We start from the raw sequence: 59,657 nt of genomic DNA on the forward strand, positions 1-59,657 counted from the left end.
ACTATTATAATACTGATTATGTGATGCATGTGTCATGTTGTAAAATTTGAATTTATCGGGTGGGAAGTTGTTATGTGATAAATTTTGTATTTACACCCACCCAGTAAATTCAAAATTTAAAACATGACACATGGCTCATCGAACGTGGATCGATATCATTTCCACGTTTCCCGACCACTGAAAGTAAATGCATAAAAAGTCAATATAAGTACAATCATGTACATTACCTTAAAATATTTGATTTATGATACAGAATCGTATACATTAATGAAATAAGTGCCGAGCACTATAATGCATGAACATATAATTGTCTTTGATCATTCTAAGACAACCTCATTCATGTGCAGATGTCAAGTATACAACTAATATTTTAAAACACAGAAATTGAGACGTATAACTTCAATTCTTTCTATATCGGACGAGCAAATACAAATGTTTGAAAAACTCTTTTTGAACAAGCACTGCGTTAATCTGCATTGGATTATCGGTCAGATATATAGATCTATGTATCTACACATTTAAAATACAAAATTTAAGGCAATCAAGGTTGTACATATTAATATGTTAAATGATTGAATCATTATATATATATATATATTCTTAAAAATTAAGATCACGTTTTTCAAGCTTATACCTTAAAGAATTCTACAGAAAATCGCATACTAAGTACTTAATTAAATATATTACTGATTTTCATTTAACCGTCACATCATTTCTGATTAAAAAATATATTTTTACCGCGTGCATTTTGTTCGATTTGTTAATTTTGTCATCTATATTTAGCATAAATAGGGTGTTAATGCATGGGGGGGGGGGGGCAAAAAATAGCTAGGGGTTCGGACTTTCTGCCCCCCCCCCCCTTGAATACTAAGTACAGAAAGTTCTCCGTGGGATTTAGTGAGTTACTTTTCTTTGGCTATTGCAGAATACATGATGGAACTCTTTACGCAGAAACATTCACCAATTATTACGCAATTTTTATTCCGCAATAAGATTTAGAAATTTGTGAAAGAACTATATAGGTTTACCAAAAGATCATTTATGACATGATAAATTTATACTGTATGCACTTCAAACCAATTAAATTTCATCCAATTTACTCCGCCTATTGCTGTATAAAACCCACATTAACATGCATTCATATCAGATAAACTTATATTGCTTCGTATATAGCAGTATATAAAATATGTGATCAAAGGAAACCGTAGTATGCAATTTGTCACTAAGGTTATCGAAACGACACAGAATTTTGCCCTCCGGACGGAAACGGAAGAGGAGGTTTCGGAATGTCTGCAATTCAACTATTTATATGTGTGTATGCCCCTCTCTCTTTGAGTCTGGGAGAAGTCGAAGGAACATCGTGCAGATTTTTAATTGCCGAAGCGGAAGTGGTTGAATATATTAAACGTCTTGAGTTGAAATGGAGCTTTGAATATCAAAGTGTGAAATTGGTTTAACTAAGATAGCGTTCGCTCATCAAGCTATTCTGAACGATTCGTAAATTTCGCTGATCCTCTTGAGTGCTGACTGATTTTATTCTATTTCTGTTGAGAATATAATGAAAGAACTTTTTTTTTTGGTTTTTGTCCTTCTATTTTCATTCTTTGGTCTAAAGATTGGTCGGCATTAGTTCTTGTATAACAGATTTATTTTTGCCACGGTGCCGTGTAATTGACGCGAAAAAAAGAGAGGAAAAAGATATATTTATTAATAACTGGTTTATTTTGGGATGGTTGTAAGAAGTATGAAAATTCAGCAATCTTCGGAGCCAAGCTACATCATATAGCATGGGTATATAGCAAAATTTTAAAACTTCTACTCGCAATTCTTGTAATAATTAATGCTAGACACCTCTCTGAGTAATAATGGTTTTTATGGCTTAATTTTATTGAAGCGTGGATGAGTAAACACCCGGTTTCCGAAGGGAATTATAAAATTATCATTCATCCAATCTCGATGAAAAACTAGCTTGTATGGGCTATAAGATGAGAGAAGTTTCAGAGCTTAATTCTCTGAGACATGTAGAAATTACAGCAAAGTCTAAATACCAGAGGAGGAATTAAAACGGGCGATAATGAATTGTAAAAATCAGCAGCCATTATCGATCTCCGAGGCTTGCCTGATTCTCACGAGGATTGTTGCAGTGTTTAAGGGAAATAAAAGGCACATAAAAGATAATCTGTCTGCTCCGACCAGACGCCGGTTGATGAAGATGTTCATCTCTCTCTCTCTCTCTCTCTCTCTCTCTCTTTCGCTCTCTCTTTCGCTCTCTCTCTCTCTCTCTCTCTCTCTCTGGCGCCCACCCTCTAGGACACGTTGGTAATATCCGGGTGCTCCTGTCTCTCCCGACATCTCTGGACTCCCTCATGACAAATCAGTGTCAACATGTTTATCAGTCATTCAAAATCTCTCTCTCTCTCTCTCTCTCTCTCTCTCTCTCTCTCTCTCTCTCTCTCTTTCTCTCTCTCTTCACACAGAAAGGTTATCTCCGATGCATGGTGTACCTCCATTGTCAAGCATCACGATTCAACCATGAATGATAGAAATAGGTAAAACTTCGCAGGGGGAGGGCTAAAGTTCGTTGTGTTTTAAACTGTTTTTATTTCTAAAAATGTGTTCGATTTTTCTTACTCCTCGTATTCTCTTCTAAAAATTACTGATAATTACAACAAAATCTGTATTTTTTTTGTGGGCGATGTTTAACAACCCTGTTGCTGCTTCAGAGACAAAATTAACACCAAAACTTCAACTAATTTAAATTAAATGTTACACATGCGGAGTACTGATTTTACTCAAATAAACAAATTAATTCGTTATATGGAAATTCCTTTTCTTTCTAAATTTTAGGTTTAGCATAATACACGTATTCCTTGCAACAGCGCTCTATGATTTGTGTAAACAAAACATTCAATTTATAGAAAAAAATTGACATAATCATATATATGTTCAAAGAACATTAATCTGTTTGTCTAGCTAGCGATTTCATCGAAAAATAAGGCGCTTTGAGTACTAACCAAAAAAATTGATTTCGCTTATTTCACCGAAATCTATGATCTACTAGAAATAAATCAAACGAAACGAATTCTTTCTTTTGCCTAAACGATTCGATTTTTCTTCGGATAAGATTTTATTTCAGCAAGATGTTTTGAACTAAATCTCACCCATTTATAATAAAATTTCGTCTTCTCACTTCCTATCAGTTGCTTTTAACGTTTGGCGATTTTAAGAATGTGGTTTTCTCTTCATGAACCCCCGTTTCCCACGCTTCATCCCCCTCTGTTTTTGAAAAAAAAATGCACAATGCTAAAACAGATAATCTTCCACTGTGGTCAGCACGTGCGCGTATCTTCCGGTCAGAAAGGTGTGCGCGTGCTTATTTATTTTTATTTGTCTTGGAATTCGTTTTGGTTTCATTAAAACCATTCAAAGTTCTAACCTTGTAACGGTGCGCTGCACGGAATTTCTCATTGAAAATTGGCGCATCCTCCCTTCTTTTAGACTGTATTTCCCGGTGAATGAACGAAATCGAAGAATTAAACATTTACACCAATTCAAGATGTGCTTGATCGAACATTAACTTCTCCCGCTCCCTCTCTTTCTCTCCCTTCCAATACACTTAAATGGTCGATTCTATTACAAAGAACAAAAAGGCGTATAAATATAAACACTATATACATATACATGTAGATACCTTGAATTAATATAAGTATTACAATTTGCGTCATAAGGACTAAATGAAACTCCAATTAAACGCAGTTGCCAATGAGTATTTCATGAATAATAATTGTATTTACGTCATACTCTCGAGACAACCTACCAATTGGTCTCCAGTACATTTACTATCCAGTTATTTTGCAATAAGCGAGAATACAAATTTTATGTGTGCATATACAATTCTCATTTGACCTCAAATGATACAGGGCCAGATGTCAAGGCCAGTGAACAACAAGATACTATGAAAAATCTGGGTCATCGAAAAAAATCGAATGAGCGGCAAAATGTCATTTGTAGGGAGAGACTGTCTCCAATCATCGAATCTGGTGCAAATAGAAGGGTGTAGCGACGCTATTTTGACAACTCGCGTAAAAACTGGATGGTATAGCGTATCAAAATGGGTCAGACTTCATTCAGGTTTTGGACGAGTGATTGTTTTTGGTGTGTGGATATATTGTGTGTGAATGGATGAAAGTGTATGAAACCTAGAGCCAGGATCCTAGTGACCTTTTGGTTAAAACCAATTTCGCATTAAGTTTTCTTTTTCTGTGTATATAAAAGAAACACTGGAAATCGACCCAAAAATAAATCTCACGGCCTTGCTTTAAAATAAAAGCAGGCTGCGCAGTTTGCAATAGCGAAATTCGATATGCAACATGATTGGGAAACTGAGTAATAATAGACATGACGAAACCATGGAAAAAAGAATAGACTTTGGGAAAGTTTTGGCAATCATTCATACGGGGAAGGACGCATTAACGTAGAACTATATAGCTGAGGGCGAGAAAGGTGAGATTAATTTCATTAAATATTTACATATCATAACGATATAATGGACATTAGAGCACTTCGTTTCTGGAGGCGGCGCTCTCTTCCTCCCTCCAATATATATAAATGAAGTCCAATATTCTGCTACATATCCGAACTAAAGAGTGCCAAAATCTGACCATTTTTTCATTACTGAAAGAAAGACATTCGGAGTTGATTTTTTTCTCTAGTTTTTCTCATATTTATCCGCTTTTATTCTTCTATCTTTGGTGAGTGCATGTACGTATGTACCGGGGATGGTTCGGAATCTCAAGAGAGTTGCGCTACTCTATAGAGTAAAGATATGGTCTCTCCTCATCTGCAGACGCTTATTAAAAACGTGGCTATGTCTGTCAGGTATTTAGACGCGGGGAATAGACAACGAATGGAGAGAAGCCCGAGGAGGGGGAGTATGTACTAATCAGCTGATCGACGGTTCGCGCGTGCTTTTGTCTGTAAGTTGCTTTTACCTCCGCGTCGGCAGTTTGGGAGTCACACTTTTTACACTATTCTTAATTTCCTCTCATCATTTTTCTCGAGACGGTGAGAGCAAAAAGACCATAGCGTGTGAAATACTCTTAATACTATTTTAGCCTGAGGAAAAAAACAAACGTCGTGGTTAATAAAAATTCGAATTTTCAAAAAGAATTGGATTAACCAAAATAATTTTACATTTTTTTTTTTTGCATTTTATCAAGAGGGAATACCGGATTAGTGAGATTTTCTAAATTTACTTGTTACGTAATAATATTCTGGAATATAGTGTGCAGCATTGGAACCACTTGTTTGCTTCGGTAATATCAAAATAATCTCTTGGCGGTATATATCTGTCTGAAAATCAATGAATGAAAAAAAGAGAGGGAAGAGAAAAGGAAAAGGTCGTATATGCTCTGTAAAGAAATTTTAAGACGTGTGGTATTGTGTGGAGATGGTAGATTCCCAGTTTCGTTCTGAAGGAAGGCTGCTTTGGATTTAGTATCACACGTCACATGATTGCATCACGTTCAAATCCAAGTGTTCACCCTCTGAATCATAATGCGGGATTTAATAAAATGTTATCAAAATAGACAAACAGTCTTATCTGAAGAAGCGTCAACTCGTCTTTCAACACTAGATATAAAACTCATTTTCTTCAAATTTTCTCATTAAGGTGTTTCCATTTATATACATACAACCTGTTTGCTGAGGATCGAAGAGAAAGTGGTGGAGACTGAAGATCGATTGAAAAAAAAGACGAGCTGCTGGCAATTAACATTAAAAAGAAACAAAACTATTTTTTCTCTTGAGGATTTTATTATATAGTTGAATACGAACGAAAGGACACGAGGTGATCTACGATTTTAAGGGGGTGTAATGTCCCTTCTTACCTGGGGGGTATCAAACAGAGGCCTCACATTTGGGATACAGGGAACGGAGACATGTTTTTTGTAAAGGATTCCGACCAAATTTTCCAATTGGAACAGGCATGGGACCATTCGGTAACGGATACTTTATACGATACATCGCAACTCTATACATAGTCCTAACAGCATGCGGTAAGTATTTAATACTTTGAGTTAATCATACAAATTGGAAAAAAAAGGTCCACGGTGTTGAATTGTCTTTTTATCCAATTAGCATCATCCCTAATCAGTTTATCGAATATAAAAATAATTGAACACACTATTAAACTTTTTGTTTTCAGTATGTTCTCATAAAATCACACTTTTACACATATAAATAAATTTTTTAAATAAAATTTTGATATCTTAAATTTTTACCGTAAAAAAGTTCGTGTCATGCTTTAATTTTACTTAATCCTTTTGCCGGATGTGAGGTACCACGCATGCAAATATTGCAAAGGAAGTCGCTGGTCTTTTCTCCAAATAAGTCACTCTTATGGAAATTAATCAACTTTCACGATATGTAAGATGTTGGGTAATTACTGTGCATAGAACTTTGATATTCCTGTTTGGGTGAAATAATGTTTATTTTTTAATTGTATGTTATATTAATATTATAAAAGAAATATCTGACTTTCTTCAAATGTTAAAAGTCCAGAACAGCCCGTATTTCGCAACGGATTACTGGTTTGATTTGAACGTAATCTTTCAGTCATCAGTTCTGACGATGTACATCATATCTCGTAAATAATTATATAAAAGATCTTCATGTCTAATTTATACTAAAGAAAGAGAGTGCACATAAGTCAGTTCGATCGAGTTTAATTTTCGTTAAGTGATGAAAACGTCTCTGGAAGTGTTTCAGCTTACAGACGTAGTGGATTTTTTTCAAGGGTTGAACCAAATAATGAAAAAAAAAATGGAGAAAGAACAACGAAGTCTAACTTGAGAAAAGTTGACACCCTGCTAATCCATGCTATTGGCATGGTACCAACAACCCGTCTGGGTCAAAGATTCTTCTTGTGTAATCTTGCCTCAGAATTTCTGATTGCCTTGCTTATGTAAATACTGTGTGGTATTCTCGCGGCTCTGGTATTTTTTTCCATGAAATATTTTTAGGAAGTTCGATGACTGTTGGATACTTTATATAAATATAAAAGATTTCCATTTCTTTTTTACCCGTTCACGATCATTGATCTTATGAATTATGAGCATGTTTTTAAATGTATAATCCTTATACGGCTACTATAATTTTTTTCCTTTCGCAAAATAAAACTTTGCCAATATAGGACTGCAAGAATTATGCTACTTTTGGTTTTCTATGCTGCGTAGTATTATCACGGAAATTCTTGACCCCCTAATTTTCTCGCCCACACAAGATCGTATGTGTGGTAAATGTAATCAATGAGTAATTCGCTTTGCCGCCGTATTTCTGTGTCATATAGTAAAATTTGTCATATGGAGGAAAAAGTTTTAGTGATGAAATAACTCAACAATCCTAAAATGTGCTGTATTTATGACACCTACATGGTTGAAGAGCTACTCATATCTCAAGTTTGTATATCTTATCTGAAGGAAAGCTTTGAGTTACACAGAAATGGTTTTAGAATACTGAGCCATCCCTTATTAAATAATTAAACCAACCACCGTAAGCCAATTTTCCCATTGCTTGAACATGATTCAGATGTATACTAATACTAAACCTTGGACACATCAAATGCACCCCTCCTCATTTCTTATCTTTGTATTATGTGGTAAGCCCTGATAAATTGGCCCACCCTTTACTTTTGAGGGGAGAACAGAGTTTATCAAGTGACACTTGATGGGGGCCTAGTTTAAACTGACCACCCTTTATCAGCTGGCTGTTATCAGTATATACATGTATATATATTGGTCATTAACTTATGCAATTTCTGTTGACCAGAAGCTTTGATGCATACATTGTGTTGACATGCACCGAAGCTGATGTCAATATACATGTACCTCCTATAAGCATTTCAAGTGCAGCCATATTTTTGTATTAATTTCACTTTGATACCAGAAAGAAATGTTGGGTGGAAAAATATATTCATTAAATATATGTTAGAAAAAATTGAACATGCTTGATTTTTTCGGTTATCAGAATGGCATTAAGCAAGGATGCACAAGATTTATTACAGGTTTCCGAAAAGATATCTCCAATCCTGAAGTCACCTAAGCAGTGTAGTGAGACATTAAGATACATTTAATCTCAATTTGATGCAGTCTTTAAAACTTGTTTTCCCCATAGATGCGCAGTATATTCTCCCGAGCTGAATTTGAAAATAAATAGTCTGTGGTTAAGCCTTATCAAACAAATGGTTAAATTTCTGCCAAATGGTGTTAAAAACACGAGAAGACTCTAAAATATAACAATGCAGGATGCTTGATAATACCATATACAAATTTATTATCGGGCCATCCAAAGGGATTAAGCAGTGGGTGCCCAATTGTGTTTCCCTTTAACATTTGTAATTAATTAGATTTCGAGACAAAATATTGATGATTCCTACATGAAACTTCCAGGTCTTATCTTTTCAATAACTCATTTTGAAGGTTAGTTTTTAGGTTTCAAGTTTGCACCTATTTGTTTCTTTGGCTGATGAAGACAAATGGTTTCAGAGCCAAGTCTGTTAGAAGGGAATTTTCAAAGCCACTGCGATTAAAAGATTAAAATGGAAAATTTATTTATATAGAAAAAAATAAAACTTTTCTTTGATCAGCAGTCTGAGAGTTAACCAATATATTTTTTTGAAAGTAAAAGCATTGATTGTGGACATGGAAAAAATGAGAGAAAAATAAACTTTTATATTCGGGAATGACTAGATAATTGTTGCATGGGGAGAATGTAGAGCCTGTGTGTAGCAAAACCGTTGATTACGTTACGCAGGAAGTGTAATTTATAACAGGCCATAAGTTATCAGAGGCAGACAGGAGTTTAGCAGCAAGTCAATTTATTTGCAATGTGATTCATTAAGAAAATTAACAATTATAACTTCTCTTTCTCCTCCCCTCCCTCTCTCTGCAGCCAAATGCTGACTCAGTTTTCTAAAACAGGTACTTGCCACACTGTGTATATATAATATGTGTGTAAATGTTTCCCGTGCTCCTAACAACCCACCTTTCACTTCAAAAGAAATGCAAAGATACTTGTTTGTGCTAAAGAATTTAGAACATTACATCATAGCCCAAGTGCTTCAGTATTTAGCTTGATTGAGACAGGTTTTTTCTTCGTTTCTTCTATATTCGAGACCATGTATTTAGTCTGAAAGTTTAGCTTTTGTTGAGGGAAAGTTAATGCATAGATTGTTGGTCTTTTCACATGGTGATTATATAGCAACTCTTATTGGCAACCTGTTAGCCTGCAGTGCGATGGATGCTTTTACATCACAGACCAGATAATGCTGCTCAATTTATTCTTGCGCTTTGAGACTTTTGAAGAACTCGGGATCTGCAGTGCATCTGACAGCGTTTCAGTTTAAAAATTACAAAACCTCTTGCAGATACCAATTCCGAATTCATGCTCAATTTTACCAACATGTAATCCCTCAATCCCCATTCTAGAAAAGGTGGATGGGAATTTCAGACTTAATTTAACCTTCGAAATAATTCACAGCCTGCAGTATTTGTAATGCTCTTTTTCCAGACTTCCTCTCTATCAGCCTTTGAAGTAATTTTATTAATGAAGGTGGAGAAAAAATTTAAGGCTGCATGTACAGTTAATTACATTACTGAACCATTTTACAATGAAAGCATGAGTATGATGATGCTTGCTCGCTGACTGTACCCAAGCTTGTGCAATACATGCATTTCTTGTATTTATACCTGTTCTAAATCTTGCCACATTGTTCCATTGACAGACAGTGCATTTGGCTGTCTAGAGAGTCGCAGAATGTGTATCATTCATTCTTGACATTAGTTAAGAATATGGGGGAAGATGCACATGATAAAAAGTGCAGCACCAATGCATTCATCAGCTGTTTGCACAGATTGCTGATAATTATTTTATATTTATAAAAAATAGTAAGGTTTTTATTACACTAGTGCATTTTGGGAAGTTTTTAGACCCTAATGAAAGACAGTAATAATGAATTGTATTCTCAGATGATTAACTCTTGTTGGAGTCATCAGGTATTTTTTATGAGAAGCCGTGATATCATCCAGTTTAAAACACAAAATGTCTCAATGTCAGTCATCAGCTTAAAAACATCTAGAATGAATGATACCGAAAATATTTGTTGGGAGGAGTTTTATTGGTGTTTGAAAGTGCATAAGTATTTGGTTCATTTTTTTTTAAAAGAAAAAATCACTGATTTTTTACACATATGCTTTCTTGCAATTGCTTATTCAGAATGAATAACCTGCATGCTCCATTAGAAAAAATTAAGATTATACCATGTATACTGGAGCAGTTTGAACTTGAACCTTTGTTATTTATACAAAACAATTTACATGACATGATGTTTATCTAGCAAAGCTCTTAAGTAACTTTATTTGTGACATGAATTGTCTTCAAACCTGGAAATGGTATTAATGTAACTTCACATCATATCAAAGGGGGGAGAAAATATGAGCATCATTTGTGTTATCATTGCATTTCATTAGCACCTGGTCCGCATGGCAAGTCTGATTCAGAGTGAATTAGTAGTTTGTCATCACTAACAATACTATTAATGGAAGAGAACCAATTCTTTGATAGTTTAGATCTTGAAATACTACATTATTTACTAATTAAGTGATTTTAGAGTTATATGACACTTTCCTCAAATATCAACACATGGTTCAAATCCAAAGAAATTAAAATTAACTCAGACTAAGAAGATGGCCATAACAATGAAGATAGTAATTGTAGGGAGATGAGGGTTAGAGAATGGTATAACTCATGTATTTTTTTGGAGGGGGGAGGGGGGTATTTCATTTATCCATTTTTTTTGGGGGGGGGGGTGATTGTAAGGATTATCTTTTACCCTTTTCTTAATCCTTAAAATCAGGTCAGAGTGGGTCAAGGTTAACAAGCTTCTAGTTATTAATAATATAATTGACTGAAGTAGTCTTCCATTAACTTTGTCAAAGTTCATCAATAATTGTGCCATATCTCCAATCTCTTAACCCTTCAAGATGGATGGAGTTGGCAATGTCTATTATGAATTCTATACATTAGATCCTTAAAGAAATCTTTAGTCTTAAATTGATTCTTCAAAGGCTTCATGCTTCACAGCTTGGTGTTGGTGTAAAAGTATACAAATTATCTTTAGCATGCACTTTCTATTGAGTTTTACTTTTTATTTGATTGTACAGTAAAAGGGGTGGGTGCCTTTAAATATGGATTTCTATGCAACATAATGTTTTAATATTGAGCATATGTTTCTTCTCCTCTATTACTAATTCTATTTTATTTAAAAAGGGAGTTAAAACTCTGGAATACCATTATTCCATCAAACATCGGACCTAAAAGTAATAAAACGTGGAAAGAGATAAACTAAGAAAGAGGTCTTGATTAGAGGTTTATCATTTAGTGATTCAGAGTTTACGTCAGTTGCTTTATTAACAAAAACTTGTTTCTTAATCAAATTTTTTGGTGGAAAAAGTGAAAAAAAAGACATATGGTTTGATGAGTTCTGTGCAGATTTCTTCATTATAACCTGAGCTTTTTATTAATTTTTAGGGGATGAATTTAGGGTTTTTAGGGGGTTATTTAAAATAAAGATTACTGTTTTTTTTTAACCTGGCTTTTTAGTTGCAGTGAATTTGATAGAGACTGTTTCTTGAAACTTAAACCTTAGCCTAAGCTTTAACATTATGAGGCTTTCAGAGGTAGTGAAGTATATCTTCCTTTCTATTTTGAAATCCAAGTGTTTAGACCGTGCATACAAGCATGTAAGCTAGAAAAGGGGTGAGTGCATCTAGGTGATCTATCTGAGTGGATGAACAGATGCACCATATTGCTCTGTTTTCAATGTTCTGTCTCTGCAATGTAATGCATTGCAATGTACACATACTATGATCTGCAGTTTTTGTAATAAAAACTAAAAACTGTTGAATTTTCCTTTTTTTCATAGAAAGCTCCATAAAATAGAAAATGTTCATGAGCAAATTTTTATTTTGTTTTGGATTGAACTGATGGATCGTGGATGATAATTAAGTCTACAGGAAATGGATATAAGGAGAACTATAGTCTCTGCTCGGTATTCAGAGAATAAATCTCTGCTCCCTCATTCCATTTGAACAGTTAATCTTAATATGATATTGTACTTGGTACAATCATATGAATTGTATCATCTCTTAAAATGACCATATTTCTAGATAATGCAATCTTCATGAAAGTCCTTTCTTGCAAAATTGCTTATTTAAAAAAAAACAACCCACTCAATTTAATATAGTTGTTTTACATCATAAATGTGTCATGTACAGTAGCTGGAATATTAATGAAGTTCCTATGATTTATCAGTTGCTTATGATGAAGTTGTCTAAGAATTTTGTTAGAATTTTTCGGTTTTTCTGATGGAGGGAATACCTTGGTATTGGCTTGCATAAATACAGTATATGGTTATCCGTGTCTTTGATACATTTCGTGTTAAGCTTGGCTTTTTGCCGTCTGCTGGAAAATAATTTAATGCATCTTCATATTTTGTTTAGGCATGAAGATAGCAATATATTTCATAATAGAGAAAAAAGACATCGTAAATTGATCCATAGCGATTATTGAAGATGTATCACTTATTGGGAGTTGGTGCAGAGATATAAAAGACATTCAAATTCTGTGAAGTCTCGAATTTCTAGCTTTCCTTATCATAATCTTATTTTCATATCAGAACATTTGATGCTTTTCTGTAATGTTCATTAAAAAGTCAGACATATGATAAATGCTCAATTTTTTTTCTCCTTCTTTATAAATTGATTCAAATAAAGGCAAAGGTGCATTTGTATTACTGCAAGAATGAGAGATTAAGACAATTTTTGTCCAAATTGCTTTACTTTTCCTTGAGATTGCCTTTTTTCTTCCAGTATGTTGTAATGGTTTCCATTCAAGTGTTTCCGCTCTTAAGCATCAAGTTTGGGTTTTTTGTCAGTTGTGGAAACTGAAGAAAGGTTTTCACTGAGTGTTAAGCCTGCACAGCTGATATGTTGAAAGGTCATCGTAGTTAAGTGGTCCGAATTCTTGTCAAATCTGTGCCAAGCTCAGGAGATCTTATATAGCCACCATGTCTCTCAACAGAATCGCCAATAAGCTCAGACTTCTAAAAAAGAGAGTAATTATGTTCCATGTTCCAATGCATGTAAACCCCCACACTTTCACTTCATTATCACAAGTAAATCAAATGAAATGCTACTTCATAGAGTAGGGAAAGTGTTCAAAAATACATTAATTCAGAAAACGAACCCAGAACAGATATTTCGTTCATATCAGAACTCTATCTTAAACATCATTTCTAAATAAATTAGATCTATCCTTAGGATAAACAAAATATCTTTTTGTTTTGACATCTCCAAGCATGTAAAACCAAGGATTTGTTTATAGAGAAGGGTGATCAAATATGATATATATTCATGCAATGTTGTATTTCGTCAATATTTCATATGATTATTTATATTGTCAGGAGGGTTGCAATGGGGAGTTCTGTGCTCTTTCTGATCCCGTAACACAAACAGTTTGCCGTGGCAGGTAGAAATAAGGACAAAAGGTCCAGGTTGGGAAGCTCATGTCAGAAGAGAAGATTTTTTTTTGATGGGGGGGGGGGGGGAGATATTGAGCAAAATATTGAGCAAAACAGATTTATCATTCAGCTAGATGTAGTTTATCTAGAGAGCCGAAAAACCTGCTTATAATTGTGTTTTGGAATCTTGTTGCGGCTTGATAATTGGTAAATGCATGTACGAGTAGGTTTTTGGCTGGTCATTTTACCATCAGAACTACAAAATGAAGAGTTGTTACTCATTAGTAACATGTATTGACCTGAGGTTTTTAAATTTTCTTAAATATCAGAAGCTTTTATACTTGTAGAATTTTGACAAGTCACTATCTTTTTTAATAATTTTCAATTTTGTTTTGATTTTACTAACTTTTAGCAGATGCAAAATCTCTTCAAACTAAAAGATTGATATTGAATATGATATGTAAATTTGGGTATGTATTTGTCTTAGTTATCGTAAATAATATGCTTCCTTTAATCCCAAATATAACTTAAAAATTACTTAGGGTAGCTGAGTATTAGCAAGGTCTTCTACCAAAGGCTTACATGGTGAGGTCATGGAATGATGCATGCAGCAAATGAATGGATGAAACGCTCATCCTGATAGAAAGCCACGCAGATTAATAAAGTGTCTAAACTAGATTAACATGCTTAAGACAGATTAACATGCCTGCAACATGTGTTACCTTGCAACAGGGAAGCTATTCATTTCCCCAACAATTACTTTAATCACAGTTTAATGAGGCTTAATGTGTCTGGGAACTTCTCAAGGAGTAGGAATGCTACTAATACATACATCAGAGGAATTACTGGGGAGGATTAGCCGTAACTAATAGCCTGTGGATTATCTGTTGATGTGTGCAGGGATATATTGGCTGCATTGTTCACTGTCATCGCTGCACTGAGATGTATAGGGTGACCTTGCTCAACATCCGGCTCACTGTGGCTCAGTTGCATGGGTTCATTGACTTTGTCTGTTGCATAACTGATCCAGTATCACACAGGTCAATATTTCGTATATATTTAGTGAAGCACTGGTTTATTTAAAAACATGTATTCTAGATCTGTTTAATAGTCCAGTGCCATCTATTTTGAATTCATTTTTTGTTTGCTGAGCAAATTTTTTTTCTTCCAAACTGACTACTGTTGGAATTTTTATTTGGAGAGAGACACAAGTGCTTCCTCTTCTTTTATTCCATGAAAACTTGATTTTAATTTTCTGTTAAGAACACAGTTCTGAAGTGGAAGGCATTAAAGAAGATCTCTTTTCTTAGGGGATCATTTTGCATCCTGCTACTTTTTTCACATAGGTCAATCAAGCGGTAATTTACTTGTTATAATATTGTATGATAAGCAAATGACCTTTGCAAATCTATGCAGTACCTTTCTTATTAGGGGGCCAATTACACTGGCGAGAAATTCTGATTGCATCAACACCTCTCGGAAATCAAGCATTTATAAACAAACGTGGGAAGAATTTCGTAGCAATGGGGCATTGCATGAGAAAATAAATAAGTTCATCCACTGCTCTTGAAATCTTTCAGATAATAATCTTGCATTAGTTACATTTGCCCATTTCGGTAATTGACCTTGAATAATTGCAGAATTAAACCCTCCAGCTGATAACAGAAAACTTTTGTCTTATAACACTATTAATTGCAAACTTTCTCCTAAATGCACTTAATGTCTATGAATCCGCAAGGAAAAAGGTATTTTCGTAAAGACCATAAAGCTAAAATAAAAATCATTGATAAATTTGGCTGCCATAATGACATACAAAATGTTAAGTATTTTGCCTAATTGCTTATTTCTGCAATAAAAGACTAAATAAACAAGAAGCAGAATCCCGCTTTCTGATTACATAACTCCCAGATTTTGTTTGATAATGGCATCGTTTGTCTGTCTAGACTATAAGATATGCTTGGATTCCCCAGACAGTCAGAAAAAGAGGGAAAAAAGAGAGATAGAGAGCGAACACCTTTAAAAAAAAATGTTGACAAGTTAAGCAAGTTTGAGAAACTCCTTCTATCAAGGTGGCCTAACAGGTGGTAACCAACTGTTCAAGTTTAAACTTAAGAGTTTTTCCAGTGCTATTTGGGCAGCTATTTTAACTGTAACTGTTGCTTAGAAATTGTTCAATGGAGGCACTTAGTTGGTCAAGCAGTGGCACATTTGAATTGATGTTGTTGCTGATGCTAATTTATTCTATGATTAATTAATACAAATTTCAATTAGTTTAGCTTATAATTTTATATGAAGTATAAGGTTGTAAGAGAAAGAGAGAGTATGTTACAGGCAGTGTTTATATTCTTATCTTAAACTCTATGATGCATGTTACTTTTGTTGAGTAAAATATATATAGTGGGTCACTGAAAAACTTGAATTTGTGACCATGTACCATTGGGACGAAAGGGATTTTACATGCATATTTTTTTTTTAAAATCTGTTATATGGGAAATGCACATTAAGCATAATTTTTTGGGAGATTTTTGAGCAGCCTTTGACACAAAGCATGATCCAACATGTTGCTCCAGACTCTTTGAGACCATTTATCATTGAAGGAGGCAAATGAAATATCACATTAATAATATCTTTGCACTTGATCACTACGCTTTAATCATACATGTTGAATTCTTAGCAGGAAACTTAATATACAAACGTGGATGATTCATACATGGGAAAGGTTTTTATATAGGGTTTGGTCCAGAACTCAGGTGAAAGGGTTTATTGTACACTTTCAGCTTTAAAGCGTTGGGACTTTGGTAAAAAATCTTGTGTCTCTCTTTCAGTTAGTAGTACGTGTCAAAAAGTTACTCTATTCTTTCAGATTGTTCATGCAAGTACATGTACCAGTACTATTGTTGAGGTTTAATTTGACGAAAAACTTCTATGATACAAAAATTTTGTAAAAATCTTGTGTTTCTCTTTCAGTTAGTAGTACGTGTCAAAAAGTAACTCTTATTCTTTCAGATTGCTCATGCAAGTACATGTACCAGTACTGTTGTTGAGGTTTAATTTGACGAAAAACTTCTATGATAAAAAAAATTGTAACTGAAACATTGATTGCATGATTACTATCAAAATTAATTATAAAGTACATGTTTACAAATAGTTGGAGAAAAAACAGCAATTGGGAGAGCTAGGGTGCTAAGAGATAGTTTTTAAAGGTTGTAGTCTAAGATAATTCATAGCATTTTTATGTTTAAACTCATAACATCCTTCTACCAAATTCCCCACCCCCACCCCATCATAAAAATCGAAGAAAAGCAATATGGGTAGAGGAAGTAAATGAATACTGGTAGGAATTTACTACCATGCAAAGATATATACACTCATTTTAGTGCTAACCTCCCGGAAAAGAGTAATTTGACTTGGAAGTTGCAATGAATCATATTTCTTTCACCCTCCCCCCAAGAAAACTTTCTCTCATTAGACAGACAGAGACCTTTAAGTAGGTTGGTTCAGGATCCCCCTTCAGCTGCAGCTAGCACTGAGGAAGCACCAATGGTCATTAGACACAGAATGCTTTGATGTTTGAAAAGAAGACAGGTTTTGTCACTCCACTTCTCATCAAAGCTGATATTCAGAGCCATTTCTGCTAAAATTCTCTCCATCAAGTAAATTAATGCAGTCAAACTGGTCAGCTTCAGTTGAAATTCATTCTCAAATTGGCCTCCGCTTCACCCAACTGCCCTACTTTCTCCTGATTAGCAGTACCTGTTAAGCTTAAGTCTCAGTACGAGATCCTTTAGTTCAGTTTTAGCATTGCAACTCCATTGCATTGGGTTCAAACATATATAAATGCAGAAGAATACTTTAGTTATTTGTGGGTTCCTCAACATTCATTAAAAAATTTTGAGTTTTGTTGCAGAACCAATCTATGAAATCAAATGTTCAGTTATTTGAGACACAATTGACACAATATTTTGGGGTTCAGTGATCCAAAATCTAATGAAACCAAAATCTTAAGTTGAACTTTTTTGGTCAGTAAGGGTATAAAGGAGAACAAGCTTATATTCACTGACCAAATTAGAATTACCAGAAACAAAATTTTTACCAAACAGTTTTGCTTTTGAGGTCAATTTTTACAAATATTAATGTCATGGAAATATATGTACACAAAAAAAAACAACAACAACAACAACCCTTGATATCTTATTTCTGGATCAATGGTATAATTATGATGGTGCACAACAAAATCCAATCTCATTTGTCTTTCAGATTTGCCTGGTTATTTTATTACAATTCTTACGTAATAACATCATGTGGTTGTGTTTTGCAGGTTGTGTGTATTCCAAAAGAGATGTTCTGGACCTTATTTCAAACCTTAGGAGTCGTACTGGATATACAAATATCACTGGACAACATAACCTCACGTCAGCCATATATCTGCAAGGTCAGTAGAAAAATAGGTCTAATTTTTTTTTGGCGGGTTTAACATCGAATTGAAAAAAAAAAAAAAGAACAGTCTTGAAACAGCAGTCAGTGACGTAAATGGCAGAGATTTTGTGAAGTGGTTTTAAAATAAAAGGAAATCTGTGTACATGTATGTAACGCAGTGTGGTAAAAATATAAAGAAGAAAAAAAAACGGCTCTTGCGCGAATTATGATTGAAGGTTAACCATTATTGAAGATGTAATAGATATTGTTTGACTTGGGTTCTTATAGATATTTCGGAAACGGTTATTAAAAGTGACAAGGCTTTTTATTTGATGTTCATGTTTTGCACTTATACATTGTTATGTTAAAATGTAATGTTTTATGCTGATTTATTAGTATGTGGCAGTTTAGACGGAAAAAATATTTGAAACATATCTAAGACAATAATGATATGAAATTCTGATTTTCTAAGGGCCGATTATTCATCTGTACTCTACGCATCAGAACGCATTTATATTTTCAGACAGATACTTTATAAAAATGACTACGAAATTTATTTTTAATATGCAAAAAGAATCCAAGAATAACCACAAGAACTGCGGATAAGTGCAGATATATATCTCCAGGATTTATTTTGAATGTAAAATCTTTCCAGACAATATTTTGAATTCTCTATTATAATGATAGGGATATTTTTTTTTATCATTTTTATGCATACTCTGAGAAGGTGGCAAGAGTCCATTATTTTTCAGACATAGAATTTTACAAGTATAAGAATAAGATGTTGGCATAAGGGTTAACTTACGAACTTACAAAGCTATTAGTATGTTTGTGATTTTGTCTAGTATGTACTACTTAACAGCATATTCAGTAATTTTCACGAGGATCAAATTTTCACAACTACTTTCACATTTCAAAATATCAAATGCCAAACATTTATGCTATGAGAAACTTTTTGAAATTCAAATAAAGACTGACACCACCCACCAAAACAAAAAATTTAAATGCTTTCCCATTTTCACAAAATTTTGTAACACGTCAAAAAACCACGGATATAAAAAAAAAAACCCATGCATTACATTATAAAATGTAAGCATGATCATTTTGAAAAATTAAAGCTTTCAGGAATATGTAAATGATTCATTTGAATATACATGAGTGGCAAAATAAATATTCATGAGGGATTACATCTATGTAGCAACAAGAGTCTTCCAATTCCTTTGAGTAACAAGCAGTGTCAGAGTCAAATGTCATGTCAAATTCAATTTGAACTTGCTTGTTGTGAAATTGTGAAGAATCTTTGGCAAATTCTTTCTACAAGGCATTTGTTGTGCTGAAGTGTGGAGATGGATAAGCATTACATCTCAGCCATCTCAGCTATTCTCGAGCATGTAAGCTGACTGTGCTAACCTTTAAGGAAAATGAACATATTTATTTCTTTAACAAACATGATTCCAATTTTGTGAAAGATTTTAAACAAGCAAAATCCCCAAGTTCCATTGATTCTTTTGTGATAGTCTGCATGGCCAAAAAAACCCTCTTATTCAATTTGTAAGTATGTTTTGCCAAAATGACAGATTATTAAAGCTTGGACCTATTCCTCTGTTGAAATTTTAATGAAGAATAAACCTGTTCTTTGGTGTCTTGACAGTCTTGTCCGGGCTAGCTTACCATTCTTGTAGTTTTGGGGTCAGTTTAAGGTGCACTAGTGTTTCTCTGGTGTCACGTCCTTTCTATAAGCATCCCATTGTTGTATTTTGGGGGTCAGTTTTCGGTGCACTCCTTGGGGATATAGACCCACTTTCTACAGGTTCACCTGAGTTCAGTGGAGCTTCTTTCCTGGTATTCTTTTACATGCTCCTCCCAGCAGGAAGTTTCCCCTCAGAGTGGGTCCCTGAGGTGCTAGGTATTTAACAAGGTTTCTATGATGCCTGCAAACAGCTGTGAAGTATGCTTGCAATCAAGCAAGCTTTTAAAGACTCTGAGACAGTGTAGGAGTTATGAATGAAGAATATTATTGACTGTATCAGACCAAATGTATTCTGAATATGTCAACACCAAGTAATTGATACAGATGATATCGGGGTAACCAGGCATGTTTTGCCCAAGACATTTTGAAGGAAAAGTCAAGACATTGACAAGTCATGATTAGATTAGATCTCCAGAGTTCTTCTTGCAATTTGACAAGAGGATCTGCAATAGGATTGACAGAAATAGTTCTCAGTTTTATTGCAAAATTAAACTGACTTGGAGCATGTAGGTATTGGTGACTAAAGATGGTTTGTCTTTAACTACAATCTTATGGTAGCTTTACCATTGGTTGTAGTCTTGGACTGTATATTCATGTAAATTCTGTATGTATTAATTAGTCAACAAGTAAGAAAATTAATTAAAAACAAAAAGAATAGCACCAAGAATTTCTTACAGCCTCATTATAAGTTTATTAAAGCTTTTGCATTGACTAAACTCAGAATAAGGAAAGATGGCAGCAGCAGATTTTCAATTTCAAGTCATTATCTCTTTTATGAATGAACGTCCAAAGCAATTAAACTTGGCTACTGCCTCAGAGCAAGCCCCGCTGTTCATTGATTATCAGCTTGTATCCAGTTTCTTTCATTCATTCATACTTTTTAAGATTAGCAGGAAATTTTTAGCTGAGTAGAAAAAAAAACTTTATTTTTTTTGTGCGTGTGTGCTAAGGTTAGAGTTTCAGGCAACAAGAGCAAGTAGCTGATATGCAGATGCTGAGGATTCATTCATAAATTGAGAACACACTAGGCTCTCCCCCTTTCTTTTTGTTCATCAATTACATGTGCATCCTAGACAAATCATTAGTTTGCATGTGCACTGCCAATATTTGTCCTCGATTAGGCTTAATATATATAAGTTGTATAACTGTTATCAAGCATTGATGATTCTGGCAGAGAGTTGTTTGAACTGATTCAAGGAACACACAAAAAAATGACTTTGATCCCAACACACAGAAATGACCCTGTACCAACACTGCTGACAAGCCAGTTTTGTCATGTTGATATAGAGGCCAAATATATATTGACTAGTAATTTCTGATCTGCTGAATGTTAAGGAAAACACAAAAAAGGGATTTCTTGCTTTATCACACCATGACGATGGTTTTGCTGACACCTTGAGTGGAGTGCAGTTGCAGTTGTTTCAATATTCTCTATTTTACTGGCTACTCACAATTTTGAGATATAAGCCAAATTGCTTGTAGTAATTCCTACAGACCCATGGCAAATTATTTATTAGTTAGAATATGTACCACTCCTATTTGACCCAATAACCAATTCCAGGTTAAGAGTCTACACTGTCCATCCCTATAGTGATGTAGCTTACATAAGTGTACATTGTACTTGGGATCATTTCTGAATTTCTATTTTTAAGATTTTAGAAACTCTTTTTTCTTGACCTTTGTGATGCTTCCCAAGCTATTAGTAATTATAAGTTGAGCTATTTGTCACCTTGGTTCGTTGAAATTGGCATTGCAGCTTAATTTTGCTAATATCTGTTACTTAGGTAACTAGCTAATATGTACTTCTACATAGGTAACTGGACAAATTCCACACATGTATGAAGTCCACATGTATCTAAATTTCTTCGTAGACACTCTGTCATCACAAAAGTTATCCACACTGGATAAAAATTGATCTGTATTATTATGCAGGCCAGACGGCTAGGCTTTCGGATCCCAGTGGGATTGGTCTGACATGGCTTTTAGTTATGCTGCCAGACACTACATCATCTCAACCTAACCTTGTGATTGATTGAGACGTGTCCATTCAATACAATGCAATAACAACACAATAAAACCTGCTTCCAACATGCATTTTACGATGGTGCCATGAAAAACAGCTTTGTAGACCCAAGACTGTAATACAGACAGGGGTTCCTGAAGGACATATCTGGCATTTTTGGAAATCGTTCCCTGGTTGTGTTAGGAATGCACCTCACACATGCACAGCTTTCTGACTGATTTCCTTAATTGTGATCTAGTCTGACAGATGCTGTGATAGAACATAGAATGTAGGTGGCAATTCTACACCTGCACACAACTACATGCTGTATCTATTGCGTCCAGATTTTCGCCTCCTGGTCGAATTATATCTTTTGCAAGATGTGCTAAAACAAATTTGCATTTGAGGCTATTTGAAGAATATTTCATTTAGTTAGTAAAATAAAACTGAATCTTCTCTCTTACTTCTGGTAGAAGATAAGTATGTTTCATAGATATTAGTAAAATATCCCTTTCCATAATGATAAGACAAAATTATATGTCTTCATATACTGATGAATTAGTTGACATCCGGTATATAAATTTTATTGTCATTTTTGCAATGATTAAATGAAATGCATCGCTGAGTGACCTTTAATGCCCATTTTTGCAATGGTTATAAATATATCTATGAATGACCTTGCCTGAGAAATGTCCATGTCAGACAATCTCTTTGATCTTCTGGAACAGTAATGAACTGCACAGATATATTGAATCAGAGTCTTGGATGCCACAATTCTTGGAGGAAGGGCCAGTCTGCTTTGGTTGTGCATTCTTGTGGCAAAAGCATCTGTTTTCAGCCCCCCAAGGTATGGGAAAGGTGGGCGCAATATCCAGCCATGCAGGTGTTACTACATAGGACATTTCCTGAAATAACCCAACAGATCTGAAGGCTATCGGTCCTCCATCTCTAATGATTCTGACACTGCCTTTGGTATATCTGTCCAATTCTACTTGTATCCAATTTGTTTTTGCAACCTTGAGTCGCTAGTGTTCCCTGTCTGACTGACTGCACTCTTATAGGTGGCTGTAATCTGAGGTCAAATGTAATTAGTGTCCAAGTTGATTTAGATATAATTCAGACCTCACAAAGGCGGTTATTTATAGGGTGATGGTAATTCATAGATTTCTTTTATTCAGCAGAGAGAGAGAGAGAGAGAGAGAGAGAGAGAGAGAGAGAGAGAGAGAGAGAGAGAGAGAGAGAGAGGAAAATGACAGCTTCAAAAGAAAACTGAACTTACTGTGTTCTCTAGCCAAATATTAAAGACAGCAAGAACTGACAGGTTTTATTTCATAGTGTATTTAAGGTACTCCACAAAAATGACACCTTCAGGTTCCTCTTCCTCTTCTTTATATGTAGATAGGCCAATGGTTAAGTGGAAGCAGTGGTTCAGACAAATTCTCCTCTGCTGTGGTTCTCTGATTTTTGCCCCATTGACGTAACGTTTGATAACACGTACTGGTTATTTTTCCGACATTTATCTGAGAGACCCCCACAAGTTAAGCAGTTCCATCTATGTTTCCTGTCAGATCAAAGGCCCAATGATCCATCAACCCTACCATAACCTTTATTCCTGGTATTCTGTTATGTCCCATGGAATATACATCACTGAGGGGAGAGGGTCTCAGCCAGCTGCAGTAGAATCATTGCAGCACATACGGTCATAAGAACATGATTTCTTCTTCAGAGAGATCGGTAACTTGTCAAGGTGGAATATCTGTCCCCATACAGTGCCCTAGTGCTGGTACCTAAGTACATAAGACCTTACTGCACTTGTGATTTTTTAAAATTCTTTTAGAGCTTATAATTTTTGCATCTGACTGTAAAATAATTAGAAATTTGTGAATATTTTTTTGAAAAGTTTAGATCCTATAGACTGTCTGCTGTTAATTACACTCAGAAAGATTGACAAATTTGACAAATTAAAAAAAAAAAGATCAAGGTAATTTTTTAAGGTCATTTAATTGTCATAAATTATACAATAATAAGTAGGTAGAAAAAATTGTTATTACCTGGTACTGTGGAATTATTTAATTTCGTTAGGGCCAATTTTCGTGGATTGTTGGTTTTTTTGCTTATTCGTGGGAATGTAATTTCGAGGTTGCATCCATTTTCATTTTCGGTTAGAAAGAATACTTCCACAGTATAATGGATCAAATTGAAATTAAAGCTTTTCTTTCCTACTAAGCCATATATAATCATATAATAATATAGCAACATGCAATTTATTTCCTATTTCATATGAACATGATTTTTCAAAGTAAATCTATGAACCTGCAAATGATTTAGTTGAATTGAAGTAACCTTAAAAGAACACATTGTCAACCAAAAAAAAGATGAACTGCTAAGGAGTTGGAAAGCATGGTTGTCTCTTCATTATCATGTATTGAGAATGGGCCAATATCAGTGCTAAAGACAATACAGCTTTATTGTCTTCATATTGGCTGATTTAGCAAGTTAGAGAGAGAGAGAGAGAGAGAGAGAGAGAGAGAGAGAGAGAGAGAGAGAGAGAGAGAGAGAGAGAGAGAGAGAGAGAGCTACTTTGCTGGCAATTAAATTCATAAATAATAAAATGGCCCAGTATTCGAACTGGTGTAACTGTCACATTTGCCTTTAGATTTGATCTATGGTTTTAAATTTTTCTTATCATCTTGTCTTGCATATTGTTTATGTAATATTGATTAATATCTGACTCCAATTACTGTAATATTTCATTAATTTATTTTATTAATAAAAATATTCATTGATTGTAAATATGATAAACAAGTTTTGCAGGTCTTACAAATTTCATTACCATACATTTTATTTTTCAGATTCGAGCCGATATCTAGCAGTGACAGAGACAATGTTAAATGAATCGTTAAGGATTTTGAAAGACAATAGTGAATTGACTTTTTTAATAACTATGAAACAAGAAAAAGGAAATTCTGGTAGCCTTTTAGCTTTTTCATCAGAGGTGCTCAGGTGAGTCAAATACTTTCCGCCATTATTTTTTTCACAACTTTTAATATACTGCATGATTTTGTTCTGCATCACTCTTTAAATCGAAATAGGCTTTACCCAGATTCCTTTGCCTTATTTTATTTTTTTTTTTAAATCAGACTGAATTCATTCCCAATAAGTTTCAAATTTTGTATATCAGTTAACAGTTTGTATTGAAAACTAGCACGCATTAGTCTACGTCCAGCTTTTACTTAGCCATGCATTTTTTCAATTCATTCTCATGATGATTCTTCAATTATTTCTGTTCTTCTGTTAGTTATAACAGTCGTACAAGATTTCTATCTGGATTTCCCAATCTGAGCATTGAAGGGTTTTATACTCACTCCCTGTATTCTAAGACATTGTACTCTGCAAGTATCTGATTGGAGGTAGCGATTTCTTGCATACGAGGTTAATTTATGTCAGACAGTTTGATGGGTTATCATCAGGTCCTACTGATATTTGCGATTTTTCGTGATAGATTTGATTAAAAGATTATAGGTCTTATAATAGCGATGGGTTCTTTGTTTTTTATGACATATTATATTGATATGAATTAATAAAAGAAAATATGCGTAAACCTTGAGTATAGACTCTTAAATTTAATAGCTGCTCTGTAGGAAATATCGTTTTTGATAAAAAACCAAGAGTTAAATCATTTTGAATCAAATTTTGCATGACGTAAAAGTTCTTATATGTTGGCTAGCTAGAAATATACAGGTAACATACCCCATTTCACAAGTTCAGCAATTTCTAAAAATAATTTTGATTGTGAATTGAAACATTTGTTTCCTAATTAATAAAAGAAAAACAAAAAATCATCTTTATCAAAGAAACCTATGCAGGTACATTTTTTCAGGAGATGACAGAATGTTATTTAAAAAAGGAAAAAAAGGGATTTTAGGTTTTAGGCAGACATGCACGCATTCTAATATATACTATCGGAGAATTATCAAAGGATGTACGATTAGAGACGATGAGTAATCCTTTAAGGTAGCTAGCATTTGTTCTTGTGGGTTCCAGTGTCAGGAATGCACAGCACTTCCGGCCTACAAACAGATGACTGAATTATCTGCCCCAAGGTCACCAACGTTAAATCTTCGGAATCCCAATTTCCCTTTTCCAGATTAAAAAAAAAAAAAAAAGAGAAAAGAAAAAGAGAAACAGCTTCTGACATAAAAATAGTTTGGCCTACTAGCTGCCTTTACCCTTTTTACTGTACACCAAAATAAACATTTAATCACTGGACAGGTCTCGAGGTGGGTGTGCTTGGTAGATAACAACTAGGCGATTCTCTTTCTCCTCCCTTCTTTTTATTGCAGGCTGAGAGGCTGTTTTAAGAATTTTTACAATATTGTCTTTATAAAAAAAAAAAAGGTCACAGGGTAATTATTTTTTCAATTGTAAGGGGATAAATTCGTTCGATGTTTCATTTTATCATCAATTTTTAAAAAGTGTTGTTACGAACAAAATTCCGAATCTGCTTTTTTATTTCGATACTGTAACGATTCCCTATCTCTTCGTCCTATAACGATGACTTCTGTTCGAATAGGGTGAAGCAAGGATCGGCAAAGCATATTTCCCCCGTCTTATGTTTTCTAATTGCTAATCTTGTATAACGATAAGAAACTCCTATATATAAATAATTTTGGAAGGGAACTGTGAAGACATTGCGATCACCTCTCGGTCAGGTCGCTCTGAGTCTATGTGGGTTTTTAGCTGACTTGATTGTTTTTTTTTCTGGCAATTGATAGCTTTTCTTGCCAAACGAATATTGGTGATTGTAAAAGCAGAGTATATGGAGGAATATTCAATGAGGATTTGCGACCGTGCCAAGCCGACTTAATCATTCTAATCAAATAAACAGGAGTATAGCCAAAGAAACAAATTCATACCTTTGATAAAACATTTAAGCAAGCAAATTCCTATACATATCTGTAGCAACATCAGCTCGTTACTTATCCCCAGCGGATTTGCTTGACATGAATTAATGAGAGAAGAGCTTTAGAACAATTAGTCTTCTTCCAATTGTACAGTTGCCCAGGTTCCTATATTATTTTTTTTACTCGTTAAGAATTCAGTTGAAATATGCTGCAGTTTGGTAAATTTAATTTGAAGAGAAGTGTGGAATGAGTCTTACATGCATTTTTGGAAAATTTCACGATAAGCAAGTTATGTTCTAGTTCATTTGAACTTTGGTTATAATTATGGTGGGAATCAGAAGAAATCTTTGAAATTCAGAACAGTTCCTTTAGATCATTATAATGTCTGGTAAAAAGTAAGTCAAAAAAAAATTTTTCAGTTTATACATAACCTTACAATGCCGTTCTGAGTGCTAAGATTCGTGCTCGGAGAGTAATTGGGTCATTTACCTATAAAACTCAATTTTTCGCTGTTTTTTTTTATGTTTCATCTTTTGCCACCAAAGAACTTCCGGTCTTGTAGACATTTTCTCCTCTGTATTGAATTATCAAGGCTGCGCTTCACTGCCTTTTGAAGAACTCATTTCATTCAGAAAACATGTAAGCCTGTTTTTCACGGTACAGTTTTGATTGGTGGTGTGGCTTTCCTGTCTGGCTCTCTGGTTGGTCCTTGGCAGTTTTTTATGTTGCGACGTTTTGAATGGGATGAAATTTGACAAGGGTAGCCCCGCTGTTTTGTGCACCATAATTGCCGGCACACGACAGGCTCTTTAAGTGCAAAATAAAAAATTCAGTACAACCCCTTCAGCTGTCTCGTAGCTGTGTTATATGGCAATAAATTTCACACAAGTCAGAAAAAAATATGAATGTGTGGTCTACCATGCAGTTGTTTTACTGCGCCCATAATCCAACCACAAATATTGTATTTGATTAAAAAGAAATTAAGTCATTGAAGTCGTATATTAAACTAAAATTCTGTGGTTCCTTTTATAATTTTGTTTTGACTATCAATCTATGTATTGCCTGTAACTGCCAGCAGTAAAACTTATTTCAATTAGATTCTGCAAAACATTACTGTCCTTTCTGTCTTTCTCCATCCCTTATCATAGCAGTAATGAAAGAGGTTTTACATTAGCATTACTTCTTAGATATAGCATGCCATTTTATTTTCACCGAAATTGTTAAATCTACATAGTCCATTTTTATGATGTGCTAGTTTCATACCCAAGTTATAAACTATGTGTAGCATGAATACTATATTTTTTTCTTTCTCTGTTTTTTTTTTAAAATTCCACCCAATAACATTCCCAGCCCCACTCCCCCAAAAATGGATTGTTGTGTAAATTTTCATGATTTTGATTTTGAATTGCAGATTTTTTGAGATCGAGAGCAAAGGTCTGGAGGATGAGCTTCGCATTCACTACAGCCACGACCAGCACCACTACATTTCTACATTCCGATACAGACTTGCCGACGACAAGTGGCACAAACTCGCGGTGACCTTGTCGGGCAACCATGTGACTTTATACGTGGACTGTTTAAAACTATACGAAAAGATTATACAAACTGTTGATCGTGTGCCGCCGCAATCTTCAAATCTCCAGTTGTTTGTCGGCCAGCAAAACAGACAACATGCTCTTTTTAGGGTAAGTATAAGTAAGGGTAGTCGTGTAATATGAAAATGTACTGTGTAAAAGAGTGGGATTTCTTTTAAGCAAGACTAAAATTTGAAGCTTTTTTCAGAGAATGAAGTTCATCATTTTTTTTTTTTTGACACTAGTAATTTGGGTGATTTCAAAATTTTTCCACCACACAAGTATACATGCATTATCTCACAACTTAGTTTTTGCATTGATTTTGTATTGACTGTCCACCATGAGCTCAACTATCATGGAAACTTTGATTTTAAGGATTTTTGATTTTTGACCTCCCAAATTAGAATGCAGCCAAAATTATCTGCTATTTGGGATTTTATGTTAAAGGCTGTTATATGCTGCCAGAGGAGGAAAGGAAAGTAGCTTTCTCTCAAAAAGTTCTCCAATCCTCAAACTTTAATCAATTTACAGAAGCTATAGGAATTCTCTATTTTAACCACAAATGGCTATTTTTGGGACTCAAGATATCACTTTCTTGCAAAACACCTACTTTTAAAAGCTAGGTAGCAGATGGTTTCAAATTTTCATTAACAAACCCATAAATAACTGAAGAAGACAAATGTTTACAATGGATTGAACAAGAAACAGAACCAGAGATGACCTAATATCAGCCAATCCCTTTTTTCTTTTGCCCATCCTCTTCAATATTCTTAGTTTTTTTGTTTCTTTAGGGGTTTTTTTTTTGTTCAGGGGAAAATAAATTGATCTGATTATTGTTAACAATATGGTGATGACAAAAGGATGTTAGGTTAAGAGTCATCTCAAGAGAGTACATAACATTTCTACATAATTCTCAACAATTAGTTCTCAAGGTTGCATGGAAACAGTCATGGGTAGAAATGAGAAAAGTCTAAAACTTTTATGTTTCATCAGCGTCTGCCTATAGAAGAGGGGCGGAAGAAAAAAATTTTGGTGAAAAAGGCATAAACTTCCAAAGTGTTCTCGCTGTTCATTCAGAATCGCATTTATTTGCCAAGCAGTGGCAATATTTCAAATTGTCTTCGACATAAAACAATCCATTTTTTAAGCCGCCTGGATGATACACCTATAAGACAGACGAGATATGCAGGAGAGATCTTTTAAATGTGTTGTTTACAGCCCTCAGATTCCCAACAGACACCAGACATTGTGTTTCTAGAACCTATTACCAATTGATGGAATTAGAAGCAAAAAATTGTTCCTCTGCCAAGGTTCCTCTTTTCCTCATAATTATTGATTTCTAGGCATTTGGCCTTTGTTTTCTTTCTCTTCCTTTCTCTCTCTCTCTCTGACTTTCTCTCTCTCACAGTCTCACCCCCTTATAGTTGAAGATGCAATGTACAATACATGTAATTACAGTTAATCTCTCTCTCTCTCTTTCTCTCTCTCTCTCTCTCTCTCTCTCTCTCTCTCTCTCTCTCTCTCTCTCTCTCTCTCTCTCTCTCTCTCTCATATATTAATAGATCTATCGTTGAATTGGAAAGAGGAGAGTACAGTACTTATACAGTATAATGTATTTACACAGATTAATTCATTTTTCACTGATATACCTCAAGAGACGTATTCAGATAAAAAACAACATTGCGCTAATCTCCAAACAGTCATCAAGTATTCACAGTAATGGCGATCGCTTTTGATTGCGCATTTCTTATTTTGATGTGGGAGATGGACCTCTGGATATGGATGTAGCTTATTTATTAATTTCTCAGCGCTGAAGGCACGGAAGAACATTCACACCAATTGACATCATTTAAGTAAATAATTCAGGCATTATCAGGAATGGTTTTATGGTATACCCTCGAGGTCACAAGGATTTCGTGAGGATGAAAAAATAAAATCCGAAGGGAATAAAACTTTTTTTTAAAGAAGGCCAAACTAAGGTGCATTTGCTTTATGCATAGATTTAATAATTACCATCATTTTCAGTAGAGGAGGAATAAGTTTTTTTTTAACTGCAGTATCAATAAAAAAGATTAGAGGATTTGAGTTTCAACAGAATAAATAACTTGATAGAAAAAAGTAATAGTTTAAATGAAACTAACACCAGTGTATGTCTATTTCTATATAATAATTATTGTTGATGTGTGTATTTTAAAATAGAGTATATTTCTATTTTGTTTTACAGGGGGGTTTACAAGATGTACAAATTGTCACACAAGCTCACGGTCATCTTTTACAATGTCCAGTAACAAGTGAAGAAGCAGGTAGGAACCATTTGTTGATAATTTTTAACATAGTTTTACCATAGCAATAAAAACTCGAAAATTGCTTTTTATTTTGAGCCATGATTAATTTTGAAGTCTTTAACTTTAGAGTTTTATAAAATCATTTAAGATAGATTATTGATTATCAGATTACAGAAATTCTTCTTTCTCTTATTTCAGATTGTCCTACATGTTCACATTATAAAGCCTTACAGCATCAGGTGAAAAAACTGTCCTCCTTAAACCAAAATCTGTCATTAAAGGTAGGGGGTTAGGAAGAACAGCTCCCTTGACATGCATGGCTGTTGTATCCATATGACTCCACCCCCAAGTGGTTTTGTTATGTTTCAAAACTTGATGACCTCTACAAGTTTGATGGAGATATTTTACCTCCACATTCAGAAGAGCAGAGGTCATTTGAGGTCACATTGTACATGCAGATTATTTAATTTGTTAATATCCTGAATTATTTTCAAAACTTTCTCTTGTATCTGTAAATATCAATATTCTAATTTGTATCTGTTTTCCCTCAGTATCCATTACTATGGCTTTAAAGTATGGAATACATACCTTCTTTCATTTCTGAATGGTTAATGAATAGTTAAGTTGCTAATTGCTCCGAATCTTGAGTTGCTTTTATGCATTTATTTCTGACAGATTATGGTTTCCTTTTGTGTATAGATATATATTTTTATAATTTTTTGATGTTTTGATTTTTCATGATCCATTTACAAATTCAAATACAAAATAATGAATGATTTTCAAAAGCACTGAGAAAAGACTATATAGTTCTTTATGCTAACATGATGTAATGCTCATTTTAGCTCCAGAAAGCAGAGGAGAGGATCAAAGAGCTTGAGCAGTGCGAGTGCCACAAGGGCTGTATCTACAACGGAATGTCAAAGAATGAGGGCGAAGAGTGGCACCCTGACCACTGCACCCTCTGTTCTTGTAAAGTAAGTTAATTCAATCCTTGTAAAACAACGGCTTGTGGTTGTTGTGGAGCACCAAACACAATTACTGTAACAGATTCATTCATAGCAGCAAGGCCACAGTCATTGTCTGTTACTCATTTATTGAATGTTTGGTAATCAGTTGCTGAATGCCTTTAATCATAGTTTTGATCTCGTTCCGACACACCTAAATTCTTACTGATTTGTGGTGGTGTTTATGTTTTTAAGACGAGTTCATTTTCAAATAATTTGTCAACAAAATATTAAATATACTGTACATGCTGTCTCTATATCTGTTACAATCTTTCTACAACAATAGTTCTGCATTTCTAGTACAGAAAAAGTTGTTATTTAAGGGTGGGGAAAATTTACACAAGTTGAGCTGTGGGACTAAAACTGCGTAAAATACCCCTGCATGTATAGTTACAAATATGAAAGTTTTAGTGTAGTAAATCACTCAACTGTGTATACTGTTTGACCATAGAAAATGTGTATTTAACTACCGTACCAGCTTAAATAACCACTTTAAAGTGGTTATTTGAATGGTACTGTCAACAGTACCATTCAAACACTTATTCATTGGAATATATCCTATTCTGTCTCCTCTACATTCTAAATTTCCCAGGGTATTGACAGAAATCTATTACTATATGTACTGTTACCATGTTAAATGTTTGTTAATGGCAATCTTATAAAAATCTGTGTATACATATTCATTGCGAAGGGTTTTAGAGTCCAGAAGGAAAATAAACTTATTGATTTGATAGTGCTGTTAGAAAAAAATGGAAAAGAAAGTGATAGTTGTATGAGAAGGAGCAATCCAAGAGCACTGACCGATTGAAGCGTGTAAACAAATCATGTTTTGGCAAATTCTATTTGTTTAGAGATATTATGCATTTTGTTCAAAAATCACTTGTTTGACATCTGTTGAATGGAGGCCAGAAAAATAAAAGTGCTAGAATCTTTAACCTGGTGGATGAAAATATACTGAATTTTTTTCTTTTGGTATAGCATCTGGTGCGTGTAGTAATTTTGTGAGTATTTATATATCTTGAATCCTGGAAGGTTTCAGGAAATAGATTTTTGCACTTTATTAAAACAGAATAAAATTAAGTTAATAAGCTTCATTCAGATTTTGGTCTCTCCAATCTCTGGCTCAGACAGCCATTTGTAAATTCAAATAGATCCAGTTGTAATAAGCTGTGGCATTAAGTGATATTTATGAAAACACTGAAATCTGAAATTTTCGATTTTGATAAAAAGTTTGAGACAAGTCGGCAAATATGCCTTAATGGGTTTCTTTCTCTTGAAATTAAACATTTAGTTTTAAGGTACTTCACTACACCGAGACTTATACTTTTTAAGACACTACGTCATAAGATGGCGATTTAAATGTTTTGTTAAACTGTTTGTATCAATCGATTCAGATGTATATCGTCATAGCTCAGTGGTTAAAGTATCAGGCATGTGAACCGCAGGTCATGAGTTCGAATCCACCTGGGGCTTTTGTATATGTTTACTGAATGAAATTTTTGAAAATATTATTTTTTAACTAAAATTGCAATATTTTCGCCTATTTGACATATATACTTCTTATCCATCATGCTTTCTATCATAATCAAGTAATTTTCTGCTGATTTGAGAAACTTGTTCAAGGTGTAGTGAGGCACCTTAAAAGTTCAATTTTTTTTTGGACATGAAAACAAAGTTTAACAACCCACTGTGTTTAAGCAAATTAACTAGTTTGGAAGGAACAGCTATAACTAGGTTGAACTGTATTTTATATTTGTAAATCTTATTCATGTAATATATGACATGTGGAGAAATGATCATGACTGTTTGTTTCAGAATGGTACAGTGGACTGTAAGAAGGAGGACTGTCCCCCTGTGAAGTGTGACCACCCCACATTTAGGGAGGGACAGTGCTGCCCCCAATGTTTTAGTAAGTATTAAATACATTGTATCATTGGGGGGGGGGGTGATTTCATGGGGAATATTTCCTTTCCCAGGCCTTATAATGGCTCATATGGCCAAAAGGCAAATAGCTCCCCTACAATGAAATACTTGTTGATGTCATTTAATAAATGTAAATACTGCATGTTCAACTGAAATAGTTACCTTAAATTAGTACATTATGTACTGACTTACAGCTAAGAAGACATTGGCTACTATTTTTCTAATCATAACCATTGTTGATGAGCCACTCACATACTTCTTTTAAAAAAAGGTAAATTATAGAAAAATACATCTATCAAGCTGAAAAACGAAATTCAATTAAATTTTAGATTCCTGTACAAGGGCACGCCAAATACTGTTGGTTTTTATTAGCTAAAGTTGCTTTGCAACTTTATTGCACCACTATGATTTAACCCAAATTTATCCAATTAGAAGAAATGAGGTGTGGAAAATGATGCAAAATGTTGAAAATTCAAGCTTTGAAGAATTAGAATTTTATGACTCTTAAAAACAACAAGAGATGAGTAAGTTGGATCAAGATCCCTTTGTTGAGGATAAATTCAAAGGCGTCTAAAAAAAAAATGAAACATGTTGGAAGAATTAAGACATTTGCAAAAAGGAAGACTCTTCGTTATTGGAGAGATGATGTGTGTCAAAATATATTACTCCAATGTTTCACAGTGTTATCAAATAGAATATAAACACTTGGCTTTTATCTTCTAATTCAGTGAAGTGCGACAATTTTCTGGCATCATCACTACCGAAAAATTCAGATAAAAGTGAAGGGGGAAAACATGAAGAGACGTATGAAAAGCTATTTTAATTCAAAGCTCACGTTTAGTTTATTATAATGTTAATGTGAAAGAATATCTATTTAATAATAAAAGATATTCCCCAAAAAACAATGCAGATATTACTTTGATATTAAAGTCTGACATTACTTTCCCACAGCCATATTTTTTCTGTATAAAGAAGAACATCCATTAAATAATAAAAGATATTCCCCCAAAAAAACAATGCAGATATTACTTTGATATTAAAGTCTGACAATTACTTTCCCACAGCCATATATTTTCTGTACAAAAAAGAAGAAAAATACATCCCAAAGATTATTTATGACATAATGGGCAAAAAACAAACCAACAAATTTTCAAGAAGTCTAGTTCCTCATTATATATCAAAAATGATATTTTATGCCACTCGTAAAGTTTATGGCTTTTCTTGCACGTCCTTATCAACGTTTTTGACGTCTGCTTGTGTGGAGCCACCATATTAAATTTTGAGTGTGTTCCCATACATTTGAACCTTCTCAATAGGTTGTCATCATTAAAGAAAGCCTATTACCACCCACAGATAGCGGGGTAACAGATTTTATAACACCAACAGGATGAGCACATATAACTTATACTGGAATCCATATAGTTTATTTCCCTCACGCTAAGCTAAGGGCTTTTGGGTTCTTTCTGAAGAATACATAAATTATGAAAGAGGTTGCAGATTTATTTTTCATATTTATGTAGCTTGTTTTTTTTTTGTGTTTCGTGGGGAAGGTTTTTTTTTTTGTTATTTTGGAGAAAAAAGAGAAATGTTAAATTATAATTGAAAAGACAGGATGGATCTGAAAGAAATTGGTTGGTTTGAGTCATTTATGAAATGGGCCATAAAGGCACGTTTCAATGAATAATTTATTTGTGAGAAGAGAATTTCATAGATGTCTGTCAAATGATAAGTTACAACTACAATTAATGATATATTGTAAAATAAAGCACTTTTATCAGCACTTTTCACGATCCAAAACGATTCATATGAATATTTTATTATATGTTTTCAAGAATATGTATGTAGGAGTTGAAAAAATAAAGCTTTGTCATGATTTATGAGTTTACAGAATTGTTCAAAGCTGTTATTCACAGTTGTGCGCTGTTTTCTTTCATGTCAAAATTAATAGGTAACGTTCAAATTCTTGCATTTAATTTTTGATAGAACCAATAGATAAGTTACATAGAGTATAAGTGAGTGGCAATATGTAACAATGTGTTAGGCACAATGTGAATTTTTTATGGTGGAAACACCACCCCCTCTAAGCAAAGTTTCAAAACTTATGAGCAGGATAGACAACTGTATTATTCATTTTTTTGGGGGGGGGGGGGGGGGGGGGGGAGGGGGAACCCACCCTTCAAAATTTTTCAATAGTATTTTAAAAGACTATATAGCGCCTAGTAAATAGAAAAAAAGTCTTGGGAGCAAAAGAGGCACTGCAAGGCAAAAAATGTAACATGTAAGGTATAATGAATTTTTTATGGGACCCCCCCACCCTTTTATGAGAACCCCACCCCCTTTTTTTAGCAGTATGCATTGATATATAATAGTTAAATATAATCAGTTTAATTAAGTAAAGTTACAAAGAGCATAAGAGGCATTGCAACAAACGTGTAAGGCATTACACGAGAGCTCCACACACAGCTGTGATTGGTCTGACGTCACTAGACGATTATCTATTGTGTTCCATTCACAGCGCAACATGATGCACCTGTACAGACACAGAGCAGTGCCAAGTCTGTCAATGCAGAGCAAGGAAAGCCATGGAGCACTACATTTAGTATTAGTGCAGTTAGAGAAATAGGGGTGGGGAGGGGATAATATATATATATATACGTTCTTCTGTATCAAATGGAGGCTTTTATAGGTTAATATGACACTTCATATGCTTAACCCTGTTGTATAATTGTTTGTAGAGAAAATCGGGGTAAACCCATCAAATATGAAAAGATAGATTTTTTTTTACTTGTATTAACCTGGTTTACATTTTGAAAATGTCTAGACACCCTAGTCTTTTACTTTTAGTGTACAGAAACTTTCTCTTTTGTAATTAGAAACAGTTGTGCATACATGTACCTGTTAAGCATTCATTTTCATTATGATAATTATTTTTGAATGAAACATTAGCACAATATTTCATGAGTTAATGATGTTTTCATATTTTTTTTTCCAGCCAACTGTTTCACCGATGGGAAGTACTTCAAGCATGGAGAGTCTTTCAGCCCCAAAGTCTGTGTCACATGTACTTGTAATGTAAGTGGACTCCCATTTTTGTACTGCATTTAGATACCATGTTCAAATTTTAAGGTCGGGTCAAGGTCATTTATTGAGTTCAAGGCCAACTTAGTTAATTTATCTAGAATAAAAATTGACCCTGATTGCTACCATAATTTCAACCCACAACTTTTCATATTGGAATAAAAAAAATGGAAAGACTATAATTATTGATTTACCTGAAAATATCTAAATAAATCTAAGGAAAAAATTTGACTTTCACTTTGCATTAAATAAAGTTTCTCAGCTGGCCGAACATTTACAAACCTATAAAAGATTGCTACTTTTATATGTAGCCAATTTTCAAATTGCTGCAGATAGAAAATGAAGTCTGTAATCTATTTCATTTTCATTTAACAAATTAAATTTTTTTTTTGGGGGATATGAATTATATTAAGTAAAAATGGGGTAAGGCAAGTTTCTTTAAGATAGTTTCCCTAAAAAAATAGGGTACTATTTTTTGTATTATTATATCTGTGTAAAAGATTTCTTCTCCATGAATCAAAGGAATCAATCTAACCAATATACATTTCCTGTGCTTTTTGATACTATAATTTTTCAAATGTATCTTTTTGAAGATTTGAAGAAAAAAATTACCGGTATCTCAAATTTCCTTGTTCTTGATTTTTTTCTCTAAGATGATGACGCAATTGTTAATTAGCAATAAAAAATGTTTTTTATGGCTTTTTGCAAAGAGCAAATATATGTGTATATTCTAAATATACTTTATGATCCAAGAGAAAAGAAACCTGCTACAGAAGGTGAACAGTTGGTTTCATCCACTGACACCTATTGTGAAATAAGCAGAGGATGCTTGATATTTCTATATCTCTATCATATCTACACGCGTAATTAAGAAGCAGATGTTCTCTGAAGCGAAATTAAAAGGAGCTATTTCTTTACATCAGGGTCAAAAGTTAATTGGAGAAACCAGGTGTATTTGGGAAAGTAAACACATATTTGCTTTATTGTATGGCTTGAAAGTGAAACGGATGTGCAAAAAAGTGATTTCGGCTTTATTTTGATATATATTACAAGATAAGGGTTATTTGCATTCTGCATATTATTTGGGAATTTATTGGTCTTTTGTGCGTTTTGGTCTTAACCTGAAATTGATTGATATTTCAAGTGTTGACTTGTTATGACATCTGTATAGGGTGGTTCTCTTGAATCAAAGACGGCACAGTTTTCTTCTTTTTGTCAAATCTGCTGGAATCGGACGGAATTCCTTTAATTCCAAACTTCCTGAGAATGAAAGGGAACCAGAAATGAGGGAAGCTTTGCCCCGACAAAGTGCTGCTTTCAAAATTCAAAGGACCATGTGCCACAACGACATGGTTTTGTCTGTTCAAGGAATGCTTTTATACGTGTACTTCTGATTCGAAAATTATGTAATAAGAGTAAGCTTCCTTGAGGAGGGTGAAGTGCAGGTTAACTTCCCTGTTAAGTTAACCTGTCGAGTTATTTAAAGACTTTAGCTGACAGATTACTTGTTGGTTATCAGTTATTTCGATAAATTAAGACAGAATTCTAATGTTCAAATTTAAAATTTTTACAGTTGGCTTTTCCAGCCTATATTGTTTTTTTCGTACAGTCAAACAATATTTAAGCCTTGATATTCAGCCTTATTGCCAAATCAGTAATTGCATTCAAATCCCATATATTCTGCACTGGGTATTTGTGTAGTTGTTTTGATGAAGGACAAAAGACATTCATGTAGGATAAACAAATGATGAATAATTTGTCCTTCCTCTTATCTCCAGTCTACATCTCTAGACTTTACAATTGACAATTTGTTACCAAAATACAAAATAGTTTTGCTTGAGAAAAGAAAACCCATACCATATGCATGTAATATCATTTTAATTTAGACCCTTTCCATATACAGTTGAACTTCGATATCTCGAACACTGATATCTCAAATACAATGGATATGTCGAAGTGATTTATAGGTCATAACCACTTATTTTTTTAAGTATTTTACCCTCAATATCTAGTATACTCTGTTATCTCAGAGTTTCTAAACAGCCCCATCTAGTTCGAGATAACGACGTTTGATTGTATGTTTACTCTATTAGGTTCAATTGAATTGTTTTGAATATAGATTAAAAAAATATATAAAACTCAAAATTAATTTTTATTCATGAAGTAAATTCATGGAAACCTTGTTCTTTCATCTTTTCAGGATAGTAATATAGAATGTCACAGGATGGACCTTGAGGCCAGCTGTCCTAATCTGAACTGTCCCCCAGAGAAGAGGCTGCACATCGAGGGGGAATGCTGTCCAGTCTGTGAGGGTAGGTCTTACTGCTTTTAGGGGGTACATGACTCATGTACCGGGGTTATATGTTTACATGTATCTGTGCTAGACCCATATTTGGTTGAAATAGAGCAACAGCATAATAAAACAAACAACGGTTTCAGGGTTATTGTCTGTATCTGATTTACATTTCCTAATGACCACTGAGCTTCCCTATGACTAAACTTTGATTGATTTCAGTATCACCAGACTCTAAGACTGCCTCTGTATCTGATTCAAGCCAGATCCTGAAAATCTTCAAGTTTTTGGGATTATATAATCACACCATCGGCTCTAATTCAATATTTTCTTAAATTCTATGCCATAAGACAGTTTCATTAGACACGACTCATTCTTTTGACATATCCCTTGCACCAAGGACTATCTTTACTTCAAAGCGTTTTACTTTTTGTGGTTAGTCACCAAACTTTATTCAATTTCCTCACCATTTTATCATGCAATGTGGCTGCATCTTTAAACATTTGGCCATCGCTTGAAAGTTTCCGTTATGTCATAGTCTAGACTCCCAGTCTCTTCGAAAATCCCAGAACTCTCAATTTGGTCCCTTTTGCCGAGAATGACTCACTATTTCCGAGGGAAAGGATTTGATTTAACACTTTGCAGGCCAACTATTGCCACTGCGAAGAAGAGACTCATGGGTAGTTTACTAGGAAAATTTATTACATGTCCAACAGAAAAGAGAGTAGAAACCGTTTTGTAAGGGAGATTTATTGACACTGAAAAGATCCTTACTGTCTGAAAGGTCGGGCAGATTATCTGATAATAAGGGTGTTAATGCATTCCCCTTTGAAGAATTTTCTCATGAGCATGTGAACTTTTTTGCTCTGTGGCTGAAAAAGTCAGTTAAAGTTCATCAAATTCTAATAACTATCGGAGATGGGCAATCTTTATTGGATTTACAGCTTTTCAGTCAATTGAATTTGTTGGTGATAAATTCAGGCATTGAATGAAATAGCTGAGGTAATCTAGAGAGAGAACCTTTTGTGGTTTCCACAGGAAGTCTCGCTTTATCATGAGTACAGTACAAACAGATTAAACCTTAATCGCTGAATAATGAAGTTCTTGGAAATCAAATACCAAATTCTTGAAATGAAAATTTCTTACATGTTTTAGATAAAAAGAAGAGATTAAGTGTGGGCAAAAAATCATTTAATTAATTGATAGTTTTAAGTATGGAAATGCTACAAGTTTGCTATAATTTGTATACCGGCTTTAATCTGCTATATATAATAAATTTCATTTAAAGAATTTGCCTGATAGTAAATTGATATAATCAATAAACTGTTTTCAGTATAAGTTGCTACAAGTTTGCTAGACTTTTTCACCATTGAAAATAAAAAAAATTTGGTTTGTAGTTTTAAAAAAAAATTGCTTTAAAGTTTCAAATTAAGATTAAACATCCATCACCAAGTGTTGTTCAATGTTCCCATTAGTTCATAGCTTAATACTTCCTCTAACTGCAGCACACATTGTATAAATTGTATTTGATAGAATCTCTCACTCTCTCTCTCTTTCTATGCATCAATTGACAGCTTCCCGGTCACCAGAGGCCAATAAGTTCTATGTAAAGACGAGTCTGGTGTCTCTCTTCGTTCTGTGCCTCTGATGTCCTGGATAAACTAGCTAACTGACAGCTATACTGAGTCTTGATTGGCTGAGAAATTTCTGTGACTCATTTAGTTTCGAGTGAACTCTTTCCTGATCAATAGACATGGAAGTTTTCATGGGTACATTTCCGAGTTTATCCCGAAGACAAATCGACCTTCATGGGTGCTCCTGAAAGAAATTATTGAAATGTTTTTCAGTCTGTGTACTTTACAAGTGTATCACACTAAATAGATAAATCATATAAAAGACCCAAATGATATGCACTGAAATCATTGCACTCAAATGCAGCTGCAATCAGAAGAATCCTCTTTTTCCTGCAGTACAAATTAGTATTGTGTCTTTCTAGTACACATTGAAGTAATCCAATTGGTTGCAGATGACATGATCATGCCTGTTATCATTATTGACAAAATTGAGTGCACGAATTTGTTTGTGTGTATTTCCAGGTACCAATTTCTGCGGCCTTGGAAACAATTGCCACTCCAATGCAACCTGCATCAACTTGACAACAAGGTTTGCCTGTCAGTGTCTGCCAGGTTACCGTGGCGATGGCGTTCATTGTGAAGGTAAATCAACAACCATTTTGTCAGTACCTTGTGAATTTCATTTCAGAAAAAAAATTAACATGACCTTAAGGCTGCAGAATTTTTTTGGGTACACAGATTTCTAATGAACTAAACCAAGAGGAACGAATAGAGAGATTACTTTTGTCTTAAGGTTCATTTAATTTCTTTTTAATGAACAAATCCCACCTTAAGTTTCATAACTTGAAGGGTAAAAATTGAAAAAAAAATTAAGGCAGGTTGATCAAATTTGTTACACACCACTAACAATCACTTACAGTGCAAAATGTTTTATTTCTGTTTTATTAAATAACGAGGCTTTTTTCGCAGCCTCCCCTATTCACAAATTTCCTTCACTTAGACCGTCTGCCAAAAAGATATTTGGTTTTTATTAAATCGCAACAATAAATTCTCCACACTAAGTTTTTCACACTTTGGAGTATCGCGCCTAGAACATAATTGTACCTCATGCATGCCAAGTTTCTGCTCTCTCAATGTTCAAAAATATAGGTCACGATTATTTCTAAGAATATCCTTAAGCTGAATTCATTATTCATATTGGTTTGTTCAACGAGGTAAATCTATAAAAGCTAATGTTATTTTCATAAAAACTAACTTTTTAAAGTAAGAAAAAAACAATTTTTAATTATTATCTTCTATATAAATGTCTCTTTTATGAATAAGTAGTACAAACTGAGGACTTAGTCTTTTTCATTAAAGAACAGCACTCCTATCTCTCCCCATATTCTCTTTCTCTCTCTCCCAATATTCTTTCTCTCTTTCCCAATATTCTCTCTATCTCTCTCTCTCTCTCTCTCTCTCTCTCTCTATCTCTCTCTCTCATATGCATTTTCTGAATGAAATTAAGCATATTTTTTTTCAACATCTCACGTTTGTTGGATAACCAATCGGATTCATTATATTCACTGTTGATAAGAATATCAATCTCACTGCGGACTTGTTGCCAATACGAATATTTCCTAAACCACAAAAAAATGAAAACACTTGCCCCATTGAGTTTTAATAGACAAATTATCATTACTAATTTCTGGCCCACTGGTAAAAGATATAGAGTGAGAGAGAAAATGGATAGGTGGAGATAAAAGATCATAATTCAGTTTTAAGATGAAAGTGGTATTATCCCTGCAAAAACTGGTCTGGATGATAAGGATTCAAAAAGGTTCGTGATAATGGTGTTCGATGGCGCAGTGGTCCTGTGTATTAAACTCCCTTATAGTGCTGAGCCTCTGGTATGTTTAGATAATTTTTGAAATTGTACATGAGGAATATGAGACATTTTAATTTATGAATGACTTGTTTCTGGTTTGGGAGTTTCCTCATGAAAAAAAATGAAACCACAGAAAAAATATATTTTAACTGAGAGCAGTTAATAACCCCAGTTCGCCATTTTGGGAAACAACTGTTAAATGAATAATCTTGTATCTATAATAATGCTGAGATTATCTCAGATTTTAATGCCCCAGACATTTTTTAAGACTCTAACCCTAATTACCTGTAGTTATTTTCCTCACTAAAAAAAAACTCAAACCACAAGAAAAAATTATTTTAACCAAGAGAAGTTACTAGCCATGGAACACTATATTTCAAATGAAAAACAATTTTTGGAAACCACTGTTGATGGCATAATCTTTTATCTAATGATAAAGCTGAGATAATCTGAGATTTTAATGCACCAGACATTTAAGACAAGTTCTGTCTTGTCTAACCTTAACTTACCTTCAAGTTATAGACAACAATTTAAAGAACAAATCATTATGCATTATGACCTGAAGGTCAGGGACTTTTAGATAAAGTTCATGGTCAGAGAAATAGTTCAAGGTTAGATATGGGTAAATTAGTTACTGTTCAACATGATCATTTAAGGTTATCAACTTTTTGCAAAATTTTATTTCATCTAGTGTATCTTTTGTTAAAGTGCCTTATTATCTTTATTTTGATTTGCAGTTAACCAAAATTAACTTTTTTTCCAGATGTCAATGAATGCCTTACTCAAGGAGGAAAGTATGGCCATTACTGCAATGGCCAAACAGTCTGTGAAAACACAGTGGGATCTTACCTTTGCAAGTGTCCCAGTGGAAGAATTCCAGAGGATCCCTACAACTGTACCGAGTCTGGCTATGATTTTGCCAATTCGGCTCAGGCTAGAGCGTGGGACGGATCTCTGATGGTGACATTCTGTTCCCTATTTGTAGGGATTCTGTGGGTGTCTGGAATAAGATAATGGCAGGATTTGCCTTTAGAATCAAAACTTTGTGATGACCATGATTCAGAGTATGATCAAGCAGCCATCTTGGATGGATGGATAGATGGTCATGCCCATGTTCATGTGAATACAAATTGTTCCATCACATAAAAATTCCATTTTTTCTTTTTTAAATGAACCAAAAAAAATTGTAGGTGTTTAATTTCTATTTAACTAAAATTATTGTGACTGCTTTTTTAGAGATTTTTACTACGTGATGCTTTATAGCAATAGAAATGTATACAATTAAAGCTTTTAAAATGTCTTCAATAATGTAACCATAAGTATGATTTCTTTGGTATTTATTTGATTCAAATTTTCAAAGCATTCATGATTGATATTGAATGAACATTCACACATTATAAGATTCATTTTCTTTATTATACATGTATAGTTCTATCAACCTATGTATATATAGACTTCATGCATATTCCATAAGCAAGAAAAAAAAAATGAGATATGATTTAAATTATCTCAGTTACTTGATTTTATTTCTTTAACAGTTGATTTGATCATGATGATTGCTGTATGAAAGACAATTGAGCTATGTGTATATAAAATATGGTTGATTTGTGAGAGAGAGAATTATTTTTTACTACACTTGTGATATGGAGAGTTGAGTGTTTGGAAATGTCTGAAAGGGATATGCCAATATCATTAATTATTTGTGATCTATTGAAAGATGTGAGGTTAATCTGTCAGCCATGATGGGTCGTGGGTCTCCCATAATGCAGTATTTTGAATCTGTTCCTCTATTGTGAAGATTCAGAATTGAAACGTGCAAAGATGTACATTTTGTGTATTCTATCAAATAGTTTTCTTAACATTTTTTTTCTGCAACAGTACATTATATTATCATATTATGAACATTCGTTTGGGGTTAAAAGGTCAAGGTCATATAATTTTTGGTCAAGGTCATAAGTGCTTTGACTATGTATTATTATATTGTATATTTGACTTGACTGCTTTTAAAGTACTGCTGAAAATAATTCATTCATTTCTCCACATTTCACATTTGTTTACAGGTTTTGTTGAGTAACTATGGAAATGATGGGTGAGAGAAAAATCATCCTTGTACTTTTGAAAAAAATTACTAATATGTTGTTAAATTGCCTTGTTAATGTTATTAAAACTGCTTTGTGTATGAAATGTGATATTTGTACTAGTACTATAGGTTGTAAATATGAGGCTTCAAATACTTGATCAAACATACAAATTGTGATCAATGCTCAAAAAAACTTTTGGTGATTTGAAAGATGGTCTTCTGGACTGTAGGTTTTGGTATTCTTCGGTAAGCAGAAACAGATTTTTCTTCAAAGTGCAATGACACTCATATTATTAAATTTGTAGATACTTCTTCTTCCGCAATCATTTCTAAATCACATCTCTCAATCTGGGGTTGGTTTGCTGGAGCACTTGTAAATGTTGTGTCTGCAGATATCGTGATATCACAGTTGTAGATATCACATGTAGATATCACAGCTGTAAATCACGCAGACGTTTGATCAAGTGTTTGAACTGGAGAAAAAGATGTACATATTTATCCAATGGGTAAATGATTTAATAGATCAAATTTTCTACCTCTGATGTTATCTGTGTAGGATTTATTTCAAATTTAATTAAATTCCCATTTCCTACCATTCTTTTTGTTTTCTTTTTCTGATGTAAAGTGACATTGATGAGGATGTTAAACGGTGTAGTAATTTTTTTTTCACATTAGACCACTGAAGCACCTGACGTTATAAATGTTTCTCTTATTAAAAAATAAAGACCATCTACTTAATGATATGCAAGGTACTTATCATGTATTACAAGGTAGAGGATATGTATTTTTATAATGAGAAAAATAACTATAATGTCAGGTGCCTGTGCTTAGAGTTTAAACTTATTTAGCTCACCTGAGCTGAAAGCCTGAGTTTAAAATTTGCATATAAAAGGGAATATTACTTGGCAAGCACCCAGATATAATTGTGTAAATTTGAAATATAGTTAAAAACTATATCACCCCCAAAACAGATATAATGAAATTTTGTTGAGTTGAGCAATGTGGGCCACAGGCCTCTTGCATTAAAACGCAAATTCTACAATGTGTTAAAAAAAATGTTTTATCAAGTTGAAAAGTAAATCTCTCGCTGCAAATACTGGTTTGCTTTGCTAATTAAAACTCAGCTTTTGTTTTGATTTGTAAAACAGCTTTGAAAGAATTTTTAACTAAAACTTATGCATACATAATTTAGTTGGTTTGTTTTTAAATTCCTTAAAGAAACATCTGGATATATTTTGTTGAATAATTTCTTCTTGTCAGAAAACAATTAAATGGGAGTTACATTAATGAAACCTACATTAATTACAGAGATTTTACTTAAAAACAATACTTCCCCCCTTAAAGAATTTTTTTTTATAGAATTAATAGTACAAAGCTTAATAAAAAAGGAATAAAAAACCCAAAATCCAAGAAGCAGAAAATGTTTCATCATTGAAAAGCAATAAAATAAGTTTTCGTAAACAAGCTCGTTATGAAAGAGAAAAAAGTCGGAGAGAAATGAAGTATGTGGCATCAAGGATTGATCCAAAAAGAGAGCGTGCTAACTGACATTATTTATCTGAATATTGCACAAAAAAAAATTTTGAAAGCACTAGGTAGTCAATGTGCTAAGCATTCTTTACAAGAACTAGAAGAATGCCTGGATCAGCAATGAAGTTTGAGGACCCTAACAGGTGCCCCTAATGTTAACAAGTAGGGGGACTGGCTGTGAAGCCAAGTGGGAGCTTTTAACTCGAGTTTTCCAAGACAATTTTGCGGTTGGAAGAAAAATGTTTTCATGATATAAGGGGGATTACAAACGAGAACATTCTAATGGAAAAATGAACTATTTAAAACATTTTTTAGTGATTTCAGGGCTAAGAAACAGTTTTACTTCTGTTGTTTTGAATTGCGAATATTGGTCAGGTTACGTGGTTCCAGAAAGTTAGTATTACCAGTAATCTCACAATATTTGATTGCTGTTAAGATATTATAAAATTTAAATATCACATAATAAAAATTAAGCCCAGGGTCTGTTGGCATTGGTTAAAGATGGCATTAAAATGATCGAACCACAAATTTTGACTAATACTGGTTGAGTTGAGAAATTAAAAAAGCTGGGTTGAAAATAACAAATGAAAACACGAAAAAAAAAAATCATGCAAACAAAATATAAATGATAATATAAACAGAAAGCACTTAGAGCACATGTCAGTTCTATTTTCTTCTTCTAGATATTTCTACAATGCCTTTTTTCCCAACAACAAGTGTTAGCATATTTTCTGCAACTTTGTTCAATACGCAGCGATAGAAGTAGAGGAATATATGCAAGAACTTGACACGACAAGAACAACAAAAGCTGTATGGAGTGTAAACATTCTCAATATCAAGGTTACATGAGAATCAAGTCAATTCTTTTAAATCTTCTTTGTAAATAATTCTGTTGAGCACCTATAAACTACTCCGAGAGAGAAAGAATCGAATTCCGCCATATCCTTATAAAGGTATTCCCCTATAATTATCTGCCAATGTGTCAGAATGCTCCGACACAAAGATCCTATAATTAATTGTGAGGGTGAATCTACAAGGGGGCCACAAGGTATTGTGTAATATAAATATTTATGTTCACCACAAAAAAGAAGCCTAGCCACATAAAACATGAATTCAATGTCTGATTAGAGAGCAGCCTTTGAATGTTTTATGCGAGGGAGGTGTGTCGGCTCATTTTGGCGAGAGGAAATTGGGCAATGCCGCTCTTCATCCATTGAAGAGATTTCGCAATCATTAGCAACATGCATTCTGCTATAGTAGATGAGCCTTGTTTTTCATTGATGAGGAATCTAATTCAGTTAAGTTTCTCCTCTCTTCAAATGCCTTGGTTAGTTTCTTAATGATTCAGGTTTCTGGCAGCTTAATTTCATTAAGTTCCAATTCCCATGAAGTAATATTCTCTGATCGACATATAAAATGTTGACTGCGGCATGTTTCATTAACAAAAACGCAGGTTCTGGGTTCTTTTATTAAGCAGATTCCAAAATAGAAATGCACACTATGGATAATAACATTAATAAATTCAAATGGAAGAAATAACCATTAATAAATTCAAATGGAAGAAAAAATTTATTACCAATCAACAAAGTCTATTGAATTTTCATCATCAAAAAGTTGTTATGATACAAACAGTTCTTAGACTTTTGTACTCAAGTTGCATTAAAATCATAAGAAGTACTTGATTTTTCTTTCTGAAAATTCAGTTTTATATTCATTTTAGAATACTGATATAATTCGGAAGTAGACTACCAAACATTTTTTTAAAGCAAGATTATTATTTTTGAGTTAATATATATTTGGTCATGATGGGGTGGGGATGAAACTAAGTCAGCTTAATTTAAAAAAAAGAATTCAAATCAATAATCATGTTTGATTTACTTAAATCTCTTACAAATAAAATTGATATTGTGTATGAATAGTGGTACAGGTATCTCAATAAAGATTTCTATCTGCCGTACATGATTTGGGAGGGGGTTAGGTTAAATTTAAGAAAATTGCACCATATTTTACTTATTTGGATAATAGTTTTAGAAATGTGGTCCATAAAAATCTTTATAATTTGCTTTCTGTTTAATTTTTTAATGTGTTACTAAATATATATACATGCAGTTTCATTAGGACTCAATCCTAGCTAATGAGCAAATTACGATTAAAAATAAAGAAGAACAGAGAAGCTAGCTTCTTTTCAAATTTGAATTCCAAGAAGAAGTTTCAACAACAAACAAACGGTGTGATCAATACCTCCATTTAACCTTGCCACCTCCAATCTGTATAAGTCTGGTGTCTGCAGTGACATAAGCAGATTTCCAGTGGTGCCAAGATCTCCCAAGTTGCAGCAGGGAGGCTTTTGCAGAGTGGCGGAGTGACAGGACTAATTGACATCCACTGTATTTTCTTCCTAATGCCCGTGCTCCTCAATATCTGTGGTAAAATGTTCATCTCAGACTAAAAGATTGATTGCTTTTGGGAGGATAATTGTAGTGTTTGCAAATTTCTATCCTGCTGGAAATTATAATGATGGAGAGATTTTTTTTTTTCACCCTTTGGGTCTTTGGAATAGGATATCATTGGGTTCAGCCAGTGCTATTGGCTTTGACCAATACAAAAAGCATACAGAACAATATTGGAAATTTATTGAAATTTTTTTTGCTGCAGATGCCAATGATACTTCTGTTCCATGCTTTTGGAGTTTATGACTCTTATTATAACTCTTTGAAAATCAATATGTCATCCCAGTGGATCTAATTTTTGTGGAAAAATCATAATTGCAAACAGCAATTACCTGTATAGACTGGGTTTCATGAGATTCCTTCTGGCAATACTGTATTCTAGAACACCTATATTCATACTCTAGCCAGAGAGAGAGAGAGAGAGAGAGAGGAGAGAGAGAGAGAGAGAGAGAGAGATGAAATTCATCAATAACATATCATGTAGGTAACAACCCATCTGTCGCTTCATTTACACAAGAATTAGAATTAGAAACTTAACTAAGGAGTCTCATAAGCAAATGCAAGCTGCATTAGATTCAGGTAATGCACACATCCCTTGTTTCCAGACAGACACATTGATCACTTGTTTCTCTGACTAAGTCTGTCTGGAGGTACTTCATCATCTCCAAATCTCCAAATTTTGATCCCCCTTGTCAGAGAACAGCTTAAAGACATATCAGACTGCTCGACAAAATCCTGTGGGTTCATCCTAGCATCCAATGTACCATGAAATGAAACACGGATTATAGGACATGGAGTTTCAATTTTTTTTCTTGTATTTTCAATTACTTTCAGAAGAAAATTAGGACAATTGTGTGCAGTAAATCATTTTTGCTCTCTCTCTCTCTCTCTCTCTCTCTCTCTCTCTCTCTCTCCATATTGAATGAAAATTGAGGATTGAATGAACGATTTGAGTTTCAAAGACCACCACAGTATTTTAATAACATGGGGGCCAGGTAGGAATTTTTAGGGGGGGGGGGGGGGGGGGGGGGGGGGGCTTGCGCGTTATTGCCATCATTGACAGAGATGAGTACAATGTCTGTCTGGAAGAAAGGCCAGATGGCTTACCACAAAGTATGCTGGGGCTAAAAAAACTGAAACATAACCCTCTTTGATCTTATTTTGCTGTTGGCACTTAAAATTATAAACAAATAGTAAAACCCACTGTTTAATTCCTCGCTATCCCACCAGTTGAGTTTTGCTTAGATAATGCAAGGTGGTTTTTTCTGGAGATTAGATTCTGCAATTTTCTGCATGATTTTTGGCACTCAAAGGGGCCCCAGTTTTTTTTTTTATAGAATGTAAAATATATAAACGTGAGGCTTATTCATTCAGAAGATATTTGCATTAATTTTTCAAAAAAATGCTATTTTCATAACTTTATCAGTTGAGATGTTTTGGTGTCCTTTTCACATGCTTAGCCTCTTTAGATAAAATGTGTGCAGAAAAACTCGGCAGGATTCGCTGCATAAAGAATTGTTGCATTTATTACCTGAATTAAGAGATAGGTTTTTTTTATATACAACTGTGAAGCATGCAAGAAGGGTAATGTGGTGCAGTCTAGTGAATAGATATAAGAGTTTGAAAGATTCCAAGATTCAGATGCAATAACCGAAACAAGGTACTCAGTGTCAAGCACCTAGAAATGTAATTTATTAATTTTTTGGACCCTTAAATTGACATTGAGAAGAGTGTAGAAAATTGCATGATCTGCGGAAGTGAAAAGCTAATACATTTAAAAAAAAAGAACTCACTTATCAACAAGGTTTTGGTTGAGTGATTAAAAATACCCCCATTCAACAAATATCTTAGCTTCAAGAGTCTTTATCTTAAAAAACTTAACCCATTTCAACATAAAACTGCATTAGATCTGTTTAAAATGAACTCACTTTTCAAAGTCTCATGAACTTGAGGCATTTTATAGATTTAGCTTTGGAATGTTGACTGTGGCCTTGGATTATATTAATCTGTATACTTTTTTATATATCTTAATACACCTCCAAATAAAAAAGTTTTTATGCATTTGACTATATATTATATATAGAGAGCAGAATTAAGTGCAAGTGAATTGTACTTGATGGAGAGATTTGAAGTATAGATTTAGTAACTTAGCTGGTAGCTTAGTTTGCATTTGAGATGACTATGAAACAAACAGCCTCCTCAGCATTATTGCAATATAGGATGAAGACAAAAAAATCTTTAATCTTTTAAAAAAGCTTTAGAACAACAGCATTGAAGCAATTGTGCAAGTCTTAGAATAGAAATATGGTTTGAAAAAGGTCAGAGGTTCAACAAACTTTCAGACCAGAAGACCTAAATATGGCATCAAAGTTTTCTAAAAACATTCTCCTCAGCAACTGTTCAGAAACAGTGAACAGGAACTTTTATTATGAATCAGAGGAGCTGGTTTGGAAATAAATTGGACACACAAAAGAAGCCCATCAGAATCCTAAGTCTTAAAACTCTCTAAGTCCTTTGTCAAACAAGGCTCCCATCACAACTATTGAAGCCTCATTTCTCTGTGGTCTTTAGTTGGTGCTCTGTTCCTATTAGAAGGTGCCCCTTGAAGTCATGGAACCTAATGTTAACCTCCTCTCTAGTTCTCTCTCCCTCCCCTTGCTCTCTCTCTCTCTCTCTGCAGAATTCGGACAGGTAAAAACAATCTGTTTCCTTTATTTTTCTTTGCTTTTATTTTTCCTTTGCCACTGCCTTCGTGCCATCTGTAAACGATGAAGAATTAATCATGGTGGGGAGATGTTCGGGTTTTGGGTGCTTTGATCTTGGCTTTTGGGGATGCCCCCAGATCTTGTGAGGCTCTCTGGGTCATTAACATGGTTTAAGTAAGACTGACAGGTTGTCAGGAAACCTTGCTAAGAGTTTGGTGTTTTTTGTCTTTTAACAGTTGTAAACAAATATACAGTCTTTTTTCCCCCTCCCTCTCTCTTTTTTTTTGCCAGTTGGTGATACATGCTGCATTAATAGCTTCAATACAAATGTACATGGGTTTTCAAATTCTTCATAACATATCATACGGTAAATGTCCATCTACTCTCCCCCCCCCCCCCCCCCCATCTTTCCCAAAATTCAATATTGGACATCACAGAAATCTTTTTTTCTTATTTGAATTGAGAAAAAAAAATTGATTTACAACATCACAGAAATATTTTAACAACAAATTTTTAAAATAATTATATACATGCATATGCATGCATATTATTTACTTCTAGGAAATTCAGAAATATTTCCTCTTTTAGTTTCAAAGCAAATTATTCAATGTAGTCTGATTTTTATTTATTACAGCAGATGGTACTCAACATTTCATTTTTACATGTCATTGAAAAATTTCACTGATGATGTAAAAACAATTAAAAGGGCGATAATCTCGTAATTTGTTCTGGTGTCAGGAACCTCTATATAGCGTTTAATTAATAAGTAGCCGACCCCAGGCGATAAATCTGTCGATTTCATTGATGGTTTCCACTACTTACAATGCAATGGTATAGATCAATGCAAACAGGTATACATATGTATACTTCCTCTGATGGTTCTCTGTCTAATCTACAGATGTTGGAATTGTCTTACATAACTGATGTCTTTCAAGGATTAAACTGCAATTATCTACACTCAAGAGAAGCATTCCAAAGAATGCCATCATGCAAATGCATATAAAGGTTTCTTCTAAGTCCTTGGCTCCCTTTAAAAAAAAATGAATTTTAACCATCTTTCAAACCGGATGGGATAAATCACTCCACTCAAACAAGTGTTAAGTGTAAGAGTTATAGGAGGAGAAAAAATTTCATATGAATTTTGTGCCAAAAGTGTTTGCTTTTTGCTTCTTTTTTAAAGATCAACACTTTTGTTAATTTTTTGAACATGAAGTTAATTTTTTTGGTTTCTAAGACGAAGCTCATTGAATTTTAGGGTTTGTGTGTAAGGGTATTGGTTAGGTATTTGGCTTTTTTCCCCTCTGAAAAAATGGTATCAGTAACCCATTTTCGTAAAACTTTTCATTCTCCGTTTGAACCTTATTAGCTTTATAGTGTCAAAGTTTGGCAGATGGGGTTGGGGATGACTGTAAATTTTTTTTTAGGGGGGGGGGGGGGTAGATATAACATAAATTGTTGTTTTTGTAAAAGACACTTCTAAAGTTGATGAATTATTTAAAGGTTTTGTTTGTCTTAGGTATGACCATTCCATAATAATTTAAACAGTCCGTTTTATAACAAACCTGTGTGTTTTGTCTTTTTATTAAATTCTGACTGTACTGTGGATTCCTAATTAAATGCAAGGAATTAATTTCCAGGTAAAATCAGGTAAAAATGCACCCTTTCACTGTAATTTTTCTCTCAGTTGTGAACTAAATGAAATTATGATAAAAGTTCAATTTGTGTTCACAATTTAATATTCTCTCAGTTTGATACAAAATGGCCGGCAGATTCATAGAATTCAGTACTTGAACAAAATATAGAATCTATCTATAATACAGTAACTTTTCCAAATATCAATTTCTACCTTGATTGATATTGATTCATGGTACAGTCTATTCAGTTTACAGAGACTTGTTTTTTAATACTTTTAAAACATTTACAATGTGACCTTACCTGTACCTTAACCTATATATATCTGAAGCAGATCATGCAGTTCTGAAATTTGTCAGAGTGCAAAGATATTGAATGCCTTAAGGGCAGGGGGGAAGAAGACATATAACCCCCCCCATGTTTTTATGCACGTTCTGGATAAAAAAATAAAAATAGCCCAGTGATAATTGTTTTATGAATGATAGCCCTGGATAAGAAATTGTCAGAAATATGTACATTTGATATGTAGAGTTTATCTGTGTTCCTTTTTGAAGTTGGTTTTATACTTCAAGCAAAAAGGGTTGAAAAGTTTTATAATAATAAATTTCTGATATAGGTCAAATGCAGGTCAGGAGCCTTCGTCATAAATCTACTGGAACTGTTCAAGAGTTAAATTAACTTAAATTTAGATTTTTTTTTGTAAATTTTCGTCATCAGTTTGAAAAACAAAATTTTTCAATGATAATGGAAATTATTGCTGAGTTATAGATTATAATATGTTGGTGCACTTTTTATCTTCTTTTTTTGTGGACAGAAATTCGGTTACACAAGGGAGAGAACATTTTCAATAACTTGCATGTTAAAAAACCTCTCAAAAACATGCTTATAAAAAACGTTTTTACTCCTTAACAGTGATTGTGAGATTAAGTAATCTGAATCTTTTATGCTCATTTTTTATTATTAAATGTTTTTTTCACCAGGTTAAAAAAAAGAAAGAAAAGAAGGCCACATGTTGAAGCAAATTTCTAGGGCAGGGCGGTTTCGAATGTTTCATTGTCTTAAAAGTAAACCCAGTTTCATTCATTTAGTTAAAGTGCAGACAGGCAATATGGAATCAATAACTGCCGTCAAAAAACGTGAAAAAGACAAAAAACTAAATACAACTGTATCTACTATTTGAACTCTTTTATGCTTGAACCATGAGATCTCCGTGCAGTTTTATATGTGAGGAGGTAATTTCAGTTAACTAATTGGCAAACAGTTGTACATAATTATATTCCAGGAATTTAATGAAGTTATGAATTTACAGGAAAATTAATTCACAGAATATTTTAATATATCAACCAAACCTTGCACACAATCTGTGACTTTACTTACAAGAGAGGCTTTTGCAATTGTCCTCCTCTTATGTCATTAAAACAATGGTTTTTGAATGTCATTGTTTAGTGGTATATCAGTTTTTGCATGTCATTGACCAGTGGTTAAGTGGATATTGCAAGTAATACTCTTGTTAAGTGGTTGAGTGGGTTTTGCATGTCATGCTTTAGTGGTTAATTTAAGGCATTTTTACATGTAACTGTTAAGTGGTTGAGTGGTTTTTGCATTTCATTGTTTAATGGTTGAGTGGTTTTTGCATGTCATTGTTTAATGGTTGAGTGGTTTTCACTTGTCATTGTTTAGCCGTTGAGTGGTTTTTGCATGTCATTGTTTAGTGGTTGTGTGGGTTTTGCATGTCATTGTTTAGTGATTGAGTGGGTTGTGCATGTCATTGTTTAGCAGTTGAGTGGTTTTCACTTGTCATTGTTTAGCGGTTGAGTGGTTTTCACTTGTCATTGTTTAGCGGTTGATGGTTTTTGCATGTCATTGTTTAGTGGTTGTGTGGGTTTTGCATGTCATTCTTTAGTGGTTGTGTGGGTTTTGCATGTCATTGTTTAGTGATTGAGTGGGTTTTGCATGTCATTGTTTAGTGATTGAGTGGGTTTTACATGTCATTAATTAGTTGTATAAATGGTTTTCACTTGTCATTGTTAGGTTAGTGATTGCAGAGTGTTTTTTTTTTTTGCATTTTATTGTTTAGTGGTTAAGTGGTTTTTACATGTCAATGATTAGTGGTTGAGTGAAATTTACATGACTGTTTTTGTTTAGTGGTTGAGTGTTTTTTTAAATATAATTTTACATCATTAGTGGTTGAGTGGATTTTGCATGTCACTAACTAGTGTTTCAGTGGTTTTTTCATGACATTGTTTAGTGGCTGAGTGGGTTGCATGTCCTTCTCCTGTAGGTACAGTACCGATCAGACCCAACCTAACTTGTCCTGTTTCTACGTCAGAAAACTAAGCTACTAACATTTTTCCCTTCAAAGATAGAAAAGATGTACCAGGTACATTCTTTGTACAAAAAATATACATGCATGTCTGCATACTCCTTGCTATTTAAGTCATATGTCACTTCCTGGGATCAAAGTGGTAAAAAGTGTCAGGTTTTTATGCATTCTATCTATATTTATGTCATACTCCTGTGCCAGAGATTCTTGTTATGTTACAGTTTCATCATAACCTCATGTAAAGGTTCTTTTTTACCAATGAGTCCTACTTCTGTATTACATGTAGAGCTCCTACACTACTGTAGATTTCTTATTTTGTGCGAGTACTTAATTCCACGATTCTGCCATTTTCCTTCAAATCGCGAGAACATAAAAATAGTGAATGTCGAATTTTTATCATAGTTTCATGTAGTTTACACTATGTCCGAAAAATAAAAGTGAGATTTCAAAAATTGCGAGATGTACTTCTCGCAATTTTATGCGGATATTTATAACTCGCATTTATGAATTAGGAATCTACAATATATTGTGTCAAAAATCTTAATACATGTATGTGCATTGTATATTCATGTTCTATTTCTGCGTCACTTCTATATACATGTACCTACATGTATTCGTATGTTCCACATATTTGCCATTTATCAGATCAGATTGGTAAATTTATCTAATAATTGAGCCTCAGATATCCCTTGTAGATATCCCTCGTACGCCCCCCACCCTCACTATCGAATTTTTTTTTCTGGATCTGCTCATAAGTAAGATGCCAGTTGGATCAGTTCAACATATAAACCACTGCTAGAGTCTCTATTGCAGAACTTAAACATTGTCTCATAATGCCGAAATTAAAATAAATATTAATCATAGTTTGTTTTTTCCTGAACAATTAACAACTGTCTTTGCACATGAATGATAGAGTGCTGTTTGAGTTTTCAGATTACATCAAGAAATCAGTAATAAAAGCAATTGAAAAAATAAAACAGTTTAAGATATACTTACCGGTTATTATAGAATTGCATTTAATATATAGCTTTGATATATTTGATGTCCCCTCCATCCCTACCCCCACCACCCCAATTAAAAAAAAAAAGTTGCTGAGCTGGCTTAACTCACTTTTTGCTCACTTGACCTATTTACACTTATGACATCATAATCTGCACTTCTGAAGCATTTGAGATGTTGTTCTTTTAAAAATTAGCCTCATTAGCTCTCTGTGTTAAAAGAGAAAACCCATTTTGATGAAAGTCAGAGGCACTGACTATTGGGGGCTTTTAATCTCGAGGAGTCGAGTCACATAAATCTGTCTGGAGGTCAAAGAGACTCTGTGATTATATAGTTTTGTACTTGGGAACAGACTTTTCATTAGACAAGTTTTACACAAATAGGTCATCACCCTGTCTTTGTTGACTGATTAACTTAATTAAGACAGGCTTTGTAATTAAGCAAGGTATGTTTTCATCAATGAAGTATATATATTCATCAATGAAAGAGAGACAACTCATCTCTGTCTCTCTCTCTCTGTGCGATTTCCGGAGATAAATAAATTAGGACCCATTTGAATAAATCCACGCATGTATATAAAGGGGGAAAGGGGGGCCGAGGTGGGGGGGGGGGGGGGAGATCTCCAGGAAAATTTCTTGATTCTTTATAGTAAATTACAAAAAAAACAAAACACGAACCTTCTGAACCCCTCCCCCTTTTTACACGGCATACATAAATATCCTTTGGAACCCCCTCGAAAAATGTTTTGGATCCTAATGCATTGAATGGCTGCCTTAATAAAACTAGTTAGTTCTGCTACATGTTCTCTCTTCTTAAAAGACAAAATTAAGATTCAAGGTATTGACTGCATGAGAGATATCAATTTAAGTTGGAAAGTATTTTAGCATCCTTTCTAAGAGTAGGGGGAGCAGCTCTTCCCAAGTCAAGGGTTTCTGATCCGCATAGCTTCTTACAAACAAGCTATGCGGATCAGAAACCCTTGACTTGGGAAGATGGGGGAGCAGACCTAGTACCCGAAAACTTCATCTCGATGTAGTCAATTCATGTACTAGTTTATTGCAAGTCTTCTTAGAATACCCTTTAATTTGATTGGTAGATCTAGTGGTAGAGTGGTTGATTTGTGGGACCTCACTGGTGGGTGAGACAGATTGTCTCTAGAACTTCACCCTACAGCTTTAGCACTGTGGATAAATTAGTCAGAATGAAAACTCACCCTGTTATTGCCTCTGTACTTTCATAAATCTATCCAAAAAACAAGGGTGGGGCAGTTGGTTTAATGTTTGAGTTTGTTTCGGAAAATTAATTTTCAAAGAGATGCGATTTTTAGAAAAACAGTAGGTTTACAAAAAAAAAGGGGGGGGGGTGAGGCAGGTCTGCAAAATAATAAAAACTTCAAGATAAGCAGAAAAGATGGATATTTTATTATTTATTTATTTTTAAAAGCGCATAAAAAAATGGTTCTATAGCTACAGGTCAAAAAGAATTTTTTCAGACTGGGAGCTAGTCAGACCTGCAGCTACCACACCTTACACAAAGAAAATTGACCTGCATGCTCTTACTAGGAAGAAAGGTAACTCTTGCTTGCATATGCATTTTGAGCACTTCTTCATAAAGTCTTCAAGTTTTCTCCCTTCATGGAGAGCAAACTTTCTCTTTGATCAGATTTGACTTGTAGTTCTGGCAAATTGAACAAGTTTGGCAAATCATAATCAAATAGGATTTATCATATCATGAATTGAGGAGGGCAAGGTGCATGTGGAGGGTTATAATGATTTTGAACCCACCAACCCACACCCACTATTATAAGTATAAAGGGGTCCAGGGAAGTAAGAATCATAACCATGCAGAGGCACAATTACTGTAAATTCCTTATTTTACGCGAGTACCGTACTTAATTCCGCGATTCCGCTGTTTTGTATCAAATCGCAAGCACCAACTTTATGTTATGACTTCCTTTAGTTCAAAACTGTCTGGATAATGAAAGCGTGATTTAAAAATCCGCGATGGTTGCATCTCGCGATTTTACACGCATAATAATTCCTCGTGTTTAATTAGGAATCTACAGTAGTTGATGAAATATACATACTGTATGTAATAAGTTTTCTTTTGTTGAACTTAAGAGAGCTCGATGGTCGTGGCCATTTTTAGACTCTATTGATCTCCTTTAGATGAAGAGCTCTATAAATACATGTAGAACTATAGGAAAATATCCAACACAGAATAAATTTATGGATTTTTCTTCACTAAATAATTGTTAATAGAGCTATATCAATCGTATCAAAAATTTTAAGGCAGATCTTATGGTTAATTTGTTTACCATGCACCCAGCCTCCAAAATATTAAAATGAATAATATGTGACTGAATTACAGGAATTGATGTCATATTATGATTGAAAGAGGAAATAGCACTGGATGATCTGGTAACTTGATGTTGACATCAAGTTAATTATCAATATATCAACAATAAATCCTGCATTTAAATGTCCTCCAGAGCATTAAATATTGATGGCAGAATTTTTAACGACTTTTGATTTTATTGCAGGTAAAAATTTGCAAACAGGATGCACACCTGATTAAATATTTGCCAGTACAGATATCATTGACTGAAATTTCAACGAAATCATCAAATAAGATTAAAAAAAAAACCTTTCTGAACGTTTTTAAATCAGGAACATTTTAAAGGAATTAGCTTAAGGATGCTAGTATACATTTACATGTTAATGTTTTTAAGTACATGCATTGTTAATTTGCATGTATTGCATTAAATGCATCACACCTAAAGTAGATTATTTATAAAAGAAATGTACACTGCTTGATCCAGAATATCTCATTTAGAGAGAGTTTCCCTTTTAATGTTTCACAGTTCACATGTATTTTAGACATGTTTCATACCATCTTCAATTATGCTAATAAATGCTACATGTATTGTCCATATTGATTGTTATAAGTGGAAAAGTAATACATAATTTCTTCTCTATGGCTGTGAAATCGAAATTAATTTAAAAGTTGATGTTGGAGGCAGGTGTCTTAATTAACTCAGTCAATGTAAGATAAATGAAGGATATTACTTAGTTGTGAATGTGTGGGATGGTGGTGGTGGTGGGGATGGGGGGGGGGGGGGCTGTTGATGACAAATTTAAATAGCTCTACAAAAAGACATGTAGTCATAAGAATACTAGTTCTGCAAAACAGCATTCAGTTTTCAATTTTAGTTATTTATAAAAAGTCATTAATAAACCTGATAGATACCAAATTTGCCACATATGTTGTGGTATATATGCATTCAAACACTGAGTTGCTAGGGTGTGGAATGGGTGGTGGGAACGAGGGCTGGGGGTTCTATTGAGTTAAAGAGAGAAATTGAGTGCTTAGAATTCATTGAAACAATTATGGAGGAAATCACACATCATATATCGAGATGCTTAGTAATAGCAACAGTGCCAATCATTACATCAGTTCTTACATATAAGGAAAGGGAAAATTGAAAAAATGCACAAATTAAAGAAGAAAAAACCGTGGCACATCTGATGGCCTGTCAGTGCAATACATTGGCTACAATTTGAAGTAAATTGCTACTTCGAAGCCAACATACGAACACCTCAATGCAATCAATAACATCATTGGTTGAAGGATATTATGCAATGTTCTTTCCCATGTTTGACGATCCAAAGATCATTAACTATTAATTAAGC

The 59,657-nt window shown here is 33.9% G+C and overlaps 1 protein-coding gene across 5 annotated transcripts; it reads left to right on the plus strand.

The window, feature by feature from the left end:
* Nucleotides 1-4,330: 4,330 nt before the first annotated feature.
* Nucleotides 4,331-44,921, plus strand: LOC105344586 (protein kinase C-binding protein NELL1). Of its 5 annotated transcripts, none has more exons than XM_034462152.2 (13): nt 4,331-4,503; nt 5,672-6,056; nt 17,895-18,008; nt 24,597-24,747; nt 28,060-28,333; nt 30,447-30,525; nt 30,706-30,788; nt 31,350-31,481; nt 33,327-33,420; nt 36,427-36,506; nt 38,713-38,824; nt 40,902-41,021; nt 43,010-44,921. In XM_034462152.2, the coding sequence occupies exons 2-13, from the start codon at nt 5,987-5,989 to the stop codon at nt 43,258-43,260; spliced, it is 1,560 nt and encodes a 519-aa protein (XP_034318043.2). In that variant the 5' UTR covers nt 4,331-4,503; nt 5,672-5,986; the 3' UTR covers nt 43,261-44,921. The 5 variants fall into 5 exon arrangements, with proteins under 5 accessions (XP_034318043.2, XP_065926898.1, XP_034318044.2 ...); XM_066070826.1 differs by lacking the exon at nt 4,331-4,503 and adding an exon at nt 4,654-4,976; XM_034462153.2 differs by lacking the exon at nt 4,331-4,503 and having other exon boundaries at nt 5,004-6,056; nt 30,706-30,746.
* The last annotated feature ends 14,736 nt before the right edge of the window (nt 44,922-59,657 follow it).

The sequence above is a fragment of the Magallana gigas genome, chromosome 9 (genome assembly GCF_963853765.1).
Source record: "Magallana gigas chromosome 9, xbMagGiga1.1, whole genome shotgun sequence".
Classification (NCBI taxonomy): Eukaryota; Metazoa; Mollusca; class Bivalvia; order Ostreida; family Ostreidae; genus Magallana; species Magallana gigas.

Coding starts and splice junctions, on each gene's coding strand:
- LOC105344586 (XM_034462152.2), top strand. CDS start 5,987: ATGGGACCATTCGGTAACGGATACTTTATACGATACATCGCAACTCTA. Junction 28,334..30,446: donor GACAACATGCTCTTTTTAGG/GTAAGTATAAGT, acceptor TTTGTTTTACAG/GGGGGTTTACAAGATGTACA. Junction 31,482..33,326: donor GCACCCTCTGTTCTTGTAAA/GTAAGTTAATTC, acceptor TGTTTGTTTCAG/AATGGTACAGTGGACTGTAA.